We start from the raw sequence: 72,089 nt of genomic DNA on the forward strand, positions 1-72,089 counted from the left end.
TAGAAGGCAAAAGGACTTCACATATTGAACTTTTTTTTGCATGTTCATATATGGTTTTTGAGTAATACATCATTTTTTAATTAAAACATGAGATATTGCTATCAGGCACTAGGCTGTTAAAGCAGTAGGCTGGTAAAGGTATGATCAGACACACTTTAAATAATGACTGCAGTCAGCAACTCTCTCCCACTCTCCTCTACTCATTGATCAGTATGTATTGTACAGGATGCCAGGATGAGTCCTGGATGAGTGCTATGTGGCTCCAATATTTGGGTTATGGTTTTAAAGTAAAAAAAAGGTGTGTGTACTCAGGGGTCTCACCCACAGGGTATTCCGGGGTAGTCATGTAAGGAGAGGACTGACTTGCGGTTATCTCTGTATTAACAGAGACATATTCCAGAACCAGAAATTGCAGTAGTTGGTAGTGACATTGGGGTGGGAAAAGAACCTCCACTCCTGACTACAGGGACTCCAGTCCCTACGGGGGTTAAGCATCTTCCAGGATGCAGCCATAAAACAAGAAGCTCTGAATATCAGGTGTGTGGAGTAAGAGCTTTGAAATAGACCTGTTGGGGTGCTGCATGTGTGATGGGAGCTGCCAAACAGCCAGAGTTGGACTGTGCAAACCTTGGGGTAAATCCCATCTATAAACTTTGTTTCTTTATGTTTTCTTTATGCTGTTTGTGCTGAAGATAAGTGGACTTTACTTTTAAGTGAATTCCGTGTTGCTGCTTTGCTTGCATTTAAAGAACAACACCTTTATGTTTAAGACAAATGCCTTTGCACATAGTCCTGAGGAGCTATACCTCTGAATATTACAATATGAAAGAAAACAAAGAACCGACTGCCAACCCATGCCATTGTTTACATTTGTGTTGCATGGTGATTGATCACAGTGACCACATGGACCAAAAAAACAAAGAGAAAAATGCACACACCTCTATTGGCAATGAACAATAGGTAAACACACTAAAATGATGGTTAACACAAGGAGTAAATATAGTGCAAGTGAATGAATGAATACTTGAACAACTTATAGGAGGGCTAGTGATAGACAAAGGAAGCCACCCTCATATGATCCAACCAATGCACTTGCACAAGGAGCCAAAGAAAAGAAGCCCAGCAGCCTCTGGGGAATAGACAAAGAGACAGGGGGCTCCAATGACTAGAATGCCATAGACTCAATTAACAAATAATGTCCACTGATATGTACATAACACTGTATGCCAATGTTTTCGCTGTTTTCTTTGCTTTTTTGTACTACTACATGACTCTCCGGTGACTTTACACAGCAGCATTTGTCTCTATTCATACTTGTGTTTCAGAGGTTGAGATGTGACACTGACTATTTTCTATTTGATTAGTGATCACATGGTACAGAGTGATTCTAATTAGCGCTGTATCTTTTGCCTGTGGTCCTTTGGGTCCATGTATGCACGGAAATACAGTTCCTGGAATACCAGAAAGTCATCTAGGAATAATAGTGGAATGGACTGGCCATTTTAAAGTGATTCTAATGGCACTTTTTTTTTTTTAAATAACAAACATGTCATACTTCCATGCTCTGTGTAATGGCTTTGCAGAAACAGACACAGACATCCTTCATTGTTTTGGATTAACTGTAGAATTTTGGATTTCTTATTAATTTTTGTGCCTGCTCTGTGACAAACATCCCTAGTGCAAAGACACCAAATCTCCTCAGCAGAATTATTGACAATAACAAAAACAACAAAAAGATGTTCAAATACAAAACAGGGGGCACCTACTAAGTGCATTATTACCATTTTCCCTCCAGAAGATTTCTCCCCCTTAATGACCAGGCCTTTTTTTGCTATTTGGCACTGCACTATTTCAACTGGTACTTACACGGTCATGCAGCGCTGTACCCAAACAAAATTTATATGCTTTTTCACACAAATAGAGCTTTCTTTTTGTGATATTTGATCACCGCTGGATTTTTTCTTTTTTGTAATATAAGCAAAAAAAGACAGAATATTTTGAAAAAAGCAATATTTTCTACTCTTGGTTATAAAAAAAAAAAAATGCAATAAACTCAAAGTTAGTCATATATTTAGGCCAAAATGTATTCTTCCACATGTTTTTGGTAAAAAAAAAAAAAATCTCTATACATGTATATCAATTTGTTTGTGTGAAAGTTATAGCATCTATACAAACTATGGTATATATATATTGGAATTTACGCAGTTTTTGATTTCTGACTGCCTATCACAATTCTTGAAGTGGTAAAATGCCAGGGCAGTACAACCCCCCTTCCCCAAATTTACCCTTTTTGGAAAGTAGACACCCCAAGGAATTTTCTGAGAAGCATGTTGAGTCCATGGAATATTTTGTTTTTTGCCACAAATTTTTGGAAAATGACAAATTTTTTTTTTTTACACTAAGTTGTCACTGAAATGATATATTGCTCACGCATGCCATGGGTATATGTGAAATAACACCCCAAAACACATTCTATTAGTTCCCCTGAGTATGGAGATACCACATGTGAGAGACTTTTTGGTAGCCTAGCTACACACAGGCCCCGAAAATCCAATGACCACCTCCAGGCTTTCGAAGGGCATATTGCCTCATGTCACTTCCTCACTTCCTACCACAGTTTCGGAGGCCCTAAAAATCCAGTACAAACACCCCCAAATTACCCCTTTTTGGAAAGTAGACAACCCAATGAATTTGATAAGAGGCATGCTGGGTATTTTTAAGATATCTTTTTTTTGTCATAGGGTTTTGAAAAATAAAATAAAAAATACATTGTGGCAACAAATGAGATCTGCAAAATACTATGCCCCTTAGCAAATACTCAACATGCCTCTCAGAAAATTCCATTGGGTGTCTACTTTCCAAAACGGGTCATTTGGGGAAGGGGGGATTGTACTGCCCTGGCATTTTACCACCTCATGAAATGTGATAGGCAGTCAGAAATTAATGACATGTAAGATTCAAAGAGCTAAACACCAGAAATTGGGAGACCACTTACACACTGCAGCTGAAGATACACTAAAACACGTGATAATGAATGTAAAAAAACCCAGTCCTGAGGTGACTGTGGCTTGCACTATAGATGTTGGTGAATGATATTGATACTGCAGTACTATGAGAGGTATAATAGATAATCACCCTGCTGTTATGAAGTATTTCTCATATTGTAAAAGCAGCCAGGTCCTGGAGAAATTCTATGTGGAGGGATATTTGTCCTCATTCTGGTTGTAAACGTTCTGTGCTTTTTTTCATCAGTAGTATATAGCAGTCTTGTGACTTCTATCAGTGTCCAGACGAGCACTGGTTAATCTTGTAGGAGGAGTTTTCATTCTCTTCTGACTGTCCTTGTGCTGCTGAGGGCGGAGCTTGGAAGCAAAAAGTGCAGGGTCTGGAGGAGGACAAGAGGTGTCAGCCCCTAGAGCAGGCAGTTGCACAGAGAGGTGCAGGAACTGTAGGAGTTCTGTCTTCTCTGCTGCCAACTGTTGATATGGGGTGGGGGGAGGCAGAGATGATCCTTTCTGCAGCTGCACAGAGAAGTGCAGGATCTGGTGGCGGAGTTCTGTCCTCTTCTCTGCTGCCTACTGCTGAGACGAGGTGAGGGCAGAAATTAGGCGAGTTCTGCACCTGCAAGAGAGGTGTGAGGGACACATGAAATGACCTGATGGGCCGGATTCCAACAAGCTTATACCACACATCAGTCAGTCTTCTAACCGCTTGAAGGCCAAGCCCTTTCTGACACTTTTTCTTCTTGCATTAAAAAAAACTTTTTTTTTGCTAGAAAATTACTTTGAACCTCCAAATATTATATTTTGTTTTTTTGTCACACAGTATTTGCGCAGCAATTTTTTCAAATGCACTTTTTTTTATATAACACAATATATTGCCCAATTGTTTGATAAACTCTAAAAGATGATGTCATGCCGAGTAAATGGATCCAAACATGACGTGCTTTAAAATTGAGCACATCCGTGCAACGGTGACAAACTATGTAGAGTTTTAATATCCATAGGCAATGCTATAAAAGCCTTTACAGGTCATCACTTTAGATCTACACAGGAGATCTAGCGCTAGAGTTACTGCCTTCGATCTAACGTTTGCGGTGATACCTCACATGCATAGTGCAATCTCTGTTTACATACCGGCATGGGACAGATGGAATGTAAATATCCCCTGTGATAGCAATAGACAGTAGCAGGTACTCTTTTCTGGGAAATCTGAGGTCTTTTAGACTCTAGATCTCTGCTCTGCCCTTAAAGTATCTCACCACACCAAGATTCGTGTGATCAGATGCTTTCCCAATTTATAGCTGGCACTGTTTATATCTGGCAAAGCAGAAATGATGAAATGCTTGTAGCTTCCATTCTCTTAGACCATAGAGATGACGGAAGACATTCAGGTCTCCGACCAGCTCTATGGTCAGCCAGTGGAACTGCTGGCTGCATTCTCGGGACAGGGACAGGAGAGCCCAAGAAAACTGTATGGGGGGAACGTCCCTTCCTGCTGCTTGTGAAACCAATCCAGTGGCTTATTAGCCACTAGGATTCTTTTTACATGAAAGCCGACTGCCAGCTGAAAACAAATGCTACCAGGATGACGCCTGTAGCTGCAGGTATCACCCTGGTATAACCACTCAAAGTTCAGCAACGTACCACTACATTGCTGGTCCTTGTTGGGCATATATGTAACAGCAGAGAACATGGGCATAAGAAGAATCAGGTCTGGGGACCAATATGACCTCAATTTATTCTTTTTTGTAATGCCTATGTTGAGGGTTAGACCCAAAAAAGTTTTACATTCAGAAATGGTTATAGATTTCCATTCGAATTGTCTGGCAAGAGCTGTGTTTTGGTGGGTGGCGATGTATTGTGTGTATAAATTGCTTTGGCCCACAATCAGTTGATACAAATCTTCCATTAAAAACAGCAGAGTGCCTAAACTGGCTGACCCTGGCTGGGAGGGGAGCTAACTCTTCCTGACATTATACAATTTTTCACTGATCACTGTATTACTGCCATTAGCGACTTCAGATATACTGGCACTTTACTAATGGCTCTGGCTGGGTGACGGGATGATCAAAGAATTATAGGGGGCGATCAAAGGGATAAATGTGCTATTCTAATGTGTGTGTAATGCTTTTACTCAGTGCCGTATTCTCTCTTCTCTCCTTGGACTGGCATAGGGGGCAGTGGGGGGGGGACAAATGTATGCGCACGCACTCCTGGAAATAGAAAGCGACGTAAGGGTATGTCGCTTTGCTCCGAGCTGCCACTCGCCCGCACCGTGTGGGCGGGCAAGTAGTTTAAAAAAAAATTCTCAATATTTTTATATTAGTATTAACATTATAATTCTTTTTACCATTTAAAAAAAATACTTTCATCAGAGTAGTAAAATGTTACCATAGAAACATTGTACTACTCTGGGGGGTGAACATGGATTTTTTTTTTACTTTTTACACTTTGCATTGCAGAAGCAATAAAAATTATTGCATCTGCAATGAAATGTTTGCTTTGAACTGCCATGGATGGGTTAAGCTTATGACAGCTAAAAATACAATGATCCGTGATTGACTTCATCTGGTCACATGGTATAGGGTGCTGTGATTGGCCCCATGTATCATGTGAGAACTGTGGGCCAATCACAGCTCACCAGCTGTTGATTGTCATTGTTGATCATGTGATTGCATAGAAATCACATGACCACTGGGTCCCATTCACCAAGATCTTCATTGAGCTGTGTCTGGTGGAAACAACTGACATGGGGGGGAGTTGACCTTCCCTAAAATGTCAACTTAAACTATGTTTTAAGATTTTATTAAGTAAAAGCATTTGCAAGCACAAAAAGTAACACATGGCAGCCCAATTAAAAAAAACACAACAGTAAAAGTTGATCAGGTATATAAAATTCTGAATGATAAAGGAGATGTATTGAAACAACTCCACAATAGATCGATAATATGCTATTTTATGGCTCTAAATATAACAGCTAGTGTAGACCAAAAGTTACTTATAGTCTATAATCAAACGTATTGTCTATTCCTATTGCATTCAAGATAGATTCTTATTCCATGTAGCATGCACAATTTTCATAATCTGATAACAATCAGAAAATTACCTATCAATACAAGACCTTACTGACCAAGACCTACTGATACATACTGTATATACCAATATATTTGGCTAATGATACAATAAAGAACATAAAATAATTGAATGAGACACAAAAAGCTTAATTTGCCCTTTTAGACTTAATGGTATTAGTATATTAATGGAAACAATCTATTTTGTTTCCTTTTCGACATTTACTGTAATAGAATATTCCCCCTCTAATCTACAAGAACCCTTTTTCAAAATTGAATACCTAATATAACAGGCATTAGTCTCCTCATAGTGTTTAAAGGTGGTCATTATTTTTTTGCATATTTTAATATCAATGTAATACTTACACTTACTGAAATGTGCATGGGAACAGGATTTGCTTATACAGTATGTTGCTTTACTGTTCACCCTGTACAGTAACTCTGACTGCATGTATTTCTATAAATTTACAAAAATGTCAGTGTCCCTAGAACTCTGGTACATGGTACTATGCAGACTTACCAAGCAACTGAGTCACATCAGTATATCAGCACAAATGTACAAACAGCCCTTCATTATTTTTTAAAAACAAAATCCATCCTAATCAACATATTCCTTAAGCTGCCCAAATACTGTACATATTTTGGCCAGTTCCTGATGAATCTGATTAAATTTGCAAAGTGGGTGGCACTGTTGTCTGCCCCCTGCCCACATCCTTTGACTGAAAAATCAAGGGAGCCGGGAGAAAAATTGTTTTCCAAAAAGTGGCTTCATTGGATCAGATTCAACTGCTTTTCATGTATTTTGACAGCCGATGTCAAACAACAAAGAGCACAGTGTGACATTCATCCATCTGCACAGGGAATGGGGGAATCTGTTGGATTTTTTTTTTATTCAGCCTGCATCAGTGTGTAGTTAGCTTTACATCTCATTATGGAGGTTTCTGCCTATTTGTCCGGTAGAACTCATGCCTTATTCAGGCCATCCCAACACATACTGGAACTGAAGACAGCTCTAGCTTCATCACTTTTTCTTTCTTGCCCAAGACATGGGCTTTTTCAGGCTCTAACTCAATTTGAAAGACTGTGCCTATGTAGATTCATGGGACTCTTTCTAGACTGCAATTACTTTAGAACTGAAAAGGTATATTGTTCACCCATTTTCAATTATTAACATACTGGAAAGGAATCTAGGTGTCACCTTTTCACCTTACCAAAAAAAAAAAAAAATTCCAATCAGGAATGAAAAAAATTGAGAGTTCCCACTTTCCTGACATTTTGTGAAACTCAAAAGATTTGGGCAATATTTTGCCACATGGGTAAATAGAGAAGGCAAAGTTGAAATGGTTTTTGAAGGGTGAAACAGGCTGAGAGTTACAGAAGCTCATTTTGACTATCCTGGATATGTTCTTGTGCACCCCGATCCCTCCTCCAATTAACCTCAATATTTAGTTTTTGTTTAAAAAAATAGACAGTAAAAAAGTAAAATAAAGTATCTTAATTGAGAAAATACACATATAACAATAAAAACAACCCCCCACAATTATTAAGATTGTAAAAAAAAACCCACTGTAAATACACACCCTCTAAATAAAGGAAAAACAGATAATTTACCAGTTAATTATATAAATGTAGAGTTTCCATTGTAGCAAAATCCATTTCACCAAAATCCCTCTGCTCATATCTTTTAACAACTAGCCCCTGATGTGTTTCAATATATAAAATTACCTCTTACAAAATATACCTGCATATTTCCTCCCTTTATCCCAAGAACATCATACTATTAAGGAATATGATATTCAGTACAAAAGATCATGTATGAGATCATGTAACGTTTTTACACTGAAGTACATCCATCAAGTCAATAAAGGTCTTGAATACATTTAAAAGACGACACTACATCAACAAAAACTCGTCATAGTACATATAGATGCCATTTAACAAAGTACACTGTATGTCACATTATTATATACAGGAGTTACAGCTTTCAAAAGGTCAAATGGAATTGTTTAACAAAATTTCACATCTTGCTGTCAACAATTTAATTTGTATAAAGAAATGTCAGCTCACCATTAAAAAGAAATGTATCATTTATCATCTTGTTTAGATGTTTTGCCTTGAATATACAGCTGTGCCATTTTGTGACAGTCTGCTGGTTTAGGTAGTATTTTATAGATCCCAGTGTGTTCTCTTGAATTTTTATTTCGTTAAAGGAAGGCTGACTGAATATAGAAAGGCTTGCAACATGAAAAGTAATGAAGTGAGAAGTGGTTAAAATCCTAAACTGTTTTTAGTTTCTTTTAACTTTTCATTTAATGCTTGCAAACGAATATATAGAATGTCATGTAAAACATCATATAATAATGATCAGAGCTGGATTTTTACTTTCTGGTGCCTTCAGCCAATGTTTTGTGCCACTCTCTTCTTTCCCTAACAGTTGATTATCAATTGTATCAGATTAAGAAAACCAGACATCAAAGCCATCGAAAGCACAGCTGCAATCTGAGCTTTGGCAAATTCTGGCTGATTCCTGATGAAACAACAAACTTTCACTACATGGGTGGCCCAGTTGCCACCTTCCTGACCAACATCCTTTGATTGAAATTTGTTGACTGAACAGTGATTGCATCCAATCATATGAAGCCGCTGTTCAGGTATTCTGACAGCTCTTGGTATGGCTGTCCGAGTACAATGGCTGCAGCAGGAGGTTTTGCCATACATGCTGTAGCGCAAAGATGGAGGAATCTGATAGATGCTGTCTCATTCAGTCTGCAGGCTGAATGAAATAAATCTGTGTATGGTCAGCTTAATTTAGACTGTCACTCTGTTCTTCTCAGAGCAGCCTAGGTGTTTGGAGCTCGCAATCTGCCGTATACATATAAGCAGGTTGAAATACTGGCAGTAAGATAGCTGCTGCCCCTGTCGAGAGGGAAACCGTTAACCTGTTTTCTGTACTTTTTGCTGAGCTGTGCCTCTCTCCTTGTGCTTATAATAAAAAGGGAGAGGGCTCTTCCAAGTCACACAGTCTGCATGGGAAGGAAAGTCACAGACAAGCCACAGCATGTAATCACCAGCTGCTCACAGAGAGGTTGGAAGCAGTTCTACCTCTTAGAGCAAACCTGCCTGCTATTACATTCACCATGTAGGGGTTTGCTGGCATCTGCATTCCTCCCTGAAGAACACCAGTCATGGAAACCTGCCATTGTGGACTCTTTATATGGACGCTTGCCTGTGCACAACCCTGAGTTAGGGATTAGTTTAGGGAAAAGACTGTGCACTTTGTTTCAGAACTATGCTGAGAGTTTCCAGTAAAGCTTTTGAAATGTTGTCCTTGCCTGGTCGTCTGAAGTTTCTTAAGGGGTGTAATGCAAGAAACAGGGACACATAGGGGGTTATTTACTATATCAGGAGAGTGAAAAATCTGGTGCCACTGTGTATGGCAGCCAATCAGCTTCTAACTTCAGCTTGTTCAATTAGGCTTTAGCAATAAAACCTGGTAGCTTATTGGTTTCTATTCAGAGCTGCACCAAATTTTGAACTCTCCAGTTTTATTAAATCAACCCAATAGTCTATAGTCAGATAAGAACATTGGGGTATGAAGACATCAGTGTAGGAGTAAATACATGAGTGATTACTAAAGGAAATGAAGATGTCTGTAGCAGTCTGTCGCAAGCATGCACATGTGGCAGGTTGGGTAGCCTCTTGCAGGAAGAGTTGTTGGCGGCACTCTCTCCGTGAGCAGGTCTGCTTCCCATAGCAATGGGAGTAGATCAGCACTGCAGAGGTCCCCAGCCTGTGCACAGGTAAAAAAAAGAGGAAGGGTTAACTAAGTGCATGCATGGAGTCCAGTTTATTTGCTCAAGTCTACACTGTGTATGGCCATCTCTATGTTGGAGGTTTTTCCTCATGGTTGTGTTTTTCCCCGAGAGTGGCTTGTGCCTTTTCCTGGGTCATTGATGAGCATGGCACAAAGAAAGGTATCCCATGTGCAGGGTGAGTGTCCTAGTCTATGATGCCTGGCATAACAGCCCACATACAGTACACTGTTTCAGCAAAGTGTGAAAACAACAATGAAGACCTAGCCAGATTGTGTCAACAGGCAGAGCAGCAGTCTGGGACCTTTTATTATTTATTTCAGGTACTTATATAGCGCCATCAATTTACGCAGTGCTTTACATATATATATTATACATTCACATCAGTCCCTAACCCTCAAGGGGCGTACAATCTAAGGTCCTTAACTCACATTCATATACAAGGGCCAATTTTTAGACAGGATCCAATTAACCTACCAGCATGTCTTTGGAGTCTGGGAGGAAACCACAGCACCTGGAGGAAACCCACACAGGCACAGGGAGAACATGCAAACTCCAGGCAGGAGTTGTCATTATACGGTAGAATATAGCCTATGCTGTCTATGCAGAAATCCAGTGCTAATATTGATTACAATATCCAGTAACATAAAGAAACAGTCATTCATACACCATTGACACAAAAGGGCTAAGGGAGATTTAATGCCCCAATAAAACTAATAAACAAAATGTTGAATATAGTAGTGAAAAAAGCCACAGAACAGGCACAGTCTAAATTGTATTCAAAGTTTATTCAGACTACCAAACCTTATCATCTTTATATCCCATCCAATATATGCAGTTAATCCCAGTTTATTAAATTATATAGACTAAGTAGGCTGTTCCGGTGCTGGAGTTATCAGAAAAGAACATTAAACTGGCAAGCAACAGTTTTTAACTATATTTTATGTTATGATGTTTTTAAATACTTCTAAGAAATTATGATATGTTATTGAGAATATGTAACAGATATAAAATAGGTGTTTCCTATCTTTGGTTTCAAAAGTGGAAATACACTTTAAGGCAATATCTAAAAATCTATATTTTTACTTCAAGAATTTATCAAATAATATTTGAATCATTTGTACTTTCTAATTATAATTTATATGACATCACTAATTTTTCATTTACATCTAAACAAATGCTAAAATATACATGTGCTCTCATGTTTAGCACACAAAAATGTTTAGAGATTATGGTAATGAGTATTAGGTTTCAGGATGCAAATGTCGTTCACCTTTTTAATTTGTGAGTTTTAGGCAGAAAATATTTGAAAAATGCTTGAAAGCAGGGTAACATATTTTCTCTCATTGTGGGGCTGACAATCTCATTCTGATTGTTGAAGAATCGATGCATACAAAATCTTTCAATTATGGTCTATTAAATATTGAAAAACATATAATTATATTTCTACTTTTATCTTGCAGTACCCTATGAATTTCATTATCAAAGGTATTCACTACTTTTATTAAAGCATTATTATCAATATCACCATCACTAATCATGAATAATTAAATCATCAATTATTTCAAACAATTAAATCATTTAAATGGTGTATAATTAATTACACATTTATGTTTATAGCAGTCTATAAAAGAAAAATAATATTAATACCATAAATTCACATTAGTAACATATAATTAAACAGCTACCAGTCATTATTATCAATATTGCCATTGTTATTGATCAGATAGAACACAGAATATATTATTATTTAAATATAATCAACTGAATTTTTATCTCTACAATATAACTATGCTAAAAGAAATAGGGGATTATTTCATATTTTTTCCAATGAACCTTTTTAGCACTAAATAAAATCTACAATCTAGAGGTACTGGTCTACCAAGATAGATGACTGGAATATTTTGGAGTTAATTATGTCCCAAAAAAATTATACAAATATCATCCCAACATTTCATTATATTCTTAAGTCTGTGCCAAGACTATGCACATTTGAATTATTTACATATTCTGATCAAACATTTTAAACAAGGACTTCTTTAGCTATAGACATTAAGGAGAAATTCATCATTGAGGAGAATTTGACATACAAGGGAAAGACATTGAGGAGAAATTCATCTTCAAAATTTACAATATATGCATAGAAATGCTATAGAAAGAATAATCTTTGCAGATTGCCAGCCCTCTAATGTATATAGTAGGTTTTTCTCAGCTGTTAGAAATGGACTGAAAGTCAACGTTCCTCCCCTGGTGCCAGCTTAGTCTGGTGTGGGAGCAAATGTGCTGAAGGTCTCAGATTCTTGAGGCACATCTGAGCATGCATAGAACCATAACCCTAGAAAATGCATTTGCAATAAATCTATATGAACAATTAGGCATATGTGGCATACCTGGGGAGTACAAACTCTTGTGTTAACCAGGTCCTTGCTGTATCTATTATCTTAACAAATCCCAGAATATAGTCAAATGAAAAGAGGTAAGAGATATAACAAATATTGTTTAAATGCTCATTTGCTTTCTTTACATGGGGTTGGCAGGAAATATAGATCTTCATGTATGGTGTGTGTTCCAGCATGGGAGGAGCCATCTTTGAAGATCTGTGGGCATACATGTACAGTTTTAAAGGCACCTAAGCCCTAATGGTTCGGAGGAGTCAAATGTACTGTAGAGAAAGCAAATGAGCATTTAAACAATACTTACTACTTTTCATTTGTTAATTTTAATGTTGGTGCTCATTCTAGAGGAATGCTATACTTTAAAGCCCAGCTAAAGTCAAATGATTTTTTTTTTCTTTATAGTCCTGTACCACTTTATGGTATTACTTGTTATATATACTTTATAATAATAACGCAATTTTAATTTTTTATAGCTTTTTCACTTAGTAGAAATATCCTTTATTCTTAATAGAATACTTTTTGCCTTCCTACTTCAATGATCTCTGCTGGGCTAGATGAGTGATGGCTACGTCTACTAGACATCATGGTGAAACTAGAGGTGAATCTATGAAAATGGAGTTTATTAGTAAAATGTCTATCTGGCTTAATATTTATTTATGTAACTTAGGCCTTAGCCTGTAAATTGGTAGTAAACTTATTTTTTTTATTTTACCTACAGGTAATGTTATAATAAAGGAGATATTCTCTTGTTCCTAAAGCCGGCGCATGCGCTCTGAAGGAATGGCATACCTATGTCATTCCTTCAGAGTTGTGTGCCGTGGCTCGGGACTCCTGCGTGCATGCATAGGATTGCCGTCATCACGGCCTGGCCTGTCAGACGACTGGAGATTGCGAACCCGGAAGAAGGACTGAGTGAAGATGGAAGCCTCTGCGGCAGTGACAGCATGCCACAGGAAGACTTCATTTTAAGGTAGGTTTTACATAATGTGCTAGTATGCAATGCATATTAGCACATTATGACATTACCTTGCAGGGGACTTTTTTTTCTATTTCTTGCAGTTTACTACCAATTTAAAGCCTCATTCACATGGTATTTTATTGCCAGTTGTGGCAACAATGCAGTATATTTCTCCAGATGAATTGATAGGTGGATGTGGTTATGTCAGGATACAGATATGAACCTGCAACCTCTGCTGTGTCTGGCAGTATCTCTTCTTGCTCAGCCACCTGAGATGCTAAATATCCCCCTACCTGATTCCTTTGACAATGTTGCCTTGTATCTTGTTTCTCTTGAACTTTGCACCCTTTGCACATGCCATGAACTTCCTATTTAAGCCATGCCTTTGCGCTTCCTGTTTGCCAGATTATTGTACTCTCTGCAGCCAATATCTTGCTCTTGTCACTCCTGCTACCATCTGTATCTTTGCTACCACTTATTACTGCCAAAGCCAAGTTCTATAGTTTGCAGCAGGGTAGATGTTCTGTTGCTGAGTACACAGCTGAATTCGGATGTTGGATCACAGAGTCCACTTGGAACCCAGCACCACAAGAGTCCAATCCGCCAAGGGCTCTCTAAACAGGTAAAAGATGAGTTCACCAGCTCATTCAATTATGTATCAAAATTGATCAGAGACTTATAGAAATGAGAAAGTATTAGGAAGTAATGGTGACATGCATTGCTCTGCTAGTCATCGTGTTCAGAAGGATCCAAAAGTTTCTTTGGATTCTAACACTCCCATATATATGCAGGTTGAAGCGCTTAAGAGACCTATTTCTACTCAGGAGAAAGAGAGAAGATGTTTGGAGAACCTGTATCTATATAGTCTATATTGTTAATTGTCCCAGTAAAGAACAATTGCTGCAACCAATGTTATAGTGCTTGAATAAATAGACTCCATTACCCAGTCTATTTTCCTATTGATTCATGAAAACTAAGTTAATTCTCTACTATCTAATTTTGTTATCCCTATCAAACTTATTACTGAGGGCCATCAAATTAATTGCTCTGCTTTGCTGGACCTCGGGGCTGAAGGGAACTTTATGGACACCATCCACAGTAATATTATTCAAACAAGAAATAAATCTGCCCCTATTAATATGGAAATGGTTCTTGGTTCATTTTTATGGTCAGAGCCTGTTACCCAGGAAATGGTTCTTTCGGTGCTCCAATTTGAGGCTGATCATGGTGAGACGATCAGCTTTCAGCTGATTATGTCACCCAAATTTCCCATAGTCCTGAAGATTCTTTGATTTACTACCTATAATCCCTCCAATTAACTGGGAAGCACGGACTATACATTTCATGTCTTCCCATTGCCAGGAACATTACAGAGAACTCGTTGAACACATTTTCCATCAATCAAGGAATCAAAAAGTTGATGTGGTAGCTACCCAGAATCTGAATTAAAGGGGGTTAGATAGTGGCTTGATGAAATTTTAGAGAAGGGCTTAATTAGGCAAGCCATAGATTATTGGATTTTCTTTCTTTCCACCACAGGTGGAAGGAAAGAAAATCACTAGATTCCCCCATCAACACAGTTAATTTTAATGGGGGGAATGCCTCTTGCAGCTCTCTTGTACTCTGCCAGCGGGGGCATGCAAGAAGCTTCCCAGCTGGCAGAATACATGGTTACTGCTAGCGACTATAGCCAAGGGCAGTAATCAGATGCTAAAAATCCGAAAGGCTGGTTTCACCTAAGCGGATCGACTTTGGTACAGTCAGCCTACCCAAAGATGGATCTAATCTCATCGGGGCCCCCCTGAACTGGCTAAGATTTGATCCATCTATGGCTGCCTTTAGACTCTCAATGTCTTTGTTGAAAAAAATAACTTGCATCCATGCATCGATTAAAGGGATTTGAATAAAATCACTATTAAATTCTGTTACCCACTTCCCTAGTCTCTGAAATGTTGGAAAGCCTCTGTTTTGCCAGTAGCTTTACAAAACTAGACTTATGGATGGCATATAACCTTGTTGTCAAGGAGATGAATTTAAACCACCTTTAGAACCACATATGGGCATTTAAAGTCCTTGGTTATGCCTTTTGGCCTTTGCAATGCTCCCGCAACTTTTCAACAGTTCATCTGTGATGCTTATCAGGATCTGTTGGACCAATTTCTGATTGCTTCTCTGGATGATATGCTCATCTTTTCTGATAACCTGTCATTGAAAGATTAAGAAAGAATCGACTTTACATCAACCTGGAGAAATGTGAGTTTGAACCCAGATCCAGTTCTTTGGTTACATAATTTCTCCAGAAGGAGTGAGCATGGATCCTGAGAAGATCAAAGCAGTGATGGATTGACCTGCTCCTAGAAATGTTAAGGAAATACAACGAATTGTTGGATTTGCCAAATTCTACAGAAAATTCATAAGAAACCTCTGGAAGTTGATACCACCAATTACACATCTGAAAAAGAAAGAGATGCCCTTTGTGTGGTCAACACTGCCTTTTGTAAGCTTTCACCAATATTGGTACATAACAATCCTGGACTTCCTTTTATCATGGAAGTCAATGTTTTAGACCCTGCTATGGGTCGACTTCAGAATTTACTATCTTTTCACAGTGAAAAGGAGAAAAGATACAGCTTCATCCTTGTGCTTAATTCTCTCATTTAATGTCTTCATTAAATTATGGAAATTACATTAAGGAATTATGACATTGGGAATAAAGAGTTGCTGGCAATTAAGTACACCTTTTCCAAAAGGAGGCATCTGCTGGAAGGGCTAATAATACTGTAACTCTTTTCACTGATCATAGAAATTTGGTATTCATTCATTCTGCTAAACAATTGTCTTATAGACAAGCGTATTGGTCTCAGTTCTTTTCCAGGTTCAGTTTTATCATCTCATATCAACCTGGGTCAAGGGATGGTAAGGACGATGCCGTATCGAGGATATTGCCTAAGGTGCTCCAGGAAAACAACTCTGAATGTACAAACCTGTCTCAGAATAACTTCTTAGGGGTCACACGCTCCAAGACATTCTTGAGTCTTCTCAAGAGGGGTATGAAAAGGATCCATTTCTCAATAATCCCCCTAAAGACATTAACCTTGAGTACAAGAATGAATTTTGGACTCAAGCGCATCATCTCAATGTACCTGAATTGTTTTGGGTAGAAACCATCAGGTTGGTGCATGACTCATCTTAGAAACCCCAAAATGAACAGAAAGTTTAGAAGGAACTTTTATCACAATACTTTAGGTGGCCTGGTTACAAGAAAGATGTCAAGAACTATGTGTCCTCATGTCAGTAAGACACCCCAATCTTCTACTTTGGGGTTTCTCCAACCACTGTCTATTCCATTAAGACCATGGGGGTCAATTTCTATGGAATTGATGGTCAATCTTCCTCTCCTTGAAAGAAATTACCACTATCTTGGTAGATGTTGACATCTCACTATAATGGCTCATTTTATACTTATTATGGTGTACCATTTGTTAATCAAACTGTGGAGTTTGAGAAGTTTATTTAACCACCATGTGTGCTCTGTTGTTTTGCACCTGAATGTCCTCTCTGGGGTACACAGCTGTGCAATCTATTACCGCTGTGTCCACTGGACACTACTGATAACTGATCATGGTACCTATTACCATGTGATCACCTTGACCAATCAGTGATCACGGTTACAGTAGTAAACAAGCCTTTCATTCATTATGTCTTGCTTACTACTGTGTGAGCTCTGTGATTGGTCACAGCCACCACATGATACTAAAGCCAATCACAGCGGCCCTGTACTATGTGATAACTGTGACCAATCACAGTAATAAGCAAGGTCTCATAAATTAAACCTTTGGACAGTTTTACCAATTGCTCATTAAGCACTATAATAAGCAATTAGAGTGTAAAAAAAATCCCTGATCACCCCCCCCCCCCATAGTAGTACAGTGACACTGCACTTTTTATATTACAGTCATTTTTTACCTACTGTTGCTAAAGCAAGAGCAGTGTTACTATGGTGACATGTTATAGTGATCATGTGCCATGGCTGGCTGCTCTGATATCACCAGCCAGACATTATCTCTGATCATAGCTACAGCAGTACAATGTCACCAGACCAGTGCTGCCAGCCAGTATCCATAATCACTACCACTGACTCAGTGTCCCTAATCACTATTATTATTATTATTATTATTATTATTATAATACAGGATGTATATAGCGCAGGTGAGAGTCTGATAGATTGGGGTAGGGAGTTCAGAGGATGAGCGACGCCCTGGAGAAGTCTTGGAGACGAGCATGGGAGGAGGAGACAAGGGAGCTAGAGAGCAGGAGGTCGTGCGAGGTGCGGAGAGTTCGGTTTGGGTGATATTTGGAGACAAGATTGGTGATGTAATTTGGGGCAGAGTTATAAATGGCTTTATATGTTATTGTTAATGTTTTGAATTTTATCGGTTGGGCAATGGGAAGCCAGTGGAGGGATTGGCAGAAAGGGATGGCTGAAACAGAACGGTTAGTAAGGTGGATGAGTCTGGCAGCAGGGGATAGCCTGTGATGAGGTAGGCCAATGAGGAGGGATTTACAATAGTCAAGGCGAGAGATAACCAGGGAGTGAATACGTTTCTTAGTAGTTTCAGAGGTTAAAAATGGCCGTATCTTGGAGATGTTGCAGAGGTGAAGTCTAAATGACTTGGACAGCAATTGGATTTGGGGCTGAAAGGACAGATGGGAGTCTAGGATTACACCTAGTACCCTGGCATGAGGGGAGGGATTGATGGTTGTATTATTGGTCTTGATGGAGAATTCAGGGGAGGGAGCATGGGCTGGAGGGAATACTAAGAGCTCAGTTTTGGAAAGATTGAGGAAGTGGAGTGACATCCATGCCGAGCCGATATGTCACTTAGTAGGTTAGTAATACGACAGGAGACTGAAGGGGTGAGGTGAGGAGTAGAAAGATTGATTTGTGTGTCGTCAGCATAGAGATGGTACTTAAAGCCATGGGAGTTTATAAAGTGACCAAGGGAGGAGGTGTAGATGGAGACGAGAAGGGATCCAAGGACAGAACCTTGAGGGACCCCTACAGAAAGAGGGAGTGGAGAGGAGGAGCCAGAGTTATTGGTGACGCTGAAGGAGTGCTGCGATAGGTAGGACTAAAATCAAGAGAGAGCAGAGTCTCGCAGGCCAAGAGAGTGGAGTTTTTTGAAGAGGAGGGGCTGGTCAACAGTATCAAAAGCCGCAGAGAGGTCAAATAGTAAGAGTATGGAGTAGTGGCCATTGGTTTTAGCAGCTAGTAGATCATTAGTGAGTTTTAGTAGGGCAGTTTCAGTGGAGTAGAGTGAGAAAAAGCCAGACTGTAAAGGGTCAAGAAGGTTGTTGTCAGTGAGGTAGGAGCTCAGGCGATTGTAGACTAAGCGTTCTAAGAGTTTAGAGGTAAACGGGAGCAGGTAGATGGGTCTTAGGTCCTACAGTCCACTCACAGTGTCCCTAATCACTGCCACCCTCTCACAGTGTCCCTAATCACCGTTGCACCTATCATATTGCACCTAATCACCGCCACACCAGTCACATTGTTCCTAATCGCTGTCAAACTAGTTACAGTGTCCCTGATAACTGCCACACCAGTTCCAGTGTCCATGATCATGACCACACCAGTCATATTGTCCCTAATCACCACCAAACCAGTCATACTGTCCCAAATAACCACCACATTAGTCATATTGTTCCTGATCACTGCCACAACAGTTAGTGTCCCTGTTCACCACCACACCAGTGCAGTGTTGCCTCTGCCTGTACTAACCCAGGCTTGTTTATTGACCACATTTCTGCCTGCTGCCTGGACCAATTCTTTGCCTGTTTGCTGACCATGTTTCTGCCTGTGGCCTGAACTATCCCATCTGCACATCTGACTGACTATGTGTCTGCAAGACAGCTGGCCAGTGATCATGGCATTCCTGGGGGAAATGTACCAGTAAGCTGGGCTTGCTTGACTTTTAAGAACTAAAACTGCTCAAGTAATGCTACACTACAGTACATCATATTCCCTGACCACTTGTATATATGTGACCATTACAGTACATTGGTTTAGACACAATTGGTTGATTTGTGTGATACACAAAATACTATGTCTGATGTATATTCAGTCCAGATAGTGAAAAAGTCTCACACAATAGGCATCGCCATATTTGGGAGTAGCAGCAGAATGAGTGTAATTCTAAGTATGTCCATGCTGCGTGTGGGAAATATCTTATTAAATTGGCAATTTTCATTTTTTTTCTGCATTTTCCAAAAACTTGTGGCAAAAAAGATTCACTAGGCCCAAAATACCTTGGGGTGTTTACTCTCCAAAATGTGGTAATTTTGTATGTTTTTCCATTGTCCTGGTGCTCCAGGGCCTCCAAAAATATGATAGGTAGTCATAAAATTAGATGCATAATTTGTGCCCCTAGAATGTCTTAAGGTGCTTCCTTGGATTTTGGGCCGCTCTGTATGGCTAGGCTGTGAAAAAGTCTCACACATTTGGTATTGCCATTCTCAGGAAGAGTAGCAGAATGTGTTCTGAGGTGTAATTCTAAGTATGCCTATGATGTGTTAGAAATATTCTATTGATTTGACAACTTTGTGTTAAGAAATATATTTTTCATTTTATTTCCTGCATTTTCCAAAAACTTGGCTAAAAATTATGTTTTCAAGAGACCCACAATGCATTTCAGACCCACACCTAGAATGAGCCTGAATCTTCCCCAGAGTGACTTGCTTGTATATCTCTTTTGCTGGTTGATGGGAACCTCTCTACCGCTATAGCTACTGGTTTCAGAGCCTAATCCCTGACCGTGACAGGTTAGTTGTGGATGCTCAGTGTCTAAAAGCAATGACAGGCTGACAGCAGCTGCAGTGTTTTTCAACTGTCCGCTGGTGTTTGGATGTAATCACACATGGAGCGATTACATGCAGTTAGGCACAGATGAACACCATTAGCTTTGTATAGGTTGAGCAGCTGCATACTGTGTGAATAAGTCCTAAGTGTTCAGTTAGATGAGAGTTCAGTTTTCTCCTGTATTGTCCTTTTGTGGTTTCCTAATCCGTGTACTAGAAGCCCTGCCCATTTTTTTGTTCATAGTAACCGTGGGTCCAAATTGCTATTTAAAATATTCCTGCTGCTAGCCATGTTTTAAATATAACGTTAACTTTATTCATACATGTCAAAAGAACAGAAAAAATATACTATATGTGGTATTTCTGCTTTAGTAGTCCTTTGCTTCATTCATGAACTCCCATGATTGGAGATGAGGGAAATTGAAGACAGCACACATCATGCAGTAAGCAAATCAAGATCACTGCTGAAAACCAAATGTTTAAATGCAATTCAGGAACATTAACAACTAAGTATTATGAAAACATTTGTAAATGCATAGGGAGCAGAGCCTATCTCTGGGAACAGTTCTGGACTGTGTCTCTTCACTATTGTTTAATCTGTGAGGGGTGAAGGTTGGAGTTGCTAGCAGCCAGAGGTTGCCTCTGTTACCTTGCCAATTCTGTGATTCTCTGCATCTTTGGAAGCTTGTATTCTTCATTGCCTACATTAAGAGCAGTATGAGGGAAGGAGGAGTGTGCTGGAAGCATTTAAAGCTGTGTTTGCCTATTCTTGGTGAAAGATAGCCATGCATTTTTGGTAGGTGCATTTCCTAAAGAAGGGTGGAGGGCACCTGAAGTCAAGATTGATGAAGTCACATGGTTGTAGAAATTTTCAGAATATACACTATTGGACTTTGTGAATATTCAGTGATAGGAATATTTCAGTGCATGCACCATTGTATTGCTATTTTGTATTTGGATTTATCTACAGTCAGGTCCATAAATATTGGGACATCGACACAATTCTAACATTTTTGGCTCTATACACCACCACAATGGATTTGAAATGAAACGAACAAGATGTGCTTTAACTGCAGACTGTCAGCTTTAAGTTGAGGGTATTTACATCCAAATCAGGTGAACGGTGTAGGAATTACAACAGTTTGCATATATATGGTTTTTGCACAAATATTGCTTGTATATTTATTTTTTTATTATATATACACTTTGGCACTTGAGAAAAGCACTGTAAACACTATTAAAATTTTATATAGAACAATAAAACTGATGCTCTTTTGGGTAATAAGAGTTCAGTTCTAGTATGCAGCTACTTAACCATTTGGTTGTCAACAATAAAATACTAAAATTCAAGAAACTGAGGAATTCAATTATGGATGCACAATGCTTGTAAACTAACCTCCCCATTCATGCAAAGGACACTCGTGGTTCTACACACTGGTGCTGTAGGTGATTGAAATACTGTCTAAAAATTATTAGGAGATCAGACGGATCCCCTAAGATAGAGGTTTAAAAGAGAACCAACTGCGGTATAATAAAGTTAAACCGCTTTACTGAGATCAATATAGGTAATAAGGCCAAATGACCAAGAATCCTCCATTCACCATTAAAATAAGGTAAGATAAAGTTATCTCCTTAAAACCCAAGCCCGGGCCATTCTCATACACTCACAAGTGCTTATCAACAACCATCCATTTGTAAAGAACATAGTCCAGTGCATCAATCTCCAGAGCTACACTCAGTGGGTGCCAAAACCACAGTAACAAAGTATAGAGCAATACAATCCTTGTAGGTGAGGCCAGTATCCGTCAGGTTGAAACAATGTTAATTTACTGCACATACAGTGGCAGCATGACACATGAAAAACTGGGTGGATTTTGAAAGTCTCCAGAAGAGCAAGTTCATACGCCACCTTGTTAATCATTCGCTTCACTCGGAATGGACCCACAAACTTCGGTCGCAGTTTCTTCGATGGACAAGACATTTTCAGATTTATTGTTGCCAGCCAGACCTGATCCCCAGGTTGCAACACTAATTCCCCCCTTTGTTTCCTATCGAAGGCTTTCTTGTTGTCTTCTTGCGCTCTTGTAATAGCTTCCTGAAGAACCTTGTTGTTGGTAGAAAAAAAATTGAGCGTGCTTTGAGTGGCAGGAACTGATCTTTCGGCAACCAGATCGGGCAGGAATGTGGGATGGAACCCATAGTTCGTAAGAAATGAGGATTGCCCCGTGGCTGAATGATTTGCGTTATTGCAGGCAAATTCTGCCAGTGGTAGGAGTGCCAACCAATCATCCTGCAGGAAGGACGTGTAGCATCTCAAATACTGCTCCAATTAGTCTGTGGGTGGTAAGCGGAGGAGAGGGACAATCTGATACCCAATGCTTCACATAACGCCCTCCAGAACTTCGAGGTAAACTGGACTCCAAGATCCAAGACAATGTCTTCAGGGACTCCATGCAGCCTCACTACTTCTCGTATGAAGATTTGCGCGGTTTCAAGAGCCAATGGCGTATTCTTCAAGGGAAGAATCTTTGACAAACGGTCCATGATCACGAAGATCGCGGTGTGGCCCTGGGATGGAGGAAGCTTGACTATAAAGTCAATCGCAATCATCTGCCACGGTCGATCGGGTATAGGTAGTGGGCATAGCAAACCCCAGGCCTTGCTCCTGGAAGGCTTGTTCCTCTGACAAATGGCGCAGGACTTAACGTAGAGTTCACAATCCTTGCTCATATTTGGCCACCAGAACGTGCGCTGAAGCAATTCGGGAGTCTTCGCCAGCCCGAAATTACCTGCCATTAGATGATCATGGCAGTGTCCCTGGACCAATGTTCAGACATCTTCTGGTACCACGATTAGTCCTTCTTTCCATATGGGCCCTCCCTTGCTCTGGAGGGAAGGCTCATATGCCCAGGTAGGGTTGGCATTCCCACGGATGCTGCGCTACATTCAAATCAAACAAATTGTGAATGTGGGATCCCAAAATATCAAATCAAAAAGTGTGACAATATTAACAATATTGACAATGCAAATATATACGTGCTTGCTGATAATAACAAAAATCAAATAAATCACTCAAAAGATGTAGAAACACAAAAAACTATATCTATATGTATGTGCATGAACAAAAAATATACACATACATATAATTAAATCACACGTGCCTATTGTGAAGTGAAAAAATAACCATAATAATGGTACACGCAAACTAATATCTCAAAGTCCAAAAAATATAAAATATTGTAGGTGAACAAAACAGTAAACGGTGCTTCCAAATTATACTGTTAGTGACCACAAGTGAAAAAAATTGCAGGTTTCTGGGTGTATATAGATCTACGAATCCAACCACCTTCTGGATTAGCCTCTCACCTCATCCCTTCGACCCTTGCGGATCAAAGAGCAGTAGTGGATCCCTCTCACAGATCCTCCAGGCACCAAAGCACTCCAAGACAGCTTTCAAGATGTAATATTCCCACTATGGCTCTTCTCCAGGAAAAGTTGTAATATCAATCTCTCAGAATGAGACAAAGGAATCCTCCCATAGTGTAGTATATTTATTATACCATAGGAACATGTAGCATATTTTAAATAAGAACTTACGTAGCAGCCAGTCCACACTAAAGCCTCATGCTTTCAGATGAGGATATATCTGTTGGGTGTACAGCTGAATGCACAGGTGTACCAAGATGGCCGCCACGCCGGAAATACGTCACCGCGCTACGCCGACGCGTTACGTCACAATGTCATGTGACTTCATCAGGGCTGAGCTTTTGCTCGAAACATGTTAGGGGATCCACCCTACTGACGCCTCTGCTATTAAGGAACCACTAGCCACCAGGGAACAACCCTACCAGACCTGGATGAGTATATCTGCAAATTACTTACCATACTCTATGGCTTTATACCAATGATACCACTAGCCACCAGGGTTTATCTATTGGACCTAGATTTGTATGCAGTGCATGCTGAGTGAACCACTAACCACCAGGGAGCCTATCTATTTGGGCCTGGATGTATATTTTGTTGGTAGGGGACCTGGACAGCGGTGTACCTGTGATCCAGATGTCCGGATATGACCAGATGTCGCCCAGGCTGTTGACTAGACCATGATGCCCTGTTGCTGTTGAATTGCATACAATGCTCATATTGTGTGTACTTGGGGTAAGCACACAACCTCATTATTTTTGCCTATTCCACTGAATGTGATCTGGAACATCATTGGACCTTTTCCATGTTTTTTCTGACCGTATTATATGAACTATTATAAGAACTGCTGTACTGTTACTTCATATTGTAACAGCTCCTGTGCCTATTATCTGTTCTCTAGCACTACATACCCCATTCATAGTTTATGGCCAACAGTTCTCGATCTCCAATATCGTAATTCCTTTCCGCCGGTGAAAGTTTCCTCGTGAAGAACGCCACTGGGTGCAGAAGTTCCTTGGTGCCCTTTCTCTGGGACAGGATGGCCCCTACTGCATTCTCTGAGGCATCCACTTCCAGAACATAAGGCAGAGAGGAATCCGCATGACTGAGAATGGGAGCGATGGTGAATAATTTCTTTAGAGTCTCAAATGCTGCTTGAGCCTCGGGCGTCCATTTGAAGCAGACCCCTTGTTTGGTCAACTGAGTAATGGGGGAAACCAGACCAGAGAAGTTCCTGATAAACTTTCTATAAAAATTAGCAAACCCAATAAAGCGTTGTATGCCCTTCTTATCCGTGGGTACTGGCCAGTCCAAGATTGCCGAGACCTTCTGAGGATCCATCGCGACCCCCGTGGTGGAGATGATTAGCCCCAGGAACGCAATACTGTGCTGCTCGAAGCTGCACTTGTCAGCTTTGGCATACAGACTGTGTTGGCATAATCGTATCAGTACACTTGTCACATGACCCCTATGAGCTTCGAGTGAGGAAGAGAAGATTAATATGTCATCCAAATAGACCACCACGAAAACATCCAGATAATCTCGGAATACATCATTAATGAAATGTTGGAACGTGGCCGGGGCATTGCAGAGTCCGAATGGCATGACCAAATATTCAAAATGGCCAAATCAAGTACGAAATGCCGTTTTCCACTCATCCCCCTCCCTTATACAGACCAGATTATATGCACCCCTCAAATCTAGTTTTGTAAAGATGGCTGCTGATTTCAGTCTCTGGAAGAGTTCTGGGACCAGGGGCAGTGGATAGCAATTTTTTTTTTTTATCATGACCTTGTTTAGCTCGCGATAATCTATGCAGGGTCTTAGGGACTTATCCTTTTTTTCTACAAAAAAGATTCCGGCCCCAGCTGGTGAAGTGGAGGGGCGAATGAACCCTTTTTGGAGGTTCTCATCAATGTAATTCCAGCTCGGACAGGGGAAAAATCCGACCGAACGGAATCTCTGAGCCAGGCAGAAGGTCAATGGGGCAGTCATATGTTCGGTGTGGAGGAAGGACGTCTGCCCCTCGTTTGCTGAAGACATCCAAGAAACTGTGGTAGGCCGGAGGGACAACCTGCCTCAGATTGGAGTCTCCATCCGAGCATAGGAGGAACTGGGGAGCTGTGGGGCCCGAGGCGTGGCAGTGTTCCCGACAATACGGGGATAGGAACTGAATGGAACCGGTTTCCCAATCAATCTGGGGATTATGGGCCCGCAACCAAGGAAGCCCCAGAATGACTGGGAAAAGAGGGGAGGCTATAGCATCCAGTCAGAGGAACTCCCGATGATGTCCAGCTACCGTAGTAAAAATAGGAGACTCCTGATCCACCAACCCCGACTTAATTCATGACCCGTCGGCCAAAAATATGTTAAGGCCCTGTTTTCTAGTCTGGAGGGGAATTTTCTGCTGATGGGCAAAGTTTAAGTCCACGAAGCAACTGCATGCTCCGGAATCAATCATGGCCGTCACCTCCACGGTTCTTCCTGGGAGCTGGAAGGAAATAGGTATGGCTAAATAACTGGACTGTTTAACACTTTCAGCAGATATAGAGGAAGAAATAGAGGCAGACTTACTCACTTTCAGCGGACAGGAATGCACCATATGACCGGCTTCTCCACAGTACAGGCAGAGGTTTTTAGACCGTCTCCTCTGGCGTTCCTCGGATGATAGTGACGGCCGAGCCAGTCCCAGCTGCATGGGCGTGTAGGTATCCTCAGGTTCTGGAGTCCGGTTCCCCTCTTGTGTAGGTTGGACGGCTCCCCGGGGAAATATCCATGTTGTTTTCTGACCCTGGCTGGTTCTCTCAAAACTGCGTTCCCGCAGCCTGTGGTCTATCTGAATGGCCAAGGCAATAAGATCCTCCAATGACTCGGGTAGACCCACCAGGGCTAGTTCGTCTTTAAGAGTCTTGGAGAGTCCTACGCGGAACTGGTGGCATAGGGCGGCGTCGTTCCACCGGGTATCTCCCATCCACCGTCTAAATTCCGACGCATATTCCTCCGCTGCCCGGCAGCCCTGTCTAAGGGAGTATAGGACCGATTCGGCGGAGGCTGCCCGCTGCGGGTCATCATATAGTATGGCCATTGCCTCAAAAAAATCGGTTACTGTTTCTAGGTGGGAATCGTGGTTCTCCATCAATCAATGAGCCCAATCTTGGGTTTCATCCTGGAGCAGGGATACTATGAATCCCACCTTGACTGACTCCGTGGAAAACATGCGTGGCTGCAGGTTGAAATAAAGCATGCGTTCTGGAAGGCCCTGAAGCATGCTCGGTCCCCGCAGAAGCGTTCTGGCAGTGGAACGCGGGGTTTGGGAGTAGGCAGTGCGGCTATAGCTCCCTAGATGGTCCTGGAGATTCCCCGGATGGGGCTGGGGAAGCCGGACTCTGGGAGGTGGTGACAGGTGTAGTCAACGTCTGGATGCGGTTTTCCAGATGGGTGTATCCATCTTGCAGTGTCTTGACGGCTTGGGTCAGGGCCGCCAGGTGCTGGCATATGTCCTCCAGTGGGGATGGTCCTCTTCCAGGCTCTGTCATGGCCGTTTGGTACTGTAAAGAACCACCTGGCGGCACCTCTAGCAACCCACCGGTTAGGATTCCCGAGAGCGTGGAGTCTAAGTCCCGGCCTGCTTGTTCACCAGGGCCCCTGATGGTGGGGATGGACTTGGAGCAGGCCGAGACCAGGTCACGGCCCCTGAGTACACCTACCCATGGTAGAGGGATCTGCCAGAGGTATCTGCAGGATGAGAGCCTGATGTGAAGAGGCGGATGTGCTAGAGCAAGGTGGATGGATGGATGAGCAGGAGCATGGTCAGACAAGCTGAGTCGGTAGCCGTGGGAGCAGCGCGGTACAAAGAAGTGGGCAGAGAATGGTCGGGTCACATGCCAGGTCAGCAACAGAAGATCAGATCCAATAGGGAGCATCCAGGAGGGATGTCGGGCAAGCCAGGGATCAGAGCAGGAGAGTACAGCACAGTCAGGGGCAATCCGGGTCAGCAACAATCAGAATACAAGTACACAGGATCAGGAACACAGAGAGACCAAACGGCAATTCATGTCAGCGCAGGGCAGGTTTAAATACCGCGCCCTGCGCTGTCATTGGTGCCAGGCGCGCACCCGGCCAGGACCTAGTGCCCGTACACCAGCGTGAACGGGCACACTGCGCCTGCGCCGAGCCGTGTGTCGCGGCGGCTACTGACAACTCTACATCATTGAATGCCCTTGTAAAAAATACTATGTGGGCAAAACTAAACATCAACTCCATATCAGGGTGGGAGAACATCTTAAACGTATAAGGTTAAATGAAGACACACCACTGGCTCAGCATTTTGTTGAATTCCATGGAGGTCAGACAACAGGTTTGAGAGTTAAGGGCTTTTTTGCCCTTAAACTATCCCTTAGGAGAGGTTACTTTAACACTGTGTTTTTGAAGACAGAAAAGAGCTGGATTTTTAAACTCCAAACTTTGGCTCTCCTGGGTCTTAATAATGAAATGAGCTTAAAAGTGTTTCTTGAACAATGATATTTACTTTGCTTCCTTCCTTCCTATATTCTTATTTCTTCTCCTTTTTATATCTTCTTTTATATTTTCCCTTTTTATATCTCTCTTTGTACTTTTACTTTTCTTGTTACCTTCTTTGTTCCTCCTTTTCTTGTTTCCCCTCCCTCTTTCATTTTCTCTTCTTTCTTCTTTTTTGTTTTCTCCTTGTTTTCCAATTTGTTTCTTCCTTTGTTTTCCTTTTTGTCCACTTCTCTTAATTCCGTATTAGTCTAAACTGGAGTCATCACCATGTTAAATGATTACTATGATAAATCACACTTGTGAATACCATTAAAATACTCTGTCCAGGTTTGAGTTTAATGTGACATTGAATGGATTATGTAATTGGTCTGTGTATCGAGCTTACGAATATTGATAGTACAATTAGAGATTCTTGAATCAGTTTGTCACTGATTGTACCTTTCCCTATTTTTAACACGTAACAATTGATCTGTGCAATTTTATGTGCTGTCCTTTTTAAGTACTGCCCCTGGCTACTATCATTGGTTGAATTGGATGATAGTCCCTTTAAGAGGCCAGGGGTGCATACGTCCAGACGAACCTCATGGTCACGTGGGCGAAACGCGTTGACGTAGGCAGCATCAGCCAGTCCCAGGCCACGCCCCCACCAGCAGTGATGTCTGTACCCACTCAACGCTGAGATCATGGCGGTTACTTCCATGCCACCTCTGTTCAATAACCTATGATTGCCGCTCTGACTGTTATCAACAAGAGGACATTCCATCTGACCTGGCTGGTATTTGGAGGCCGCAAATTTCCGGCTCAGTCCAATAAGACACTTTTGTCTTACTCTGCTATAATCCCCAAGTGGAGGTCTGAACATTACCAAGGAGAGCAACAACAGTGTGTGGAGTGGTGAGAGCCTGCGAGCAAAGTTTTTGTCGTGGCTGTAGCTGTATGTGCAGCAAATTAACATTGTTTCAACCTGACGGATACTGGCCTCACCTACAAGGAATGTATTGCTCTATACTTGTTACATGAACTGTCATTAGCCTTTTGATGATTCCACTACTGTGTGTGCCCCTCAAGTCTGGTTAATTCTGTGCAAGCATCCTTTGGATACATCTGAGCTATTTACTAGCTCATCCACTATATAATACACTCAATCAGTGAGCTCTTTAAACCTGCCTCCCTCCAGTGCACAACCATATTCTCTACGGGGTATCCCTATATTGCAGAAGTTTGCTGTTCTGGACTTGGACTTCCTATATTATCCGAATTAGGGTTCCAGCTTAGTTCCAATTACTCAGATGTGATTTTACATGTCAGAAGTTATGACATAAATTGATTATACCGATAATTACACAGTGTACCTAATCTCTAGAGTCCAGTCACTAACATTACTTTACGTGGTTGTTGACTTGGTTTCCCATTGCAGTTTGTTACTGTGGTTTTGGCACCCACTGAGTGTGGCTCTGGAGATTATTGATTCACTGGACTATGCTCTTTACAAATGGATGGTTTTTAAGCACTTGTGAGTGTATGAGCGTGGCCTGGGCTTGGGTTTTAAGGAGACAATGTTATCTTACCTTACTTTAATGGTGAATGTAAGATTCTTGGTCATTTGGCCTTATTACCTATATTGATCTCAATAAAACTATTTAACTTTATTACACCACAGCTGGTTCTCTTTTAAACCTCTATCTTAGGGGATCCGTCTGATCTCCTAACAATTTTTGGTCTGTATTTGGTTTTTGAAGACCCCAACCTATTAAAATTATGGTGAGTTGGTGACTTAATTTGATGCCTTGAGATCTGTTTCCCCATCAGGGAGAGGTATATTTGTTTTGTATCTGTTTTAATTATTTATCTAATCACTTAAGATTGAAATACTGTGTGTGGGTGAAAAACTGCAGGTGAGGGTGAATGGGCTCCTGAATGTCATAGTATTTCAATGATTGGTATAATACACTGCTTGGCAAATGGTTAGTTATATACTTTGCTTCTGAGAGATATAAATGATCTGGGGTTATACTGTACTATACAGTTGCAGGAGGATTTGTTTTTCTTCTGTTACTGGATGTTATACTAACATTTTTTTGCATAGTTATTATGATAGCTAGGTAATATGAAAATGAGGTACTCCCAAACATAACATGCAATTGTTTATTATGTAATACACTTGCCTATGCACTCATGGCCAGTGATCAATGAATGTTAGCTGACATTTGCTTCATCAGCAGTTATTTGTAGTCACTTTGAAAACCATACTTTTATCATGTAATTTGATATTTCCCATCATAAAATAGTCAGAGATGTAGAATCTGAAAGCTTCTTTCTAAACATTACATGTTCATTATGTATATGATAAATATATTAAATAATTTCTAGTTAAAATGGAAAGCAGATATGGTCAAATTACATTTGCACTGTATGTATTCCATGTTTTAAGAGTGTCAGTTTGACCTGTTTATATGTCTTTATTTAAAGCCACATCTGCATTTCATTTTCAATATGTTTTATTTTCATTTTAAAAAACCAGCTGTGATTGTCTTAGTGCATATCAGCAAATGAATTCAGTTATCTGATTTGGTTACTAGGTGTACCTATTCTATTTCAAGCATAGTGCTTCTATGAGACAACACTTGCCAAAAAGATAAACAGTCTGTATGTCAGTATGCCTCTTAGCTCCTTCACCAGGCAGTGAATTTGGATCTTTGCACAGAGGGTAAATTGCTTTTTAGATCTAACTGTGTGTGAGTTGTTTTTTTCGCACATTTTGCTTTTGCAAGCATATTCATGGTATACAAACCTGCCTCAATTATCCTGAAACTCAGGGGCTTTTGTCACATCTTGCTTTTCTTAGCAACTAGCCTTTTATCTTTTAAATGAATTAATCATGTTCTCTTCATTCTCAGTCTGTTTATTGTTCTGTGAAGGACACCACTGGAATAACATGTACAGAGGACATCAGATAGCTATATACACAGGTGAATCTGAGGTCTTGTATAACACTGGGGACAGACATATATAGTAGCAAAAGTAAAAGCAAAACTTCGTAGTGAGACTTTTTTTGTGTAGTTTTAAATAATAACTTTACATGACTAGCTGTTTCCTTGTTGTGTAGACATAAGGCTTGAAACAAATGAAGTAAAAAAACCCTTTATGCATCTGCTGCATTAAAATGTAACAGCTATGTAAAGGCAAGCTTAACTGATAACAGTCTAGTAAGATGATTATCATGTCTTTTTTGGACATAAAAATTTTTTAAAAATCACATTTTTGCTTTTTTAATAATAAGTAATTATTTTTACATCTTAAAGGGAATCTAAGGGCTTATTTATTTTAATGAAAAAAAATAACAAACGTGTCCATACTTACGTGCTGTGTGCAGTGGTATTGCACAGAACAGCCCAGATCCTCCTCTCCTCGGGTCCCCCAATGGTTTTTCTGGCCCCTCCCTCCTGTTGGGTGACTCCACAGCAAGCAGCTTGCTATGGGGGGACCCACTGCTCGCGTGTTCATTCATACACTGAGCTGCAGCTCGGCCCCATCCCCTCTCTCTTCTCACTGGCTGTGATTGACAGCGATAGGAGCCAATGGCTTCCGCTTCTGTCTCAGCCAATGAGAAGAGGGAGTCCTGGGATAGTCAAGACTCTAGAGCACATTGCTAGATTGGGAAGGAGCTTAGCTGAGTATTGGGGGGCTGGGGGGGATGCTGCACAGAGAAGGTGTTTTACCTTCATGCATAGAATGCATGAAGGTAAAAAATATTGAGCCTTTAGAACCACTTTAATGGTTCGAATTACAGATTACTTTTAGTTCTACTGAAAGATGTCTCTCTGCCTACTAAGTGGAATATTTTTGTATGGGTTTGTTTCATAAAGCAAAAAATACTAGGCAAAATGCAACAGCATTTAGCAAAAGATCAGCAATGTTCTTTTATTGTACTAGTTGGGGAAAAGTCTAATACAATTTGCCATACTGTAGATTACTGAACTTTTAAGACGGTCTTTGTTGTTTATTAAAGCACAACTTGGGACACAACACCCTTGCAATACCCCTTCCCCCCCCCCACTGCAATGCGTGTTAAGTCTTTGGGGTGATAAAGAGGCTTAATTGCTTACCTGACTCCCCACTCCACCAGGTTCCAGCTCACTCCTCTTTTCCCCAAAACTTCAGTCTCTGGGGGAAGGCTCAACATTGTCACAATGCTGAGCTTTTAACCCTATATAGTACATGGTGGAGGCAGGAGTGTGACCAAGAGCAGCTTACAGAGCTGGCTGTGGTGGAGATTGAAGGAGCCTGCTGGTGTGAGGAGAAGGTAAGTAATACAGCACAAATTGGCAAGTGCCAAACCAATTGCATAGTACAATTTGTGAGCGTTTTTTTTCTCAGAACCACACTGTAATGTATAAAAAGTAAAATAACATGTCAAAACAGTGCAGAAAACATTAGGCCACACTATAAAAAGGAGAGATAAGGAAGGTTTTATATTTCAAAAAACGGAGTATATTATAGAGTGGCTGGACAGTATGTAAGCAGCTTGATTAGGCCACAATGAAAGACCAGGCAGATTTTATCAGTGTATTTTCTCAGAAAAAATAGCCATACATAGTATACATTGGCTAGGCAGTATGTATGCATCCTGGATAGACCACAATGTAAGAGGGAGAAATGAGGCACATTCTATACTAAAATAAAATATTACACTGCATTATTTCAAAGACAATAGCTATACTTAGAGTACAGTGGCTAGAGAGAATGAAAGCAGCTTGATTAGGCAATAAAATGAAATAATATTATTTCAGAAATAATAGCCACATTGTTGGAGAGTATGTAAGCAGATTGGTTGGGCTGCAATGTAAGAGAGAGAGATTACGTAGTTTTTTTTTTCTAGAAATAAAATTTAGAAAAACACAACTAACAGCCACAAATATTATACAGTTGCTGGAGAGCACGTAAGTAGTTTGATTAGTCAGCAATGTAAAAGGAGGAGACGAGAGAGGTTTATCTTTCCTTAAATATTACATAGTATTTTTTTCACAGGCAAAGATAGCAAAAATGGTGCACTTCCTGGACTGTATATGAGCAGTTTCTTTCAGACACATGATGTAAAAGAAGGAGACAAAGGTTTTATCATGAAATAAAAATTCTGTTTTATTTCAGAGACAAATGTCATACATATTGTATACTGGCTGGAGAGTATTTAAAAACTTGATTAGTGCACAATGTGAGAGGGAGAAATTAGGTATTTTAATTTTAGAGTCAATAATCACAAACATTGTTGCTGCACAATGTCTAATCAGCTTGATTAGACATGCAATGTATGAGGAAAAGACAAGAAGGTTATTTCTTATAAACATTAAAGTGTATACATTTAGAAAGTCACAAAGAAGCAAAGATACTGGCTCCATCCCTTTATTGCAAACAGAGAATAGCGAGGACAGTTCTGGGCCACATATACTGATCTCCATGTGCATGAGAAGAAATTCTTCGAATCTACATGAATGTCAGTGAAAAGGTGCATTCATCTCCTCATTCGCACAAAGCTATGTTTACTTTGTCAAAAAACTCTCTGGTTGCTATAACCTGAAGTCCATTATCTTCCAAGCTACCCCTAACCCCATTCACCTGGTGGCAGGGATATTTACAGCTGAAAGTGGGGATGCTGGTTAACATTATTGTCTATGATATTTGGACAATAACAGGTGGTACCCCTGTCCCAGATGATGGCTCAGGGAATCTTCCAGCCAGTTAATGATCTGTTGCTATGGCATAGTCAGCTGCACATCTGACATCGTGGTAGCTATCAACTGGCTGAACCAGGGGTGGACTGACAACTCATGGGGCCCCTGGGCAATAGGGGTTTTCTATGCCAACATGGATATAAAATTGGCTAAAAGAACGCATTCAGAGAGTAGTGGTTAATGATTCATACTCTGAATGGTTTAGGGTTGTTAGTGGTGTATCCCAAATATCAGTATTGAGACCTTTACTTTCAATATATTTATAAATGATATCAGGTTTGGGATTAAAAGTACCATTTTAGTCTTTGCCGATGATACCAAGCTATGCAGTGGAATAACGTCCTTACAGGATGTCTACAATTTACAATCAACCTCAATGCACTGTTTAATTGGGCAACTAAGTGGCAAATGAGATTTAATGTTGATAAATGTAAAGTTATGCACTTGGGGGCTAAGAATATGCATGCATCATATATACTAGGGGGGAGTACAACTGGGGGAATTAATGGTGGAGAAGGATCTAGGAGTTCTGGTAGATCACAAGCTTAATAATGGCATGCAATGCCAAGCTGCAGTTTCCAAAGTGCACAAAATCCTTTCTTGTATTAAGAGAGATATAGACTCTAGAGAGAGAGATATCATATTATCCCTGTACAAATCATTAGTAAAGCCTCATATGGAATATGCAGTTCACTTTTGGGCACCAGTTCACAAAGGGAACTGGAGAACAGGCAAAGAAGGGCAACCAAACTGAAAAGAGGCACGGAGGAGCTCAGCTATGAGGAAAGATTAGAGGAACTGGATTTATTCTCTCTTGAGAAGAGGAGATTAAGGGGGATATGATCAACATGTATAAATACATAGGTGGTCCATATAGTGAACTAGGCATCATATACATATGTATAATTATTGTATTTATTTGCTTACAAGAGATTTAGACCCCATTTTTCCATGGCTACCAGTTTCTACCAATTAGAATTATTATATTGTTATACTCCAATAGACCTTATTATTTGTCCACGATTCATATTTTGATATCCCTATTAACTTCATAATTTGGATTAGTTCTTTTTTTATAATGATTCAATTTTTGAAGGTCTTTGCCTCCCCATTCTTCGCTGATCACTTCTTATATATTTAATTAACATTATCGATAGACCCTGATCAAGCGTATTGTTCAAAAGAGATCCATGGAAAAATGGTACCCGTTTTGTCGCGTGTGCGTATTGAGTTTGATCTCCTCCAAGATGGCGCCGGCCTAACGCGCATGCGCCATCGTCTATATATTTGGACGGTGAGTGGCACGGCGGAATTGGCAATCCCCTCTGATGACGTGCGGGTGCACGAAATGCGTTAGAAGGAGCCAATTACGCCGTGACGTCATGCCGCCGGAGCAAGGTGGTGCTCCGGCGGCCATCTTTGTTTGAGCATGGTTATTCCTATTGCTTCACACAATTGTTTTATCTTGATGCATCATTTTAAGTATTTACCAGTGTATAAATTGGTATTTAATTTACTACACTATGGGCATGTTCCTGTTTTAAACTCCCGAGTGGAGTGTTAAATTTCAGACGCCCTACAAGTGGTAAAGATCCATCCCAGTATCCAGAGAGGGATCCTCCTGCACATCCAGGGAGCAGCATCCATCCATCCCTTAAGGGGAACTCTGGCTGATTTGGATCACCATTAAAGTCCAAGGACCCAGTTGATGTACCATCCTACCCTCCAGAGGGAAGTCACCCCAATACCTTACTCACCTTGATGACTACATGATTTATATTTGTGGGCGCATTTACATTGCGCGTCTGGTGAGTGCGCAATTTTCTCTAAACCATTGCACAAGCACAGACGTATCAGGATAAGAAGCACCATAAGAGCACTGAAAGTCACTTTTGAACTGTACATCATTTTTTTTCTATGAACTTTTACTTAGTACCCTTTTAACAAGTATACAGTAAGATTCTTAATATTTATAATATCGTTTAGCACTGCACTATTACTGTACTGTTTTATATTGAGGTTTTACTTTGGTTACCTTCGTGCACAGCTGCTTTATCTCTGAGTGCGATCACATATGCTTACCTTATATGTTACACTCCTCTCTTTTTATCCTCCAATGCCTGTCATTCTCATGATCAGCTGGCACCACTTCACAGGTTAACAGATTCCTAATAATGAGGAACTTGTAGCACAGCCCCGTTCTGACGTGTTTCATCATATCCGACTTAGTCATAGGGATGGCGGTGTGGTGCGTTGCTCCTCCATAATAACCTTCTTGGTAACGGCATCGGAACTTGTGATAGGCTAATGGTGACACTCCCAAATTTCCACCCAAGGAGAAACTCCACCCAACCACTGACGGAACACTCTCTCCATGTAAATTGGGAAAAGGGGCAAAAGTTATGCGTGTATGATGACGGATATGATGAAACGCGTCAGCATTGAGCTGTGCGGCAACTGTAAGTGACGGAACCGGAAATGGAAGTGACACGAGCGCCATTGTTTTGGATCCAGCGGTGGTGAGAGCATTGCCTTGATACCACCCAGTGTTTTAGATCTCACTGCAACACCTATGGGTTTTTTATCTGCTTATATTTTGTAAGTGACTGTCTTTATAGCGATTAAAGGTGTTATTACTTACTGCACCATTGGGTTATTTCTTTTTTGTTCCTATATGTCCACCTATCCTGAGAGAGAGAAAATAAGGAGAAGGAGAGTTTTATCCATGTTGCTATAAGTTCCGCGTTATTAGGAATCTGTTAACCTGTGAAGTGGTGCCAGCTGATCATGGGAATGACAGGAATGGAGATTGGAGGATAAACAGAGAGGAGTGTAACAACATCAATTTTGGTTGATTTCCTTCCCATTTGGATTCACTTTTTTAAGCGATTCTAGCCAACCATGAGAATGGGGGGCATGGCTATCCGGTGAATGCACACCCGAAAGGGTGGGACGCCATCTTTTTGCATGTGGTGATTTCTTTTTTTGGGAATTAGAAGATTCACTTGGTAGAAAAGACACTTTGTTGGAGTTTTATTTTTATTTAATTTTTCACTGATGTTGAATGATTTCCTATTTTTTATCTATTTATTCTCAATGTGTATGGACTGGTAGATCCTCAACCAACTATCATCTATGTAAGCGATGGCTTTTGTGTGTTCGTTGGGTAGATGTGCCAAGCACACCCCATAAATTCTGAATAGCAGATGCTATTGGTAACCTGAAAAACTGCCCTTAGCAGAGCACATCAAATAGAAAATATTTAATGTAAGAGGCAAGGATATAAGGAGTATCAACTCCCATTTATAAATTGGATCTTCATGCATAGTCCTGATAATAAAGAGCAAGGATATTCCCAGGCCCTTTCTTACATAAGCGGTAAATCTAGGCCCAGCAACCAAGAGGTTGCAAATCTACAGTGCCTGCAACAGTCATACAGATACGATCAGGGTATTTGTCTAAGCTCCAGACAGAAGAATGGGCTGCATCAGGAAGGGGGGGGGGAATCATTTAGAACTCAGCTCGATGGAAGTTCATGATTCCCTCCCGTGTGGATCCAATCCGACCATTCCTTTGTGCATTCCTCCATGATGATGGTATATGAGACCGCTGCGGCAGTGGTAGGGATGTTGGAGAGGGATCCAGGGTGGTCCAGTCCAGAACAGAGATGGCAGGGATCTCTAGCAGGGCAAAGAGTTCAGGTAGTTCAAAGCATCATCGAGTGATTCCCTTTCTGAGACCACAGGTGAAATGGGAACTCCCACCGGTATGTGGCGTCACACTGGTGCGGAGGTAGTGGGGTGAAGAAGCTTCTGGAATACCGCGCAGTTTGAGGTTATTCCTCCTGCTTCTATTCTCAAGGTGATCTTGGTGTAGATTCAGAGCATATAGGTGCTGTTGTGCTACATGTGTGGATTCCAGGGCTGACACCTACTTTTTCACGGTTGACTGACCCATCTCAAGCACATCTACTTGAGCAGCAAGAGAGTTTAGGGTATCTTTGACTTCCCGGAATTCTTCATTAAAAGTCTGTCTCAGGGTCAGAGCTAGCCGCTGAATGTCTCTTTTTGTGCACCTCAGGGTCTGCCAAAATGGTCGGACGGCAGGACTCAGCTAGCAGGATCTAGCGGTGCAGGAGGTAACAAGTCCTGGGGAAACTCTCCCAAAAGTGGAGGCAGAGAGTTCTGGAACAGGTGACCATCTGCCTGTGCTTCGTGCCATGTGCTCCAGGCGCCATAATGGATTCCGCCGGAGCTCCGGCTGTCATCACTCTTGGAGAGAAAAAATCCAGCACTATGGAGCTGGGGGTTACCTGGCTTGGTCCCTGTGGCTTCTTGGCCCCTTTTGGCATAGTTGCAGTCACGGGTGGCAGTGGGAGACCAGGCTGTAGCGTGGGTCTTTACAGAGCTCCTGAGAGACACATTCTCACTCCACCACGCCCCCCATAACACCCAATTTTATACATCAATCACATTTCCAGCTAAAACTAAACTAGTTATCCTAAAAATACCTAAAAGTTATTTTAAAAGATATTTAAAGGAAAAACATCACATAAAAAAGTAATCACTGATAAAACAATTAATATCTAAATTGCTATTCATTCCCAACTGATGGGGCTACTTGTATGTAAACACTTTGGTGTATGAATACATTTTATTTTAAAAACTAAATAGTGTAATATGCTACACAATACACTCAATATATTTTATTATTATTATTATACAAGATTTATATAGCGCCAACAGTTTGCTCAGCACTTTACAATATAACGGGAGACAATACAGCAACAATACAGTTCATAACAAGAGGGTTAGGAGGGCCCTGCTCCTTGGAGCTTACAATCTAGGAGGGAGGGGCTAGTGGTACAAAAGGTAGTAACTGTGGGGGATAGACTGGTTGGAAGAGTAAAAGATTCCAGTATTAGCTGAGGGCAGGATAGGCTTCCCTGAAGAGATAGGTTTTCAGAGATCGCCTAAAAGTGAGCAGAGTAGGCAATAGTCTGATAAATTGGGGTAGAGAGTTTTAAAGGATGGGGGAAGCTCTGGAGAATTCCTGGAGACACGCATGGGAGGAGGAGACAAGGGAGCTAGAGACTAGGAGGTCTTGCAAGGAGCAGAGAGTACGGTTTGGGTGATATTTAGAGATAAGATCGGTGATGTAATTTGGGGCAGAGTTATAAATGGCTTTATATGTTATTGTTAGTGTTTTGAATTTATCCGTTGGGCAACGGGAAGCCAGTGTAGGGATTGGCAGAGAGGGGTGGCAGATACAGAACAGTTAGTAAGGTGGATGATTCTGGCAGCAGCATTCATGATAGACTGAAGAGGGGATAGCCTGCGATGAGGTAGGCCAATGAGGAGGGAGTTACAATAGTCAAGGCGAGATATAACAAGGGAGTGGATAAGTTGCTTAGTGGTTTCCGAGGTTAGGAACGAGCGTATATTGGAGATGTTGCGGAGGTGAAGTCTACAAGATTTGGACAGTGATTGGATTTGGGGCTGAAAGGACAGATGGGAGTCTAGGGTTACACCTAGTACCCTGGCATGAGGGGAGGGACTGATGATTGTGTTATTGATCTTGATGGAGAAGTCAGGGAAGGGGGCACGGGCTGGGGGGAATACTAAGAGCTCAGTTTTGAAAAGATTGAGTTTGAGGAAGTGGAGTGACATCCTTGCCGATATGTCACTTAGTAGGTTAGTGATGCGAAAGCAGACTGAAGGGGTGAGGTGAGGGGTAGAAAGATAGATTTGTGTGTCATCAGCATAGAGATGGTACTTAAAGCCATGGGAGTTGATCAAGTGACCAAGGGAGGAGGTGCAGATGGAGAAGAGAAGGGGTCCAAGGACAGAACCTTGAGGGACCCCTACAGAAAGAGGGAGTGAAGAGGAGGAGGCAGCGTTATAGGTAACACTGAAGGAGCGCTGTGATAGATAGGAGGAGAGCCAGGAGAGAGCAGAATCTCTGAGGCAAAGAGAGTGGAGTTTTTTGAGGAGGAGATGTTCAATTTTTTTAAAAGCCGCAGAGAGGTCAAGTAATAAGAGTATGGAGTAGTGGCCATTGGTTTTAGCAGTTAGTAGATCATTAGTGAGTTTTAGTAGGGCAGTTTCAGTGGAGTGGAGTGAGCGAAAGCCAGACTATAAAGGGTCAAGAAGGTTGTTGTCAGTGAGGTGGGAGTTCAGGTGATTGTAGACTAAGCGTTCTAGGAGTTTAGAGGTAAATGGCAGCATGGAGATGGGTCTTAAGTTGTTAAGGTTGGTGGGGTCCAGGGAGGGCTTTTTAAGTATGGGAGTGATGTGCGCATGCTTTAGAGGGGAGGGGAAGGCACCAGTAGAGAGGGAAAGATTGGAGATGTGAGTGAGGGAGCATAGGATGGAAGAAGAGGGTGATCGTAGTAGTTGTGAGAGGACAGGATCCAAGGGGAAGGTAGTGAGACGGGCTTCTGAGAAAACCTTAGTGACCTCTTTGTTAGTGGCAAGGTCAAAAGAGGAAAGTGTTGAGGGAGGTTTTAGTATAAGGTATGCTAAATGGGATGGATGTCTGTGCAGTGGCGATGCCCCTACGAACTGCGTCAATCTTGTTTTTGAAATGATTTGCAATCTCGTGAGCAGTGAGTGAGGTACTGGGTGGGTGTGGAGGTGGAGAAAGTAGAGAGTTAAAAGTAGAGAAGAGAAGACGAGGACTGGATGACAAGGTATTAATAAGAGTGACAAAGTAAGCTTGGTTGGCAGCATGAACGGAGGACTTGTATGTTAAGAGAGCAGATTTATATCGGGTGAATGCTTGTTGAGATTTGGTTTTACGCCACAATCGCTTCAGCGCACGACTATGTCGTTTAAGATTTCTGGTGTTGTCAGTCTACCAAGGTTGTAATGGTCGAGGCCTGATGCTTCGTGTTGTTAGAGGAGCAAGTGAGTCTGATGTGGATGAAAGCGAACTGTTATAGACAGCAGTGGCCAGGTCAGGGCAGAACAGGGGAGAGATTCTGTCATAGAGTTGGTCAGCTGCAGAGTGGAAAGGAGCAGGGTTCAAGTTGTGAAGGTTTCTGCAGGTAATTGTTTGCTGCTTGGAGGGATAGGTGTTTGAAGACAAGGATACTGTGAAGGTGATGAGATTGTGATCAGAGAGAGGAAAGGGGGTGTTTTTGAGGTTGTAGGGAGTGCAAAGATGTAAGAAAACAAGGTCTAATGTATTCCCATCAGAGTGAGTGGAGGACTCTATACATTGTGCTAATGCCAAAGATGAGGTTATGATGAAGACTTGGGATATAGCTGGGTTGTTGACATTAATAGGGATGTTAAAATCTCTGAGAATGATAGTGGGTAGTTCAGAGGAAAGAAAGTAGGCTAGCCAGGTGGAGAAATCATCAAGAAAGCGGAACACCGGTCCAGAAGGCCGATAGATCACTGCAATCCTCAGAGAAATGGTAGAAAACAGCCGGATGCAGTGAGTCTCAAAAGAAGAGGATAGAGAGGGAGGGTTATGGAGGACTTGAAAGGTGCTGAGTGGGGATAGAAGCAAACCAACTCCACTACCTTTCCGACCACTGGGTCTGGGTGAGTGGGTCCAGAGGAGACCTCCATAGGAAAGTGCTGTGGGAGAAGCAGAATCTGCTGCTTGAAGCCAGGTTTCTGTAATTGCTAGTAGGTTAAGGGAGTGGGAGACAAAAAGGTCATGGATAGAGGTGAGCTTATTACAGACAGAGTGGGCATTCCACAGCGCACATGAAAAATGGAGTGTGGTCTTTGCGAGCATGGGGACTGATATTAAATTGAGGGGATTGCGGCTATTCCCGGAAGTAAGAGGATGCCTGGTGTGGGGGTGAAATAGTAGAGGACCAGAGTTTGGGGAGATCTCCCCAGAGGTTAGGAGAAGAAGGGTGAGGAAAGGGAGCGGGATGTACACGAGTGCACATACCTTCCAGTCCTGGTGTTTGGGTCAGCAGGAGAGTGAAGTATCAGCAGGAGGTGATGAGAGCAGTAGTAGGGAGATGGTAGCAGTGAGGGTGAGATGTACAAGTTTTGGGGTGGAGCAGAGGGGTAAAGATGTTAATTGTACTTACATAAAACAAAGCCAAAATCTATGAATTTTATTGCGATACACCTTTTCCCAATGCTTCCAGTTCGCCATGCAAATGGACACTTACCAAAACCTACTGCCCTATGATCACCAGGCTACACATGCTTTTAAATCTCCACTTCCTCTCTCTGATGCAGTATTCTTCCACAGATTGGTAAATATTTCATTTGGGTACAGTGTTGCATGACTGACTAATTGTCAAATTTTGACAGTGCTGAAAACTTAAAAATAGCCTGGGCAGGAAGGGGATGAAAGTGTCTGATATGGTGGTTAGATTCTAAGCTGAAAGTGAAAAATTTTAAAAAATAACAAAAATGGTATTACCACCTGGGGGATGGGGGACAGCAGGGCCTGGCAGTGACAGGGTAAAGCCACAATATAAGGCCATTACCTACTGCTTGACAGCATTATTATTTCTTTAAAATTTGCACTGGTACATGTCCTTAGTGACAGTACTTAGAGTATCTACCCTTGATAAAGAATGGAAAAAAAATACAATATTTGGCTCCCTTTGACTTTAGTAGGGTTTGGGTGAAATGTTCAGAATTCTTAGATGTTGTACTAGGTTTGGCAAACCTCCACTGAACAAAACATTGCTCATTTCACTCATTCCACTCATTCCTAATTATAGTGTCTGAAGTTATGTTCCTAGATTTTTTCCCAGCTCTAGGGTAATTGAAAAGGATTTCCTAAACTCTCTGGAAATATGTAGAGCATGATGCGCCTTTAAAAACTACCAAAAGTCAGCTTAATTTTGCCTTCTTTATTGACTCTATTGATATGATAGAAGATATCTACTCTATCTATTGATGATTTTTTGTAAATATTTTGGCAAAGTTAAGATTTTCAATTTGGCTCTTTCCTAATTACTATATTGAATGTGGGTGCATTCAAATAGATGTCTATTTTTTAAAGTTAGAAAGACCGTATGTTATTTGTCATAGCCAATGTATACCAAGAATAACCATATTATCAGTAAGAAAGAATTGGTTAACATGTCTAATGTGATGTTTCAGAGTGTTCAGCAAAGTTTTTTGTTTAGACCCCACCTAAAGTGTACATATAGTCAACACTTATTAAAATTTTGGATAGAACATAAAAGAGTAAAAACATTTTGCCGGGTTTCAGTCTAGGCCCCTACCTTCTCACTTTGTCTTGGTGAAAAGTAAAGGAAATCCAACATTTTACAGTTATCTCCAGACCAGATTAAGAGTGGAAGAGGAATCATCCAGTGGAAAAACCTGTTTCAGGAAAAGCTGTCCAAGATGGGAATTCCCATCAGTTTGTAGCTATATATCAGTAAATATTTGAATAGAAAATAGCTAACAACTATCATTTTGGATAACCCTTGACTCACAAGAAAGGACATGTCTTTGACAAGGATTGACCGCAACAAAAAAGAATGAGGTTTGTATGAATTTTTCTTGAAGATTCCATTAATAACTTCTATCTTAGCATTTCTTGATTTGTGAAAAAAGTCATCTATAACTAGGATTATACTTGTCAGCTGTTAAAACGACTGCTATGGGAAATTGAATGTGTCTACCCATCTAGTGAAGTATAGTAATGCATGACTACCACAAATTACTTTGTAACATCACCGGACATGGTCGTCTGAGTGATTCCTGTCATCATGTGTTCCTTAGAGTTGCACCAGTCTGGTTCTAAGTAAAATTAATGACAACGTTCTTGGAGCTCTGGTCCGTGCCATCCATATAGATAGATGAAATGAAACAGACCATCCACTCATGCTTTGTTGCTTTGAAGTCTGGAAGAAAAAGTGAAAAAACAGATTTCTGGCAAAGTTAAATCTTTTGGAATGAAAAAGAAATACGTTGTACATAAAAAGAAAAAAATCTAAAACCACAAATAAGCACATTTTTTCCTTCTCAATGTATCTCAGAAAGATAATTATGCTTATTTCCATGTTTATATAATTATGTGTGCATGTGTATAATTTACATTAGTTTTATTGCTTGGAAAGTATCCAGATGAGTCCAAGCAGAAGGTTAACTAATCACAGGATGGAAGCATTGCCAATGAAAGTTGGAAATAAATCCTTCTGCTTTTAGAGTAGAGTAATTTGTGCACCTGCATTGGATCATTTACTCTCATTTTTGGATGAAAGGGAGCAGAGGGGTTTCTCTGTTTTTTTTCAGTTTCCATTCATCATTGAAATTTCTCAGGTCTCGCTCTGTGTCACTTTATTGACCTTTCACTATGGTGCACTCATCCATTTTAATACATCATTGCTCAAAGTGATATCTACGCTGGCCAAACAAGGGATGTTAGGCAAACAACAAAATTAGCTCTCTTGCCAAACTAAAAAACTCATAGGATTCACTTAAGTTTAAATTACAGAAAAGATTAACACATTTTGCTTGCGTTTATGAATAATGGGTTTATTTTTAGAACTTACATAAATGATAAAGCCTACTTATGAAACTTTCCAAAAAAGATTACATTTGAGTCTATTACCAAAAAATATTCATATTGCATGTGCATGCATGTAATACATGGGAGAAAACTGAAAATTTACCACTGACTTTTTTTACATCACTGCTTCCTTTGAATTGGTTAAAAGCTAATGCTGGCCATAGACTAGTTGAAAAGTCGTTCAAACTCATTTTCAAATATCAAACACTTGGTTGTGAGAGCAAACGATATTGCCATCATATAATGACAGAATTTCAAACAATAAATCGGTCAATAGCCCTAAATGAATCGGTTTGTCCTTGGTTTTGTCACGTATGCAAAGTACGAACAGTTTGATGTTTAACTGGTGAGAAACACATTAACCTTTAAATTTATCATCCATTCAGCAAATGTTTTCCAAACCTTTCCTTCAATTTTTTGGGCTCAAAAACATCAAAACCGATTTTCTATTTGTGCCCTTAACTGGATGAAAAACAAACCATCAACATTTTTTTGCTAAATTCCAGCTTCCCTATGTACCAATATACCATTAATGTATCTCTTTTGCAGAAAAGAAAAAGCTTTTTATATGTCCTAGAAAAGGCCTTACCTTGCCTCCTGTTTGTTGTATGAAAAAAAGCTCCTCCATTATTTCCTGGACGACCCTTATGACACAGGAAAGGGTCTGCCTGATTGGATAGATGGTGTGTCCTGATATTATATAGTTTATAGTCATTTATTATATAGACATTTAGTAAACCTATAGAAGATCGTACAGAGAATGTACAATCTGATTGTATAGTGTATGGCTGCCTTTATTCACCTAAAATGAACTGGTAGCACTTTTGGTGGCATTACTTGTTAATGGTACCTCAAACACAGAAACAAAAATACATTTTGCCACATCACAAAATGAGAGCCAAATGCAGCAAAATGCACAGTAAATGTGCAAACTGCAACACGCCAAAATGTCCCATGAGCTACTTTGTCCAGTGTAGGGCAGCCCATTGAAATCAATGGGCTGAACTATGTGTGTCCCAGGAAAAATGAGACAAAAAATGTGTGCTCCCACTACACTAGGTGTGAATGGGACCTAAAAGTGAATTGGTGTGTTTACACAAGAACAATGAAGCTCCATTCACATCTGTGTGTTTCTAAAAGCAAAGCAAATTGCACAGAAAACATGCACTTTATTTTGAAAACATGCTGCTAAGGCATATTGCATTGGTAGCGCAATTAAATGTTAATGGCACCCCAAGCGTAAAAAACATGCCATGTTCCACTCTAAAAAAAATTCTGGAGCTTCTTTGGGGCATTTATTGCGTATAGGGCAGCCCATTCAAGTGAATGGCTGGACTCTGTGAGACGAACGGAAACACTTCAAAATGCCTTGGACAGTCCTGACAGCTGAATGTCTCCATCCACACCCTCCTATGTACTTGTATGAAGATGGACATACACTATGCAATCCAATTGTACAATCTTTGTATTATTTTCTTTAGATTTACCAAAACTATGGAATAGGAGGATCTACCTGAACAATCTATTCAATTTATATCAAATTAGACAGGCACTTGCACTACATCGCTGATGGGAGATCTAAAGGGGATTGCACAATCAGATTGTACAGAAAGTGGAAGTGGAAATAAAACTAGAGGTGGTATAGTAATGAGGAAGGTGTGGTCCAGACTGGTAAGCATGCCCTATTCTGTGATGCACTAGGGCAGTGCATGATGGGAGATGATCTTCAGGAAGTGATAAAAGAAGCAGAAAGCATTTTTTAAAAACTTAAAAGGAAACTTGAAAAATGAAAGCTTCCATGGACAAGGTGAGAGATAAGCACAATGGGATGGCTGGGGCGGAAAGAACATTGGAAAATGCTTCTATTTATTATGTAAGGGAAAATTGTGCCCGAAAAGGTGAACTTAGCCTTTAAACTAAGTTAGCAATAATTATCAATGAGGATTGTCAGCATAAAATCAATATATGTACATAGAGCCACAGAAAAACACAGGTGGAATTAGAAAAATGATCAAATTAATTGGTTCATCTAAGGGAGCATTCATTTTCTAAGTAGTAATTTTTATGTACAGCACATGTTTATAATTGTATACAGTACATTAACCCCTTCATGCCTAAGGGTAAAACAAATCTAAATGCCTAAGCACAATTTTGAAACGTTGACATGTATTAGTAATAACGTACATATCATCACAACTACTTTGTACATCCAAGTGAATTATACCTTGTTTTTTTTCAGGACAAATTGGACTTTCATTTGGTAGTAAATGGTAATGGATATCTCCTGATTTTTTTTTATTATCAAAGGAAAACTGGCCCAAAGTAATTTTAAAAAATCATTTTTTTTATTTAGCTGTGTGTTTCTTGTTACTACCATAACCTACCACCAAAGAACAACCCAAAATAAATTCTGCAGCTCTTGATGATCGCAACATTACCATATATGTGTATGTTATTTGTTGTTTGTACCCATAGTACAGCCCAGAAACAATAGTGCACATTTTGTTTTTGTCTTTTTTTTAACCTAAAACACACTGACACTGACATTGACACCAATTTTTTATTTAAATCCTGACCTTTGACCCTGACCTTGAGCCAAACACTAACCCTGGCACTGAACTAAATCAAACCTTGATCTAGGTATTTTTTCTTTTTTATTATTTTATTTTTGAATATTTATCTTTTTTTTTTTTTTACAAACTTTTTTTTTTATCTTTATACCAGGAATTAGAGAGATACAATGTATCTCTCTCCTCCAATCATAGAAAGAGAAAAAAACAAGGGGGCCGGGCTGAAGAGTGACTGATCACTGTGATAGCCAATAAGAGGCATCGCATCACATCAGCATTGTGATAGCAACAATAGAAACAATGGTTACTTTTGACAGTAGAATATAACTACCTTATCCTTTATTATTGCTGGAATGTTCAAAAGTTTCCTAATTTTGAAAGCAAGATCATTATGTTATTATGAAAGAAAGGACCCCAGTCTTTAAACCAAGTAGTCAGTTCTCCTAGGTCAACAGTAAAGAGCATACTTAGTAAAATTGTGCTCCACCTCCAATTCATTCCTATATGAGATGGATAGGATAGATATTGCAGTGAGGTATTACTGCCACCCCTTTTGGATTGAACACATGTCTAGAAAGGTATTTAGATAAAAATATTTTATGAGCAAAAAGTTTACTTTCCTAAGGGACAATGCAAATGTACTAGTTGTTATGTTCTTTTTGCTTTTGTGTGTGTGTGTGATGTTATTAATGAGAATAAACATTTACGAACATAATGATCTTTAAAAAAGTTTTTTTATCTTTGGGGTGTGGGGCATAGGTCATTGGGGATAATACCCTTTTTTCAAAAAAAATAACAATAGTTTGCCTGAGGTTACATGCCCTTCTTCTCTTACTCTTTCTTCTTAAAATCCATTCAGTGACAATGGCCCTTCTCACTCCCCTCAATTTTACTTTGCATGGGTTGTTCCCATTTTTGGTCCCCTAAACCATTAAGGAGGTGAACTTACAGAGTTAATTTAATTGGTGATTATCCTATAAAATTGAAAGGGTTGACTTTGTGGATAGCACAACTCTTGCTACTGACACATTTGGTCATTTTATTTGTAGGGCCTCAGTTATTAATATGCAACCTTGCTAAGTTATAACCTCCTAAAACAAATCCATGCTTTCTGCTCTGTTCTTTAACTACAAGTCACAGCTCATACAGGAGTTTGAGGATATAAATAGAAAAAATTGAGTAACAGTGGGAAGGTCACAGAAACTTGTAATAGGCTAGAGCATTCTATCTTTGCATGACCACTAGCACATTTTCAGTGATATATGAACTGATACAGGTGATGTAGACTTTCCCAACCATGCCATCCCCAACATTTTCAGAACTGGAGAGTTTTTCGGGAATCTCTTCACAAGGGCAACACAGTGGTTAAGTGGTTAGCACTTCTGTCAGCAGCACTAGGGTCATCAGTTTGAATTCCAACCATGACACTACCTGCCTGGAGTTTGCATGTTCTGCCTGTGTGGGTTTCCTCCCATGTTCCAAAGACAAGCTGGTAGGTTAATTGGCTCCTGTCTAAATTGGCCCTTGTATGAATACGAGTTAGGGACCTTAGATTGTGAGCTCCTTGAGGGTAAGTGACTGATGTGAATGTACAATATATATATACACTATATATACATATATATATATTTTGATGGCGCTATAGAAGTACCTGTAATAAATAAACAATAAAAATAAGTACATGAGCAAATCACAGATCTTGTGAGAGATAAAGTGTGCGGAGATATTATTGAGTCATTTGTGTTGTGAAGACATTGCTCTGCTAAAGAAAGGTATGGGAAATTTTTTTCTGTGTGACTTGTTTCTCTAAGACTTTTTAGGCACTTTACAGCATGGCAGGGACTCACATTGTAGATGTAGACAGTTGGCAGCTGAGACTGTTGGTGGTGGGGTGAAAAAGATACTACTGCGAAGAGGATGTTGAGCAGAAAACAAATGTCTGAAGCAACTGTTTGAGTTATCCATTTGTGGTAAATTAGTCATAGCCAGTGTTCACTGCTGACTGTAAAATGGGTTTATGAATGTTATGTATTGTCCTTTATTGTAGCTGTTACTTCTTTATTTGGTACTAACATACTAACCATACTATCTGCAACAATGGTATAAAAAATAGTGACAACTTTGATGGAAACGTATCAGTAGCTTAGTATTCTGCATTAGGTGCAGTGCCCCATAAATTGGCAGTTGACCCAGTAACTTGAGTTGTGGGATTGCAGCATTTTGACAGAAAAGCAAATACAAATGAGTATGTACATTTGTTTGCTGTCTATACACTCAACAAGAGAAAACTTGCAATATTAGAAGGCAGGAAAAATGTAAGGGAGTATACCTCTTCATTGTTATTACAGCACATGAGAGACATTTCCTGGCCTAGAGGCATTGGTACCAACATGTGATACATGAGATGATGATGATGATGTAGTTATCCATATAGAACACAAACTGATAGGAGGAAGGAGGATTGGCTTCATAATATATGCCACTATGTTCAACCCACAGAACATTGATTGCATTTCACAGACTAAATGATACTAAAAACCCAAATGAGGTGCCTGAAAGGACATAGTTTACCCTATATCTGTCATATGTATCACATTGCAATGTCATTCATCATAGTGAAGATAATTTCCAAACCAGAGATGTCCATGCAATACCACCAGTCATTTCTAAACTCCTATATGTGAACTGACATCCTCATAGAAAATAGCAATAGCTAGCATTACAGGTGCCCAGGCTGCCCATTTGAGCAGCAGCCTACCTCTAGGTACTTTTAATTTTTTTCTTTCTCTTTAACGTGACCCTCAACCCTAGTATCGTTATCATCTATGTAAGTTGATTTTTACATTCTACACATTATTGTCATGCTATACTGAGTCAATTAGCCTCATTAGAGGTATGTGCTGCTTCAGGAGCTCATTGCCTACCTTCACCTAAATTTTCCATTGATGTCTCCACAAATGCCAGCATCAAGTTCCACTGTTAATAATCTCTTACTTCTTCATCTAGTATCCTGCTTGGATACATTATTATTAGGGTTATAGGCTGTGGACAGGTGAGCGTACACAGCTACATGGGCAATAAGTCGCATATCATTTGTGCTGCCATAGCGTATAGGCTGGGGAGCACTGGCTAAGGCTGGGAAAGGCCAGGTTTATTGTGAAAAGTGCATCCAAAATGTATTTTACCTTGTTAAAGTGCTTCAAGGTACATAGGAAATGCAGAAAGCCTAACAAAACAGTTATCAATATTAATATGAGCACTAATCTCCCTGACATTCAAACAGACTACACCCACATAAACATATAATGAATAGCATAGACAGCTAACAATTTAATAAGAAAAATATTCATTATTCTACTGGAAAGTATAGCACATGTCGGAGAGAACAACAAACAGCATAACATTATGGCTCATCTCTCTTACAGGCAGAAAATAACAACTATTCTTGCAGTTAGGAAAAATGTTACACAAACTCAATCAATCCACACAACATTGCTTGGAAATTATGCAGTGAATTTTATACTCACATTGGTTAACTTTTTTTACTCCAAAAGGTTACCTATCAAAGTCACTCAGCAAGTCCGAAAAAACTTTTTACTGAAGGTTAATTGAAGAATCAGTAGATGGTAAACTATAATCCACAATTACCTGAGCAACTTTGAACAGTTACCGTATTCTGCACATTATATTGCAAATCAACAAATTTTTGACAGGAATATGGATGTTTGCCGATGGGCCAAGCACCAGACTTTGAAGGTCTTTCAGCAGGAGTAGCAAACCAAACACCTGATAATGCATTGCAGTGCACTGTGAACTCTGGTCAAGTGCAATTCTTTGGCCAATAATATGTCTTGGCCATGGTCCCAGCTGCTTAACTTTAAAAGTCATCACCTTTTCCCAGCCACTGCTGAAGTATACACATAATTAGTGATGATTAATACAATGTTTCCTGGATGGGTGGTGGTAGATTCTGGACTTGTTTTGCAGATATTCTGCAATCGGCTTCATCAGAAGACATGCAGGGCTAATATAAAAGATATATTAAACATACATATATACTGTCTGCAAAAATACATACACAAAAAAACATTCATCTATATATTCCATGTAATCAATGGATACTTACAAATAATACCATATGTTGACCACAGCATGCATCCTGGGGGAAACTTTAGGGCATATACAGTCGAAATCCATCAAGTTGATCTTCAGTGTCCATTGTGGGACCAAAAGTGCAGTTAGACCAAACATAATACTATGTGAGGTCACACTACTGGAGGTGAGCAGACATCTAGTGGTGGAATTTTGCACTCTTTTGTTTGAAGTAATTGTGATTGCAAAAGGAAGTAAGCACGATAAAGAAGACTTTTTGAATGTTTTTATTTTAAATATTTAATATCTTTATTAACAAATTTGGATTCAGGTTGTGTTTGGCGTGTAGCGCTGCACTGGTTCACTGTATATAGAGAGCTAATGAATGTTAGTTATCAGCTCTCTACTCTGCCCCTCCAGTGCTTACTTGAGTGCTGGGCTGTGGAGGGGATGGGAGCAGTTGGCTTGGGCTCTCAGGGGTTCACTGTAAGGGCAGAAGGAGGAGAGAGATACTTTTGTAATAATAAGTAAAATTAATGCACAGGGGACATATTAAAGATTATTATACATGTCCCTCCAAAGGAACATTACCTCCAAGGAAAAGGAACTCCAAACTGTGTGGTCTGTATAATGTGAAAATATAGGGGCTCAGGCACCCTGTATTTATATCTCTCACCAATTGTCCTATCACCACCCAAATAATGGGTGACATCACATGCTAAGTGTGCATGTGACAGGACATCTTCAAAATGTCATGCAATAAGCTCAGGGATCAAAATTGTATTTCAAGTCTATATACCTACAAATGGGGGTAGTTATGCAATCTTTCTATGGCATAGGGATGGTGATAGATCCACTTTTCTTAAATTTAGCATTTAGTCTTGCTGACAAAGAAAGCACCACATTGACTGCTCCAATTGTAACTTCAAGTGTCTATCTTGTTGGCATGCCTTGTGGTAGGCTTTCTTTAAATTAATTATAGTATACGTTTTTTGGAGAAGCCTCTCCTTGAAGGTTTGTACCAAGCACCAATTGATTATGTAGCCATTGGTTTGAGTAATTTCTTTCAGGAATGTATTAATTACTTGAAATCCCAGTTAGTATAGAATGCTTGAATGCAAGGCCTCTATTGCCACAAGATAGGTACCAGCAGATACTTAGGTTAGTAGCGAGGGAGAGGAGTTGTGTACTATTGAACTGAGATAGTATGCTACCACAGAGTTATACAGTGCTATGTCCAGTAGAGTATTATCTTGTGTACACTGCATTGAATTGCAGAGTGTAAGGACAGAGAGAGTGGTGTGTTGACCCCACCTGTATTTTAAGTAAATAGGCCTAATAGTCTTATTGTGTGTGTCAGTGAGAAATACCGTTTCTGTTGTTTCCTTTGTTGTTTTTTTTTTTTTTTTCCATTTGTAATCACACCTATTTTTTTTTTTTTAAACAATAATTTTTTTTTGTTTAGAGTGTGTTTGAGTAGGTGTTTCAAGTTTCGCTATTTAGATATTTAATTTTATTTTGTGAAGTATTTTTGATTTCTATGAAATTTTTTCATGTTGTTGTAATTTATTTGTTAACAGTTCAGCAGGAGAGTGAAGATGACATCAGAAAAGCTGAACTTTTTTTTAGCAGCACTGTCTACTATTGTGATGTAGTTTAGTCCACAACAGCATTTGAAATTGAGGAGTGGAGCAATGGGAGCATAGAGGAAGGGGACAAAAGGCAGGGGGAAACCAATTGGCACTGAAGTTCTTACAGCTGCAGCCTACTGCTAAGTTGGCTTCAATGATGAGGAGGGCGAGGATGATTATGAGGTCTCTAAATCAATCTGGGAGACAGAGATAGCAGAAGAGGAAATTGAGGAGGAGGCACAGCAGTAGCAAGACAGGATGTCTTCCAGGGACAGCTCACAGAGTAGTGGAGGGAGTTGCTGCCCTACTCCACAGATGTAGGCCACTGTTATTTCCCAATTTCCTCCCATAGCTCAGCACCGCAGTCATTTTCAGTCTCTGCCAGCAGCATATCAAACATGTTAAATGCATTGACCATGAGGGTATCATATGCACATGAATTCTCATTTCAGAGCTCAGTGGTAACAACACATGAATGCAACTGTTCAGCAGCAAAATGGTTGCAGTCATCCACCTCCCTCCTACTCCTCCCTTTCTACTTCTCCCCATACTACCCAAAATTCTCAATTGGCAGCTTCAAGGAATAAATATGGAAGTCTTTCAAGGGATGTGACAGACCTTTCTTCCAGTGGTGAAGAGGATCAGTATGGGGCCTTGCAGAGTTTTGGCAAGCTTAGGCTGCAGCCTCATTCAGCTTGTGCAAACCCAACGTTTTTATCTCCAGTTGTATCATTCAGAAGGCAGGTGTCTCTGCCCCAGCTGCTGAAATAAAAGAAAAAATATGCACCCAAGCACCCACATGCCCAGGGTTTCAATACTGGCCTGGCAAAAGTTCTGGCTTTACAGCTGCATCCATTTCAGCTAGTGGAGTCTATCCCTTTCTGTGACTTTTCAGGCTGTGCTGTATGACAGTGGCAAATTCCCAGCCAACATTTTTTGGCCAGAATTCCTTACCTACCTTCCACCATCACATGGAAGCTAATATTTATATGTTACTGGACCATTCAGTCAATGTCATGGTCCATGTGACCATAGACAGGTGGTCCAACAACATGGGCAGGGAAATTACCACTGGGTAACTCGGCTGTCAACCAGGAAGGATGCAGGTCAGGGCAGGGCACATCACTGAAGCTTGTTGATGGTAACAGATCAATCACCTGCTCTTCCTTCTTATTTTCCTCATTGGTGAGTTATCCTCATAACCACCAGTCTTCTGAAGAAACTATGCAATAGTTCAGGCAAAATGTACCATGCTGTTTTTCAGCTGATATGCACAGGGGACAGAAGTCACACTGGTGCAAGAACTTTTTCAGCTTTGCGGGGGAGCCTGATAGATGGTAACCCCCAAACCACTGTGTGTCTGTAAAGCACCAACCTGCTAACTGCTCTTTGGTAGGGAAAGGCCACACATATGCCTTGCCTGGCACACATCCTCAATGTGGTGGTGCAGCAGTTCCTAGTCCGGTACCCTGGCTAACAGGATCTTCTGAGGCAGTCAAGAGCATGTGTAGCCATGTCAGATAGCCATACCCAGCAAGAAATGAGCAACTGCACATGTATTGATGGCCATAAATGAATACTTGTATGAGTACAGCCTCAACCATAATATTAATCTGGCAGGCATCAGCTACACTACTAATCCCAGTAAGTATCTCCTGCTGGGATTTCCGCTCTTTCCTGACACCATTCCTGTAAGGCATCACCAGGCACAAAATGAGCATGTGGAGGAGGTGTGTTGCAGTGCTGGCATTAAGGAGGACATAGAGCAGGCTTCCAAGGTGTATGCCAACCTTTCCAAACAGTAAGACATAATTGAAGGTCACAAAAAATGGTTAATCACAAGAAAGTTTTTTCAGCAATAAAAACAGTATTCACTCAAATGATTTGCATCCAAAGATAAGAAAAGTATCCATGAATCAGCAATACTGGAAGACAGAAACCAGATGGCATGGGAGTCGGCAAGCTGTGACTGTCACTGAAGCCAGCACTGGTGTGCTGCACTCACCCACCCAGTTGGCATCTACAACAGCTGAAAGTACACGTGAATGTAAAGTCTATGGAATTAGCAGGCAACATGTTGCAGGGATGTGCCCCCTGTCTCAGGAGGCTGTCTGGCTAGATTGAATTATGAGGGGGGAGGGGGGGTGGCAGCCTTGTTGAGTTCTCTTTTTAGGGGGAACTGGGAAAAAGTAGCTAGTTGTAATAATATGGTCTGTTGTTGAGTAGGGAGTGGATATAAAATGCAGAACAGTGCCAGTGAAACCTATTAATATTGTCACATTTTAAACCATTCCGAATTAATGTTGTTGAAAGCCCTTTCTGTGCCATGCAGCAACGAGAAGGGTCTGACAAGTGAAGATATTCCCGGTCAGATATACTTTTACTATAGAATATGGTTAAAAAGGGATACCAAAGGCGGATAACACGACTCCAGTTATTAATTGGGCAGCTCATAAAGCATCGGTCAGGGGGTTTCTTATTCAGCTGTCTTCACGACTTAAAAAGGCCCGAAACAAATTGATTTTGACAAAATCTTAAGTGTATACTGATCTTGTTGCCCAACATAAACAGACTTCTGATCCTGCTCTATTGGTTAAACTTGACCAGGCCCAATTGGAACTTAATGTGTGCTTTACTACAACGGCGGATAAACAGTTACGTTGGGTCAATCACAAATTTTTCACTTAAAGGGACAGACCAGGTAGCCTCCTAAATATTCTCATATGGCTGTTCCTAAAATCAGACTGACTACCTCAAGATCTTTATCTCAAGATCTCAGCAAGATCCTCCAAGAGATTCATTCTTTTTATACTGATCTTTACCGTTCCCCTCGAGGGGACATCTCCTCATCTACCAACAGTTTCCTGAATTCCTTCTCTTCAAGAGGCCCATAGAGATTTAATGGATCAGCCTATCACTTGTGAAGAGATTCAGAATGCCGTAAAAACTTTAGCGCCACATAAATCCCCAGGACCGTATGGCCTTCCTCAAGCCTATTATAAAGCTTTCCCCAACCTTCTGATTCCACATATGGCCCATTATTTTAATTATTTACGAGACGGGGGAGTGGTGCCTTCTGACAAAAATAAAGTGTTCATTAGTGTAATTGCCCAATAAAAATACTACTGCTGTCTCTAATTATCATCCTATCTCCTTGATTAATTTTGATCTCAAGATTCTGACTAAAGTTTTGGCTTTATGCCTTCATAAATTTTTAGCTCATTATATTCATGATGATTAATCAGGATTTTTTAGCGGTTGACAAACACTTGATCAAATTCGTTGAACTTTGGCACTACTGTCAGCTGTACAATCTAATTGGGACAATTCCTTGTCGAGGGAAGTCCTGCTGTTGTCTTTAGATCTCCATAAAGCTTTTGACAGCCTGTCTTGGGACTATTTATTTCAGATGTTAGGTGCATTTGGGTTCGACTCCTCCTTTTTGACTTTATTGCGGGCTCTATATTGTAATCCTTCAGCCCAGGTCTCTATTCGTGGATACAAATCAGCTCCTCTGTGTAATGAGAGAGGTACTAGACAGGGATGCCCCCTTTCCCCTTTACTTTTGCATTAGCAATGGAACCACTTGCTATTGCTATCCGTTCTGACCATGCTATCTTTGGTATCTATTGTGGCCAATGAGATCATAAATGTGCATTATTTGCTGATGATGTCCTTATGTATGTGTCTGCTCCTCGATTGTCTTTACCTAGTCTCCTCCATTTACTTCACTGATTTTCTATGGCCTCTGGTCTTACTCTGAATTCCTCTAAAACTATTGCTTTAAATATTTCTTTGCCCACTTCGAAGATTCAGTATCTTTGGGAAATTTCGATTTTCAATGGGCCCCCCGCTCTCTTCCCTATTTGTGGATCCATCTCACGAGCTCTATTTCATCGATATATCTTGCTAACTACCTCCCTCTTTTTAAACGACTCAGGACCGATTTACATAATTGGGCATATCTCCCTTTATCCTGGTTTGGTAGAATCAATTCCATTAAAATGACTTTTCTGCCAAGACTACTCTATTATTTTCGGACTTTGCCGATTAGATAATCTGCAGATAACGCAGCTCTCATGCTCTACTGCTAGGGGCTATGTGCCTCAATGTGTTGGTATTGAGGCCTTATCTTGCCATCCGTATACTGTTGGCTCCTTTTATGTGGCTTCCCAGTCGGTTGCGTCCTCCCATCCTTTGCCCTACGTTATCATATTCTTTAACAATCTGGGATAGATGGCGGGCCCACAAGCCTTTTATTTTCCCTACATACCCCTCTGGCCCCAGTTTTTTGTAATCCTGAATTCACGCCTGGTGTAACACCATCTGTGTTTCACTGGTGGATCAATAAGGGCTTTTTGCGTATCGGGGACTATTTGGATGGACTTCGTCCATATTCTCTCCAATATTTTCAGGCAAAGTGCCACCTGCCTTCTAGCAAACTGTTTCGTTATCATCAAATCGTGTCTTTTGTCACTAGCAAACTTAAATTACTAACGGAACCCTGTACGCTCACCCCTCTCGATCTCCTGTGGGGCTACGGGGACGGTGAAAGGTCGTTTATCTAATATATATCCTTCCCTTGTTGATCCAAATATTAAGCTCTCTTATATGGCACATTGGGAAAGAGATTTAAATATTTCTTTGAAGCTGGACACTTGGCGGAATACGGCTGATGCTCTATCTAAAATCTCAATTAACACTACACTCATTGAATTTAACTACAAAACGCTTCTTTGGTGGTATCTGGTCCCTACACATCTTGCTAAACTGTACCCCTCTGTGTCACCCAGCTGTTTTTGACATTGTGGACAAGAGGGTACTATGCTCCACCTATGGTGGACATGCCCTGTGGTGACTAGGTTTTGGATCTGTTTATTTAATTTCCTTTATTCGGTAACAGAGGTTAATATTCGTCGATCCCCAGAAATAGCTCTATTTCATTTATTGCCCACTGATATTCCTAAGAAATCTGATTCTTTATATCCTGATGGCGGCGAGAATTGTGATAGCCAAATGTTGGAAACAGTCACCAATTTTGCTGGAATTAGTTAAGCAGAAACTTAATTGGATTATGATTAATGATAAACTTATTAGTATACTTAACAACAATACTTCTAAATTTGAGAGCACTTGGGATCCATGGATTCAGTATATTTCTGCTATTTAACGGACTCTTGGCTGGCCCTCTCTCTTATTTTTTTTCTGGGTTTTATTCTTTATTTTCTTCTTAAGTTCTTTCCTCATTTTTTTGTTTTCTATATTTTTGTCTATTATTTTAAGGATATTATTTATACCACCTTGTTTATGGAGCAATTTGCTCATAATCGACCAAACTTTGTTTATGCTACCAGTGTATTCCTCATTACACTTTATTGGTCAATTCTGTTGTTATGTTGCTACACATTGTACTTGAATTTACTGTCTTATTGTTTATGTTTTGCAACTCGTCATGTTGGTGGGTTGCATCTTCTGTCTTTCTGTACAATGTTATTATAAATTCTTAATAAATATATTGAAATATAAAAAGGGATACCAAAGTGGGGGTAGTCTCTTCCAGTTACAGTTTATAGAATTCAGTGGATAAACCATCCAGCCCTGGCACTTTGGCCCATAGGTTGGTTTTGCCAATAGTTTGCAACTCACAAAATCTTCTAATGAGAGAGAGAGAGCAAAGTTACAGAGTGTAAGAAAGAATCTTTTCCCAAAAGACTGGCAAAGTTGGCAGTAAGTAGGGATCAGTAATAGTGGGTGAATACATTTGATATATTTTAATAAACTAAATGTATAATGCTCTGCTAATTGGTCAGATAGGCTATATGAGGAGTTGTGCCTCTTCCATGGGCTACATTTTTCAAGAGTTTATTGGCTTGGATATAAAAATTTCACTACTTTAAGTTTCTTGGAGTTCTAGTTAGTGATCACAATTCTGTTTAGCCTGAAGCCAAATGTCCGTATATTCTGTGGATTGCTGTGGCCTACAAAGTACTTAAGTCTACTGAACCTACTTACAGTCATCAGCATATTTTTCCCAAGTTAACTTTTTAGCGAAGTTGCATAGGCTAGAATCCTACCAAATTAAAAGGTTTTAGCAGTTTTCCAAAACAACATAGGATTTTCAATGTAGTTCGAATTACAGGAAGTATATTTATACTTTAGACTGGCTTGTAAAGTGTCCTCTGTGGGTAAGTATGAGGAGAACCTCCTTACCACAATCCCATCTTGTCCAGACCCTCTCAGAGAATGAGGCAGTGGCATGGTCTGAAATGTACATAGCTTTGGATGTGATGGATTCAACCTTGAGGAGTAAGAAAGGTGATAGAAATAAGTAAATCCTAGATATCTCTCTTTGTACATGAGAGAAGTGCATAGAGTCTTTCTCCACAGGGTGCTAGTATCTCCAAATGTCCTCCAAGCTGCTAGCTGTCATTTTAGTATATAGATGTTAATATTGTGCACTAGATGCACTAGCTTTCTTTTAAATGTTATGGTCAATGTTAATTTACAGGTGAAACTCAAAAAATTAGAATATCGTGCAAAAGTTAATTTATTTCAGTAATGCAACTTAAAAGGTGAAACTAATATATGAGATAGACTCATTACATGCAAAGCAAGATAGTTCAAGCCGTGATTTGTCATAATTGTGATGATTATGGCTTACAGCTCATGAAAACCCCAAATCCACAATCTCCGAAAATTAGAATATTGTGAAAAGGTACAATATTGTGGAGAGGTGTCCCACTCTAATCAGCTAATTAAGCCACAACACCCGCAACGGGTTCCTGAGCCTTTAAATGGTCTCTCAGTCTGATTCAGTCGGAATCACAATCATGGGAAAGACTGCTGACCTTACAGTTGTGCAGAAAACCGTCATTGACACCCTCCATAAGGAGGGAAAGCCTCAAAAGGTAATTGCAAAAAAAGTTGGATGTTCCCAAAGAGCTGTATCAAAGCACATTAATAGAAAGTTATGTGGAAGGGAAAGGTGTGGAAGAAAAAGGTGCACTAGCTGCAGGGATGACCACAGCCTGGAGAGGATTGTCCGGAAAAGGCCATTCAAAAGTGTTGGGGACTTTCACAAGGAGTGGACTGAGGCTGGAGTCAGTGCACACAGACGGATCCTAGACATGCTCTTCAAATATCGTATTCCTCTTGTCAAGCCGCTCCTGAACAACAAACAACGTCAGAAGCGTCTTACCTGGGCTAAAGAAAAACAGACCTGGTCTGTTGCTCAGTGGTCCAATGTCCTCTATTCTGATGAGAGCAACTTTTGCATCTCATTTGGAAACCAAGGACCCAGAGTATGGAGGAAGAATGGAGAGGCACACGCTGCAAGATGCTTGAAGTCCAGTGTGAGGTTTCCATAGTCTGTGGTGATTTGGGGAGCCATGTCATCTGCTGGTGTTGTGTTGGTCCACTGTGCTTCATTAAGTCCGCGGTCAACACAGCCGTCTACCAGGAGATTTTGGAGCACTTCATGCTTCCTTCCGCAGACGAGCTCTATGGGGATGCTGACTTCATTTTCAAGCAGGACTTGGCACCTGCCCACACTGCCAAAAGCACCAAAACCTGGTTCAATGACTGTGGGATTACTGTGCTTGATTGGCCAGCAAACTCACCTGACCTGAACCCCATAGAGATGAGAGACATGAGACCGAACAATGCAGAAGAGCTGAAGGCCGCTATTGAAGCATCCTGGTCTTCCATAACACCTCAGCAGTGCCACATGCTGATAGCTTCCATGCCACGCCGCATTGAAGCAGTAATTTCTGCAAAAGGGGCCCAAACCAAGTACTGAGTACATATGCATGCTTATACTTTTCAGAGGTCCGATATTGTTCTATGTACAATCCTTGTTTTATTGATTGCATGTAATATTCTAATTTTCTGAGATTGTGGATTTGGGGTTTTCATGAGGCTTGAACTATCTTGCTTTGCATGTAATGAGTCCATCTCATATATTAGTTTCACCTTTTAAGTTGCATTACTGAAATAAATGAACTTTTGCACGATATTCTAATTTTTTTAGTTTCACCTGTATTGCAGTACACACACATTTTGGTCACATATACAGTAGAGCAGGTGTAGTATAACATTATAAAAAAAGACTTAGTATCTGAACTGGCATCATTAAATATTTATAATAATAAGCTGTTGAGACCACACTTGTAATGTAATTTGAAGCCAGTGGCCCCTTTCCTGATGATAGCAATGCTGTAAGAGCTGCTATGGTAGTGCTGCATAGCAACTGCTATGACTAGTCAGGTTTTCTGCATATCTTTCAGAGTGAGATGAGTCTCCTGCAGGAGGGTTATGTCTGCTCTTAGTTTTTTAAATGTCTCAGAATCTGGGTGCGTTTATTGGGGACTTGACTCCTTTTGGGCTGTTATTGGCAAAATAAAAAGCGGTATTAATCACAAAACCAAAAATGTATTGTATTGCAGCTTACCAGAGATTAGATGTGAAGGCTGCAGCAGTTTTCTTTTTAGGCTTTTTTTACACTCTGTTTTCACCTGGTGATCTGGCCAGTAACACACCTTCTATATTCTTGAGACACCACTCTGGAGATATGAGCAGAGGACACAGCAGACAGCAGCATTGTCAGTCTGGGGGTAGTATTACAGGTTTGAATGTGATAACAAATTGAAGCCAAACTGCAGCTAACATAAAAACTATGATCTCATCTGCCTCTGAATTGGTGGGTGTCCCAGTGCTAATCCCCTTTGAAAGCATGATAGTAATAGCAGTCTAATGAAGAACAAGAGAGAAACATAATTTTTAAACAAAGAGGAGTGCATTTTGAACAAGCAAATCATGATTTTGTACATGGAAAGCTGCAACATGCATGGTTTCAGGTTAGCAATGTGAAGCACATTCCATTGTCCTATGATCTAGACATACTGTAGCTTGCAGTGCCGCTCTAAGCTGAGATAAAAAAATTTCTGCTGGTTGCAGTGAGGGGAGCAGGTGCCTATGCACCATTCATGGGTGTAGAAGGATCATCAGAGAAAGGAAGAAGCACCACTCACCAATCCAGTGCATGAATGTGTTGATGAGTGTGGCCTCAGCTAGTGCGGATCCAGCCAGGCCCTCTAACATATTTCGCCCCACACACTGGGGCTGAGTCACAGAGGTTGGGAAAATAGAGCCAAGCATGGGTTTATGACATTCCCCTGTACCGACAAAGACTTAAGAATAGCAGTAGAAAGACATGGGTAACATTGAACAGTCTTAGCTGGGACCAGCCCATATTAATGTACAGTATGCTAATAAAGTGAATAACAACTTATAAAGTGTTTCCAGCCGTTCTGAAGTAGCATCAGGTAATTTTTTCCTTTTGGGGGTATTTGCAGGGAGATAGTGGTAGGTGGTCACCTAATGATAAGACATAATGTTTGATGATATGAACAGTGTGGTCCTTCCAATAGAAGTATGAATACAAGTGACTTCCTGATTGAGAGACTACCAGTCTTCATTGCTTGCTATGGACATAAACTATATTGCCAAAAGTATTGGGACACCCGTCCAAATCATTGAATTCGGGTGTTCCAATCACCTCCATGGCCACAGGTTGCATAATATCATGCACCTAGGCATGCAGACTGCTTCTACAAACATTTGTAAAAGAATGGGTTGCTCTCAGGAACTCAGTGAATTCAAGCGTGGTACCGTGATAGGTTGGCACCTGTGCAATAAGTCCATCTGTGACTTAATCTGGTTAGTGCATTGTTTGTACATTCACAAGTACACAAGAGTCGCCTTTATCTTTGACCATGGACCTTTGGAATACCTGCACATAATCACTTTGCTTGATCACTATAAGGACTGAGCTATCTAACATATGTGATTTAGCATATGACATTGTGTTATTTATTTGTTTCTTCACCAGATTTTATCAATATTTACTCACATTAGCGCTGCATATTTATTTTATATAAATCCTACTTCTCGAGATTACTCCCATTACTCCAGGGCTCATAACAGTTACTCCCGCATTGATCATATATTTCTTCATACACATTCACTCCCTAGACTTCTTACTGCTAAAATTTTCTCCACGCCCTGGTCTGACCACGACCCAGTTTCTATAACTTTGTCAACCAGGACACCTGATAAGACGGCTTTTCATTGGCGTCTTAATGACTCCATCTTGGATAACCCCCTCTCATTGTCGGTAAATCTCCTCACACTTGCAAGCAATTTTTGATCTCAATAAAGCAGAGGACACAAACCCGGCTGTTAATTGGGCAGCTCATAAAGCCTCGGTCAGGGGATGTTTTATTCAACTTTCATCTCGACTTAAAAAAGCTTGAAATGACCTACTTACCACTCAAACTCAAATTTACGATGACCTGGTTGCTCAACATAAGCAAAATCCCAGCCCGGATTTGTTACTTAAACTTGACCAGGCCCGACTGGAACTTAATTTGTCTTACTACTATTGCTGAAAAACAGCTTCGTTGGTATGATCATAAATTCTTTACTTGGAGGGACAGACCTGGCACTTTATTAGCACGCAAGCTGACTCCCAGGCATTCCCAGACGGCTCTCCCCAAACTCAGATTGGATAATGGTTTGCTATCCCAGGACCCTGGTAAGATCCTCCACAAATTTCAGTCTTTCTACACTAAACTTTATAGCTCGCCCCAGGGGGGTACTTCTTTATCTATTGACACCTTTTTGGTGTCTGTCTCGCTTCCCCCCCTTCAGGAGGCCCATAGGGAGATGATGGAATGGCCTATCTCAGGCAACGAAATCGGGAATGCTGTAAAATCTCTTGCTCCTCATAAGGCCCCAGGACCGGATGGTCTTCCCAATACTTATTATAAAGCTTTCCCTGATATTCTGATGCCCCATATGGCCCTCTATTTTAATTATTTGCTCGATGGGGGTATGGTACTCCTGGATGAAAATAGGGCGTTCATCAGTGTCATCCCCAAGCCTCTCAAAGACGCCTCTATGGTCTCCAATTATTGGCCAATTTCCTTGATTAATTGCGATTTAAAGATTCTTACTAAAATCTTGACCCTACGTCTCCATAAATGTCTGGCCCTATATATTCATGATGACCAGTCTGGTTTCATAAGCGGTCGACAAACATCAGATCAAATTTGTCAGACTCTAACATTACTGTTAGCTGTGCAGTCCAATTGGGACGGGTCATCGCAAAGGGAAATTCTACTACTATCACTGGATATTCAGAAAGCGTTTGACAGTCTGTCTTGGGACTACTTGTTTCAGACGTTAGACAAGTTCGGGTTTGGCCCTCATTTTACAAAGCTGTTACGGGCCTTATATTCTAATCCGTCCGCTCAGGTTTCCATTCGTGGTTATAAACCAGCCTCTTTTTTGATAGAACGAGGAACTAGACAGGGATGTCCTCTTTCTCCATTATTGTTTGCTTTGGCAATTAAACCACTTGCGATTGCTATCCACGCTGATCCCACTATCTCGGGCGTCTACTGTGGTCAACGAGATCATAAATGCGCCTTATTCGCTGATGATGTTCTCATGTGTATATATATCTAATCCTTGAATGTCTCTACCTGGTTTCTTGCATTTTTCATCGGTTCTCTGAGGCCTCTGGTCTTACGCTTAACTCTTCTAAAAAGGTTGCCCTAAATATCTCGTTACCCGATTCGGAGGTTCATTTCCTCCAGGAATATTTTGATTTTCAGTAGGCCTCTGGTTCTCTCCCCTATCTAGGGATTCATCTCACGAAATCTATCTCGACGTTATACAAGACCAACTATCTCCCGCTTTTCAAACAGCTTAAAAATGACTTACTAGACTGGCAGAATCTTCCACTTTCCTGGTTTGGTAGAATCAACTCTACTAAAATGACATTTTTACTGAGACTATTGTACTATTTCCGGACGTTACCAATCATGGTCCCCAAACGGGAACTGTTATTACTGCAAACTGCAGTCTCTAGATTTATATGGAGGGGAAAACGCCCTAGGATTAACAAGTCTACCTTATTCTCCTTGAAGAGGCATGGCGGTTTGGGACTCCCCAATCTCTTGGCCTACTTTCAGGTAGCTCAAATAGCACAGTTATCGTGTACTACGGCCAGGGGGTATGTCCCCCAGTGGGTTGGGATTGAGGCTCTATCGTGCCATCCATATGCTATCGGTACTCTCATGTGGCTTCCCAGTAGATTGCGTCCTCCTATTTTGTGCCTTACTCTATCTTATTCATTATCGGTGTGGGATAGATGGCGAGTGCGAAAACCTTTCTCCTCTCCACATACCCCATTAGCTCCAGTATTTGGTAATCCTGAGTTTGCTCCGGGTCTATCTCCATCGGTGTTCCAATGGTGGTTAAATAAGGGTTTGTTGCGTATCGGAGACTGTTTAGATGGGTTTCGCCCTCGGTCCCTTCAACATTTTTTGACAAAATATCAGATGCCTTCCCGAGAGATATTTAGTTGTCGCCAACTTCGATCTTTTATTACTAGCAAACTTAGATTACTCCCAGAACCTTGTGCGCTTACTTCCCTTGAGGTCTCCTGTGGGGCAAGTGGGATGATGCAAGGTCGTTTATTCATTATTTATGCATCCATTGTTGATCGCCTCACTAAATTATCTTACATGACCCAATGGGAGGGGATTTAAATAGTTTGTTAGATCTGGATACATGGCAGAAAGCGGCTCATACTTTATCAAAGATCTCAATTAACACTGATCTTATTGAATCCAATTATAAAACGCTACTTTGCTGGTATTTGGTTCCTACTCACCTAGCCAAAATGTACCTCTCAGTATCATCTAGCTGTTTCCGACGCTGTGGTCAGGAGGGTACTATATTCCACGTTTGGTGGAAATGTCCAGTAGTGAGTAGGTTCTGGATCAGCATGTTTAATTTTATATATTCAGTAACAGGAATTAATATCCGTAGATCACCGGAAGTGGCCTTGTTTCATATCATACCCGCTCACGTTCCCAAAAAATCGACTAAACTAATTCTATACCTCTTGCTGGCGGCTCGTATTACCATAGCAAGAAGTTGAAACAATCTTTGATCCCGTTAGACTGGGTAAAATGTAAACTTAATTGGATAACGGTGAACGATAAACTTACAAGTATTGTCAATAACGATGTGTCCAGATTTGAGGGAACGTGGGAGCCTTGGATCAGTTATATTTCTATATCATGAGAGTCTTACAGCTGACCCCCCCCCCTCCTTTTTTTTTCTTTCTCCTTTTCCCTTAAGAGTTGTTTCCTCTTTCTTCTCTCTTTATTCTCTCCCTTTCTTCTTTATTGATTGCTGAAACTTGAATATCTTGATGGTACTGGCACTCTCTGGGTATATCACTATAGCCATTGTTAGGCACTTTTTTTTTGAATGCCTCTGTGTTCTGATCGTGTTCTATATGTCGTTCCGTCATGTGGGTGGACTTTATTGCCATCTCGTTTTATGCTATTGTTTGCTTGTTTCTCAATAAAAATATTGAAAATAAAAAAAAAAAAAACATACTTCTATTTTAAGTGGCCCTTCAGTCCACATTTCTGAACCTATTTCAATTGATTAGTTTTACTGTTAAAATAACTTTACAGTGTTTTAAAAATATGCAATTTTTCAATTAGGCTGAGCTAAAGGAAATATGTTAAATTGTGTTTATTTTTAATTATGCTAAAATCATCCTCAAGGCATGCAGTTAAAATTTATTGCCTATAGGAATCTGTAGGCTAAACTATCTTTAATGAGTCAGGTATTTCATTCTTCCTCTTCCAGTTTGTTTTTCATATTGACAATTATTTCAAAATCTTTTTTTTACAAAGTATAAAAAACTCATATAGCAATGGTTGGGATAGCAACTCCCCTAATAAATGCCTACAAAGACTCCAATGTGGCTATGTGTGGAATCTATATAGTAGGTACACTGATATTATGGATGTTGAAGCTTTCAAAACTCCTGGGACAGAAACAACTGAGTACTGTCCGTGATACTTTTTTTATTTGCAATAACATACAATTTTGAGGACAAGATTTCAGGGAATGTCCCCTTCTTCAAGGTCCAAGCAGTACTAATCACAAAGTTTTAGCAGAATGTTAGAAGAGATGTGGGGGATAAAAAAAGAAAAAAAAAGAGACTAGAGATAAGACACAGCAAAAGCAACGACTGGGGGGATCTTCAATATCTCCGGATCATACAGCTGCACCTCCAGTAATGTTGTGTACCTATCCAGCGCAGAAAATGTAGCAAAGGATCTTATGTTGGCAAAACAGGACAGAAGTTGTTTTGCACACCTGTGGGACACCATTTCGCACAACCACACAATGGGAGACCTTAATATTTTAGTTCTTAAAGGAAATTTCAAATCCATTTAGGAAAGAAAAACTTTTGAACTAAGAATGATAATTCTATTTGACACAAGAGATAACGGCCTGAATTTGGACATGGGATTCCTCAATCATTATCCAACAGTTTTATGACTATCACCTCAAGCATGACCCCCCCCTGTGAGTGTTGCCCCCCCCCAGTCTTTGCTTTTGCTGTGTCTTATATCTAGTCTTTTTTTTTTTCTTTTTCATCCCCCACATCTCTTCTAACATTCTGCTAAAACTTTGTGATTAGTACTGCTTGGACCTTGAAGAAGGGGACACTCCCCGAAAGCTTGTCCTCAAAATTGTATGTTAGTGCAAATAAAAAAAGTATCACAGACAGTACTCAATTGTTTCTGTCGCAAATGCACTAATACGGCTACAATCACCTCAAGCAAAACTCCTGGGAGAAAGATTAACTGAAATGACAAAACAAAAAGGAAGAGCAAACCATAGTGCAGTTGCATAAATAAACCAATAAACTTAAGGCTGCGCTGCTAATGTAAAGTATCTGTACCAAATAATCAAACGATTATATATGAAAACATCAAATATACATAAAAACGTGCAGAAATCATAATGTACATAGATTATAAACCACAATGTCCATAATGTCCATAAAAGCAAGTACGTGCTAAATTTGGATTAGAGCAGATGAACGTGGATAAGGTTTTACATCAACTTCCTTCATAATTCTATAGGATTTCTCACATGCTCACAAAACCATCAACATCCCTTAAAGTGCTGAAAACATGCAGGTTGTGCCACCTCAGTGCTCACAGAACTCTCACCTTACAGAAAATGTGAGAGCGCTTATAATGGTTAATACATTGGGGTTCCTCCCCTCTCCTGGTCCTCCACCGTTTTAGAACCACTTGGGGCCCTCCTTCCTCTTGGTCTCTGAACCCAGTTGTAAGACCGGTCCCTTTAAGGGTTGCTTGGGATCAAATCTCCTACACTCATGCAGAGGAAACAGAGGAATCTCCAATGGTGCAGTATGTTCCAGTACATACATTGTATTAAAAGTATTGCACTTACATGTTTACATGCATAAAAATGCCATTAAAATCATGTTGGAGTCACCAAACACAAGCCGCACGTCCGCATACATCACTTACGGTTCCCGTCTGCCTCCGGCTACACCCTATGCATTACGTCACGCCTACGTGACTTCTTCAGGGGTTCCTTCCGGCCGTTTATGTACATTTATTGGTTTATTTATGTTAATTTTGTGGGAACACAATTGTTGATGCTAGCAGCAGCTCAATATACATCATCCATTACATAGTCACATTGAAGGTAGAGCAGGAGTATCTTTAACTTTATAGTGCAGCTACACCTTTTATTATAATAAATATAAAAAATAAAATCATTGCACTCACATGTTGTGGATGAATAACCAGCATCTTAAAGAAAGCAGCCGAAGCCGAGGCAGAGGTGAGGAGTAAACCAGAGCGGTATTTAAACATCTCAGTGCTGGACACTTTCACCCTCCTTCCTGGCCAATTTTCAGCTGTCAGCGCTGTCGCATTTTGAATGACAATTATTCAGTCATGCAACACTGTACCCATATGAAATTTTTACCATTTTTTTTCATACAAATAGAACATTCTTTTGGCAGTATTTAATCACCACTGGGTTTTTTTTCTAAATACTGTAAATTAAAAAAGACAGAACATTTAAAAAAACAAAAAACAAGTTTTTCTTTGTTTTTGACCAACATTTATACTGCTACATTTCTTTGTTAAAAATAACCCAAATAAGTGTATATTATTTGGTCTGTATGAAAGTTATGGAGTTTACAAGCTATTGTACGTACAGTATCCTTGAAAATTGACCACAACTTATGTCTATCTCATTTCCTGAGGCCCTGTCATGCTAGGACAATACAATTACACTCAAGCTTACCCCTTTTTGGAGATAATACACTTATTTGGGTTATTTTTTAACAAAGAAATGTAGCAGTATAAATTTTGGTCAATATTTATCAAGAAAAATTACTTATGTTAAAACATTTATAACAAAAACAAACAAAAACATGTTTTTTGTTTTGTTTTTTTAAATGTTCGTTTTTTTCATTTATTTAGAGAAAAAAACCATAAACAGTTCAAGGTATTTAGGAAGAAGCATGGCGAGTTCTTTTAAGTTGCAGTTTTTTCCCACAATTCTTTGGAAAATGAATAAATTAAATAAAATTGTTTTTTCTTTTCCACAAAATTGTCATTTTAATAATTTATTTCTCATGCACGGCATAGGCATACTGGCAATGACACCCAAAAACACATTCTGCTACTTCTGCCAAGTAAGGAGATTCACGTGTGTGAGATTTGTTTCACAGCCTTACCACAAAGAGGGCCCAAAATTCAAAAAGCACCTTCGGGCTTTTAGGGAACATAAATTACACATCTAATGTCCTGACTACCTATCACACTTTTGAAGGCCCTGTAGCACAAGGACAAGAAAAACATCCACAAAATGACAACCAATGAGTCTACTGAACATGTAATTGTTTTGCTACAAATTTTTGGAAAATGTGGAAAGAAAATTAAATAACTTTTTTTACAAAAATATGGATAAGATATTTCTAACACACAGCATAGACATACTAATAAACCCCAAAATAGATTCTGCTACTTCTCCTGAGTTAGTGATACCACATGTGTGAGACTTATTCAAAGTCTAGCCATATAAATCCAAGGAGCACCTTCAGGCATTTTAGGGGCATAAATTACACATCCAGTTTCCTGCCTACCGATCACATTTTTGGAGGCCCACTGGGGACACTGACAGATGTTGACAGTCTGCTAGAAACAGTGATAGATGTTGATGGTTCACTGGGACACTGACAGATGTGGAAAGTCTGCTAGGGGCAACAAAAGATGTTGATGGCCCACTGGGACACTGACAGATGTTGAAAGTCCACTAGGGACACTGAAAGATGTTGATGTTGCAATGGGACACTTTTGCAGATGTTGATGGGACGCTGCTACACTGTGACAAATGCTGATGGGACACTGGTACATTGTGCCAGATGTTTTTGTGCACTGGTACTCTGTGAGAGATGTTTATGGGACAATGGTACACTGACAGATTATTTTTTTTGCACTGGTACACTGTAACGGATGTTGATAATCTACTGGGGACACTGACAGATGTTGAAGGCCCACTAGGGACACCAACAGATGTTGGTGGTCCACTAGGGACACCGACAGATGTTGATGGCCCTCTAGGGACACCAACAGATGTTGATGCTGCAATGAGAAAAGACAGATGTTGATGTTGCAGTGGAACACTATTCAGATGTAGATGTGCACTGTAACAGATGTTTTTGTGCACTAGTACACTGTGACAAATATTTATAGGGCACTGATATACTGTGACAGATGTTTTTGTGCAGTGGTACACTGTGACTGATGTTTATAGGACACTGGTACAGATATTGCTGTGCACTTGGACAAGGACACGTGGTGCTTGGTGCACTAGTGTGGGATGGCTGCACTGTGTGTGAAATGTATGTAGCTGCACAGTAAAATCAGCTACACACAGATCGCTGACAGGCTGCAGCTATCCACCTCCCTACTTTCTCACTTAGCTTTCACTGAGCTCAGAGGGAGAGCCAATACAGAGACAACCTGACTCTGTTTACATTGTGTGATGGCTGTGATTGGAAACAGCCATTACAGAAACAGTCCTTGACTCTGCACAGCCGCAGAGTCTGAGAGGACATTTGGGTACATCATCTCAGAACGGCACTTGTCCTACCCGGTTGTTTATGTACAGTGGCCGGGTGGAAAGTGGTTAAATGTGCACCATAAAGCAAATCGCAGTCTGCGGATGCCTAGTGTTCATAAGCACTGATTTCCAGGGCGAGGAGACTCCACTTGGGTGACTCCAGCTGGAATGGCTGTAATAGGAAGGACTGGGCCATGCTTATACTGTATGCAAGCCGCACTGTGTACAAGCTGCACTCACAGCTAGAGGGATTCCCGCTAATGCACTCGGCAACAAAACAAAAGACCCTGTTTACAGTGTTACCATCACAACAAATTTCTGGGGCATGTCCCCCTTTGTCAAGTTCTTAACAGGGGGGGGGGGCATTCCCGTATCATGATAACCCCTTAAACAGAGACTTTACAAGGTGGCTGGTCCTTTGTTTTTTTGCTGAGTGAGCTGGTGGGAGTTCCTATATCAGTGAGTGCTGCTGGTACACAGTGTGGATTGCATACAGTGTGAATGTGGCCGAGTCCTTCCTATTACAGGCCTCCCCCTGGAGGCTGATGCTTATGAACACTGGGCATTTGTGGACTGTGATTTGTTTTATGGTGCATGTTTAAAGACCATTTACTCCTCCTTGTTGTGTTCCCCTCTGCCATCAGGACAGGCTTCTGCTTCTTTCTTTGAGGCACCGGTTATTTGTTCACAACTTGTGAGTGCAAAACATTTTTACAACTTTCTTTAAGATGTCTTTAAGTGGGTTTTCATAAAGTAATGGGTGGGTGGCCAGCCTCGGAAGTTCCCGCAGGCTCCTTCTGAAACTGCTAACTGTCAGTAACAGCCAGGATCCAGAGCAAAGTCCAGGACCTGAAATAAGTAGCTTCAATGCTTCTACAGACTGCTTTATAGAAGCACATTGTAGAAGCAATGGTGTGGTTATGCCACAATGTCCCTATATCAGAAGATCACTTGTATGCTGGTTATAATAGATGATCTGCTAATGAACAGCTGCATGGGGAGACTGTATCTGGTCTCTGAAAGGATCTAGATAACTTCCATTTTGTATTATGTACGCCATTTTAAGTATTAAGTTAGCTTTTTGTAGAGATATTAGAAGTTTAATGAAACTGTTTTTGGTTGTTCAAGGATGTATCAACAGAAGCTAACATGACCCTGACAATGTCTTTGTCTGGCTGTTTTCCCAGAAAGTTAGCCAAAACAATTTGTACCAAGAAATGTATATGTTATGTTTCATGTAGTTAGCTCATGATGGAAAGTTACAAGTTACAGTTTTGAAACTCGCTCCCCCCCTCCCTTATTATTATCTGTAGTCTATATAATCTTATTAATGTCTAATAAACTTTGAACATCTCTGAACATAGGCTGTCGTGATTTCCGTGTTCAAGGGGTGTTCCCAGAATTCTGCTGATAAACCAGGAATCTCTCCACAGACCGGGGGTCTCTGAGGGGGAAAG

This window comes from Staurois parvus, unplaced genomic scaffold (assembly GCF_062004578.1).
Source record: "Staurois parvus isolate SC_StPar_1 unplaced genomic scaffold, SC_StPar_1.0 ptg000198l, whole genome shotgun sequence".
Classification (NCBI taxonomy): domain Eukaryota; kingdom Metazoa; phylum Chordata; class Amphibia; order Anura; family Ranidae; genus Staurois; species Staurois parvus.